Source organism: Halichoerus grypus, chromosome 1, assembly GCF_964656455.1.
Source record: "Halichoerus grypus chromosome 1, mHalGry1.hap1.1, whole genome shotgun sequence".
In the NCBI taxonomy this organism is placed as follows: Eukaryota; Metazoa; Chordata; class Mammalia; order Carnivora; family Phocidae; genus Halichoerus; species Halichoerus grypus.
The window spans coordinates 209,780,133-209,852,221 of NC_135712.1; the positions used below are offsets into that span (position 1 = coordinate 209,780,133).

The 72,089-nt window shown below is 41.8% G+C and overlaps 3 protein-coding genes and 1 pseudogene across 3 annotated transcripts in view; 2 read left to right on the forward strand and 2 right to left on the reverse strand.

Annotated features, from left to right (window-relative positions):
* The first annotated feature begins 1,374 nt into the window (after window positions 1-1,374).
* Window positions 1,375-2,585, forward strand: LOC118553315 (olfactory receptor 7D4-like). The gene is given in 3 exon segments (XM_078055969.1): window positions 1,375-1,429; window positions 1,645-2,056; window positions 2,058-2,585. Coding segments are annotated over 3 exon segments (942 nt in total). The 3' UTR covers window positions 2,533-2,585.
* An 11,944-nt stretch (window positions 2,586-14,529) lies between these two features.
* Window positions 14,530-31,880, reverse strand: LOC118553319 (uncharacterized). The gene is made up of 7 exons (XM_036120297.2): window positions 31,698-31,880; window positions 21,684-21,794; window positions 20,864-21,003; window positions 20,273-20,399; window positions 19,507-19,602; window positions 18,151-18,233; window positions 14,530-17,650 (listed from the first exon to the last, which is right to left on the reverse strand). The coding sequence occupies exons 2-7, from the start codon at window positions 21,712-21,714 to the stop codon at window positions 16,331-16,333; spliced, it is 1,797 nt and encodes a 598-aa protein (XP_035976190.1). The 5' UTR covers window positions 21,715-21,794; window positions 31,698-31,880; the 3' UTR covers window positions 14,530-16,330.
* Window positions 31,881-38,794: 6,914 nt separating this feature from the next.
* On the reverse strand, window positions 38,795-39,747 carry LOC118553250 (olfactory receptor 7G3-like; annotated as a pseudogene).
* A 27,574-nt stretch (window positions 39,748-67,321) lies between these two features.
* Window positions 67,322-72,089, forward strand: part of ZNF317 (zinc finger protein 317) — a 5,494-nt gene continuing 726 nt past the window's right edge. Inside the window, exons 1-4 of the mRNA XM_078059497.1 lie at window positions 67,322-67,445; window positions 68,304-68,392; window positions 68,863-69,940; window positions 70,112-70,255. Coding sequence (XP_077915623.1) covers window positions 67,322-67,445; window positions 68,304-68,392; window positions 68,863-69,940; window positions 70,112-70,255 — 1,435 coding nt within the window. The remainder of the gene's footprint in view (window positions 67,446-68,303; window positions 68,393-68,862; window positions 69,941-70,111; window positions 70,256-72,089) is intronic.

Sequence of the window (72,089 nt, forward strand, 5' to 3'; positions counted from 1 at the left end):
TTTCTTAAATGTATATAAAATTGAAGACAACTGTCTCTGAGTTTAGAAACTCCCTCCTGTCACAGAGACCTAATATTCAAATGTAAACTAAGACTTCTTTTTTTTTTTTAACAGGGTGAAATAAAAGGTAGGGCTCTCATTCCCTTTATGAGAGTTGAAAAGCCTTTATGATAAATGGTGTCTCTTCCTGGTTAAAGGATTTTATGATAGGGAATTGTCTCTACTATACCCTGAAAATTTCTTCTGTCACTCTCTCAACCAAAATATATAGAGAGCACCAGGTACTGTATTTAAAGTGCTTGGGATATGAAATGAAAATGAAATAGAAAAGGCATAGTTGTCCTAACCTAAAGAAATGGAAGGAACTACAATACGAACTTGTAGGATATAATTAGAATGTATGGTTCGGGTTGGGGGGAGGGTGTCTGATTTAGTCTTTGGAATTGAAGCATATTATGGTACCTTGATCATTATGATGGTGAGAGAGGGACAAATTGGGACAGCAATGTAGGAGTTACTATAATAATGAAAGAATTATCTATAAAATCTTCGCACAGCATCCTTCTCTGACTCAAACTTCAGACAGAGAATGTGCTGTTCCTAGATACTGATAAGATACCAGACAGACACTGGTAAGTGTCATGAGAACAAAAAATATCACTAAATTCTTCAAGTCCCAATGATCTCCCTCTTCTGTTTCCCTGGACTTGAAGAGACCACAGACACAAAGCAGAATGGAGATGCTCATGAGGCTAGTGGTCCTCTTATAGGAATTACACAGCAGAGCTGGAACAACCATGAGTTGGGGATGATGCAGAGGAGACCCCTGCATGGTGTGGGACATTCATTATATTTTTTATTTTATTTTTTAAAGATTTTATTTATTTATTTGAGAGAGAGAGAGAGAACGAGCAGGGAAAGTGGCAGGCAGACGGAGAAGCAGGCTCCCCACTGAGCAGGGAGCCTGATGCAGGGCGTGATCCCAGGACCCTGAGATCATGACCTGAGCTGAAGGCAGATGCTTAACCGACTGAGCCACCCAGGAGCCTCTTTATTTTTTTTCAGATTTTATTTTTAAGCAATCTCCACACCCAATGTGGGGCTCAAACTCATAACCCCAAGATCAAGAGACCCATGTTCTGCTGACTAAGCCTACTGGGTGCCCTGGGACATTCATTTTAAAGAGGTGATCCTGGTAGTAGTGATACAAACAGGAAGGGGAGGGTGTTACCGAAGACAGTTTGGTCAACTAAAGAAATCACGACTCTTAGGTAAGACATAAGACCTCATGGGTTTGAAATGTATGGCACGCTCTTGTTTTGTCATTGTTTTAACATTATTCTTGCCTCTTTCCAGGCAATTTCCATAAGTCATATGGAAACAGGGAACCAAACAGTGGTTTTAAAATTCATCCTTCTGGGGCGCCTGGGTGGCTCAGTCGTTAAGCGTCTGCCTTCGGCTCAGGTCATGATCCCAGGGTCCTGGGATCGAGTCCCACATCGGGCTCCCTTCTCGGCAGGAAGCCTGCTTCTCCCTCTCCCACTCCCCCTGCTTGTGTTCCTGCTCTCGCTCTCTCTGTCTGTCAAATAAATAAATAAAATCTTTAAAAAAAAAAAAAAAAATTCATCCTTCTGGGACTTTCAGAAGATATGGACTCGCAGCCCCTCCTCTTTGGGCTGTTCCTGTCCATGTTCCTGGTCACTGTGCTTGGGAACCTGCTCATCATCCTGGCCATCAGCTCTGACTCTCACCTCCACACCCCCATGTACTTCTTCCTCTCCAACCTGTCCCTCCCTGACATAGGTTTCACTTCTATCACTGTCCTCAAGATGCTAGTGAACATCCAGACACGGAGCAACACCATCACGTATGAAGGCTGCATTACCCAGATGTATTTTTTCATGATTTTTGCTGGACTAGATAATTTGTTCCTGACGGTGATGGCCTATGATCGGTTTGTGACCATCTGTCACCCCTTGCACTACACGGTCATTATGAACCTTCACCTTCACCTTTGCGGTCTCCTGCTTCTGCTTTCTTGGTTAATCTGCCTGACATTCTTTGTTGCAAAGCTTGATGTTTTTGAGGGTGTCCTTCTGCAAAGAGACAGAAATCCCCCACTTCTTCTGTGAACTTACTCAGATCCTCAAGCTTGCCTGCTCTGACACCCTTGCCAATGACATCCTGCTGTATATTGTAACTGGCCTGCTGGGTGTTATTCCCCTGACTGGGATCCTTTTTTCTTATTCTAGAATTATCTCCTGCATAATGGGCATTTCCTCTGTTGCAGGGAAGTATAAAGCCTTTTCCACCTGTGGGTCTCACCTCTTGGTTGTCTCCTTGTTCTATGGTGTAGGCCTTGGGGTCTACCTCACTTCTGGAACAACTCATCCCTTCAGAAAGGGCTCAATAGGCTCAGTGATGTACACAGTGGTCACCCCCATGCTGAACCCCTTCATCTACAGTCTGAGGAACAGGGACATGAAAAGGGCTCTGAGGAGACTTTTCAGGAGAGGAGCTTACTCTCAGTGAGATAACCAAAGCTAAGGACAGACAACAGAGATCCAAGATGCTGATAACTGGTGTTCCTGAATATGTAATCTGAAGACAGAATATAAATAATATTCATGATTTACTAGAAGAAAAACATCCCTGAACCAAAGACAGACTTGAGGCAGTACACCAAAAGTCTTATCGTCCATCCAAGAAAAAGAATGGTCAACCAATAACTAAACTTCTCATGAAAACACACTATTTCAAGGACACAGACTCCTGTAAGCATCAAGGGAGGAGAAAGCAAATCGAGGAGTGCATTGGGGAAAAGGGGGACAGGAGTGACAAGTGTTTCACGTTACTGACTCAACTTTACCCTTCTCAGTTATGTTCTAGCTTCTAGCACTATGAATGCTGGACCATGGGTTTCCCTGGTCTCAGTGTGGAAACCATTACCTATCTGGATGGGGTCATACTGACCTCCCTCACCCCATAAAATTTTACTTACTAAATCTTGCTTTGGTGGTGGCCATTGACCTATACTTAGGATGTTAATAAGAAGCTTCCTTAGGAAACTCATTGTAGTGTCTATTTTAAGTGAAAGAAAATCCTGGCCTTCGTTGATCCATATAAGAAGCAATCTAGGGCGCCTGGGTGGCTCAGATGGTTAAGCGTCTGCCTTCAGCTCAGGTCATGATCCCAGGGTCCTGGGATCGAGTCCCGCATCGGGCTCTCTGCTCCCTGGGAGCCTGCTTCTCCCTCTGCCTCTCTCTCTCTCTCTGTCTCTCATGAATAAATAAATAAACTCTTTAAAAAAAAAAAAAAAAAAAAAAGAAGCAATCTACTTGCTATCTTCCTTGCCTGGCACACACTTTGCCAAATCTTCACGTGCCTGGCTCCTTCTCAAAACCAGGCTTCAAATCAAAACCGTCAGCTCTTCAGGGGCCTACCCTGACCAACAACCCCCTACCAGTCCAGATTTTATAGCACTTGCCATATTTTGAGGGACAGCAGAGCACAGTGACTAAGAGGGTTCTGGGTGCAAATCTGCCATTATTCACAATGGTGCGATCTTATACAAGTTACTTCTCTGTGCCTCTTTGCCCTTATCTGTAATAATGATGACAATACATTTCTTGAAGAGTTCTGGTGGGGATCAAATATTATGCATAAGAGCACTCAGAACAGTGTCTGGCATAAGCATTCAGTACGTGTAGCCATCATGATCCATGAGGGCCACCAAGGTCTATGTTGGCCACTAAAAGGTGCAGAGATTGTGAACAGTCGCCATCCCTTTAACCTTATTAACTACAATAGCTTGCACTGCCAAGGAGCGAGGGGGACGATACAGGGGAGGGATCCATTACCAGCAGGACAGATTTGGAAAAACTGACTAGAGAGGATTGAACAGGCTATGGGTTTAGATGGAGCTGGGTCCATCTCCAGAGCTGACTCAGGGCACCAAGCAAGCCACATAGGAGAGGGGTTCTGTTCAAAGCTGAGCCCTCTGAACAGCCCCAGGAGCACCACCACTGGAGGTCAGATCTGCACAGACCAGGAGAGAACTTTCCTGAACCTAGAGATTAAGCATTAGAACAGGAAGTGGCCCCAGACAGACTCCCTATAATAAGGAACTGAGAGGGCAAAGCATCCTTTATACTGGTTGAGCTAGACTGGGTAGAATGGGTAGATCTCTTGAACTGAGAGCAAAAAATGTCTAAGGCCGATTTGAGGACTGTTGAACCCTCTTGGTGATCACTAGATTTGGACTCAGGCAGATTCCAATGTTTGAATCCTAACTTTACCATTTACTAGGATATTTACTCTCTGCCTCTAAGCAACCTCAAATTCTTCATTTGTAAATAACTGTTGGGGTGATTATAGAAAACTAGTGTTAATTGTCTTTATATAGAGATTCTCACAAAATAGTGGGCACCATATTTATAAACACAGCATTTATTTATTTGTGTCCCCATCTTGTGCCAACAAGTTAGATCTATCGGCAGGATCCTGCCCCCTGGAAAGCTATGCCCAGCTGCATTCTTCCCAGCAGGTGTCTGAGGGTGTAATACAAACTGACTGCCTCTCAAACAAATCACTTTATTCAGTGCAGTAAGGTCTTAGCTTCCAACCTTTCCATGAAACTCCTTCCCTGCAGAATTAGATGAAGCCAAGAGGACAGGACCATCCTAATGAGCCTGGAACAGTATCTGATTGCCTTCTGTCTCCCACTTAGTGCTTATTATAGAAATTATTACTCTACCACAGGGTTTTTCAATCTGGGTACTGTTGACATTTGGGTCCAGTTTATTCTTTGTGGTGGAGGCTGTCCTATGTGTTGTAGGATGTTTAGCAGCTTCTGTGGCCTCTATACACTAGATGCTAGTGGCATCCTCCCCAACCCTAGTCATAAAGATAAAAAATGTCTCCAGACATTGCTAAATGTCCCCTAGGGGCAAAATCACTCCTGGATGAGAACCACCTGGTCTGTCATGACACAAAGGAGCCAAAGAAAGGAAAAATGCGGGAAATATGAAGTGAGGGGGGGAAGACCCTAGTTTTCCTAAGGCCCAGGATAAAATGGACCCAAGATACTGGCCTCTAGTCAAGACTGTTTGCATGCAGGAGGCTATAGGTCAGGAATGGAAGCACCAGTGCACATTTGTTGAGTAAACAGATGAACACTTTCAGCAATCTCAAAACCCCAGGGGAAAAGAACCTTGTCTGTTCTTATTATCTGCTTTAACTCCAATGCCAAGTGTGTGGAACATCTCAGTAAATACTTGTTTAAATTGACTGTTTGGTGCTCACAGTATGCCAGGCCATTAGTCCAGCACCTACATGTGTTAACTCAGTTCATCTTTACAACCACCTTAAGGAAGCAGATGCTATTATCTCCACTTGTAAAAAGGGGAATAGCAGCAGAGACTGCGAATTCACAGAAATCACTGTGACTGTATTATCTGAAAATGTCTTCTGCTGATCTCTGAGGTGAGACATTCCTATGAATTCCATCTCCAAGTGGATTCCTTTGGGGGAAACACATATCTCTCCACCTGCTGTCCTCCCTTCTTGGAGGAGCTCTATCCTCCTTAGGTCTGAGGCAGGACGGATGTCCCGACAGCCAATAAGGTGCACTTTCTCCCACCAGCTGAAGGGCTAAGAGGTTCTTTTGTACAAAGTTGGCTGAGTCTCTATGGCCTTGTCTCAGGGATGTGGACCACCCCCCCTTGTCCCATCTAGTGGCCAAACCCAACTCCATCAAGGACTATTGCCTAAACTTATCATAAATCCCATTGCAAACGACTGGAGACACACCCAGGAAAAGAAAACATAGGATCAAAGGCCACTGTCATCCAACTGATTCATACTTCTCTACTAAAAAGGGACTTCTACCAACCAACCAGATAGGACGCCATCCATAGACAACACCTATCATTTCCAGTGCCCAGAAAAGAGATATAAAGGCTCTAATGTCTCTAAAAACACAAATGAATGGTGGGCCTCCGGTAGAACCTGGCTGGAAAGTGCTGCTTTCACCTGCCTCCATCAGGACTTCAAGGTACAGAAACATGGAGCCAGTGATCAGAGCTTGCAGGGTTTACTCTGCACCAGAAGTTCACAGGAGACAAGGGAATTAGCCAGATTTATGGTTTTTGAGGCCCTTCAGATAGGAGCTGCTTATTGCCAGGGTCTTGGCAGCTGTACAAAGAATTTCAATCTCATAAAAGACTGTGCTTTGGTCTCCTGAGCTGATCAGCTTCTCACTGGTAAGCCGAATTTTCTCCCATTCCAGAACACTTTGTTTCCGTGCCTTTACACCACATGCTGTTTCCACATGTGACTCGAAGGCACTCCGAACAAGTGCCTGCTCAGATCCCTGCATCTTCCACCAGAGGGCATGAGAACCTCCACCTTGAGTTCTGTACACAAGGCCAAAACTTATCAAATTGTTCAAGCATGTGCAGTTCATTATATGTCAGTTATCTCTCTATAAAGCTGTTCTCTCATTTGGACTTTTTAAAAATTTTATTTAAGAGAGTGAGAGAAAGAGAGAGAACGAGCAGGGGGTAGGGGTAGAGGGAGAGGCAGATCCCCCAGCTGAGCAGGGAGCCTGCCTTGGGACTCGATCCCAGAACCTGAGCTGAAGGCAGATGCTTAACCGACGAAGCCATCCAGGCGTCCTCTCATTTGGACTCTTGCAATTAAAACACTGGCTCTGTGGAGACTCCAGAAATGGCCACCATTTCTTCCCTTTCCTGTACCCACACCCCTTCTAGGTGACTGATTCCCCCTCCCCCTCCGCTCTGGGCCCAGCCATGTGATTGCCCTGGTCAATGGGGTGCAAAGATGACACGAACAGGGACTTGACCAAAACTTGCACGGGGAGCTCTTGATCTTCTGGAATGTTCTGGCAGGGCAGCACAGGCCTTGTCTGGATTGTAGGAGGAGGACGTCTTGAGTGAAGGTGCTGACAAGCCAAACTGGAAGCCCATGGCAGACACGAGGGAGCCTCGCCAGGCACAGCCCAAACTGTCAACCAACAATAAACCATATGGTGCTGGTTTTAAACCAGTTTTGGGTAGTTCATTATGCAGCAAATATAAATACATTCTACTGAAGGGCCCAGGTTACCTTTCTAAACTGCAAATCTCATCAAACATCCGTGGATTTCCATCAACTTCCAATTAATGTTTGAGACTGATAAATAAAATGTTGATGCATACGTTGTGTATTATATAATCCATCCCACGTTACCCCTCCGGCTTTATCTACCATTTCAAAGAGAATTCTGTTACCTGTCAGAGAATGTGGTTTTTGTCTGTGCCTTTGCACCTGGGATTGGCATGTTTATTCAATTCTGATCACGAACATTATACATAAGCCATCTACACTTAGCTTGCATCACCTCTCTGTGGCTTTCGTTGTCAACATACCCTCCTTGGGACTTCCTGAATGGACTAACAGCCCACACGAGCGATCTGTTTGCATCTCTCTCCTCCTAGACCTCTATTTCCTTGAAGACAGTACCTTGTCTTGTCTCCCTTCCCAAAGTCGAATTCAGTGTGAGGCACTTCACTGATATTCGTTGGCTCCTTGGAGGGTAACCTGAGTGGATTGGAGTTACCCAAACATTAGAGGATAGGGCTAGTTCCTATTGGAAAAACCCAAAGCACAGAAAGCTAGAGTGAGACATGGAGACTGGGTAAGAGTAATTAGAGGGCCCCTCCAGAGAGATCTTGTACAAGACGATGTTTGTCCTGACAATGGCAAGGAAGTGCAATGAGATGCAAGAGTTCCAGGCCACTTAGGTGTCGCTGGGAATTGAGTTTCCTTCTACTCTTGTAATTGATGTGATGGAGGGACTGCACAGAGAGCATAGCTGAGCTGGATTCCCAAGGCTCCTAATTAAAGACACAGCCCCATTTTCATCAATGCAGAGAAAGTGCTCTCCTCTCCCTGGGGCCTGGCCTCTAGGTTATACATTTTTTCTTCCCCCAGACCTAGGCAAATGCCAGTCAATGACTGCTCTTCTCTAATGAGCCTGGGAAAACTTTCACCGAGGCCTGTGGGACGTTGAGCGCCTCTGCTCACAGACGTGCAAGTGCCAGCACTGCTCATACACTCATCTGCATGGAAGCACTGCAAGTGGAACGGGAGGGTGCAGGGACTTCAGGAAGGCAAACGGAGGACGCAAGCCCAGGACCGCGCGCCCCTCTGCGTCATGCACTGTCAGCCAAACGGATCCGCAGTGTAAGCACCTGACACAAGGGTCTGTTCCCAGCAGGTGAGCACTCTCCTCCCCTGCGTCTCCTGTAGGCCAATGACAACCTGGTGTGTGGAAGACAGCAGGTTAATCTGTGTAAAGTATTCAAACCTGCCCTCTTCTTGGATAAGGTAGAGAAACTCTTTAAAAAAATTACGTCAAAACAATTATCAAAGGCCCAAGGCTGGAACTTATTTTTAGGAAGCATATCTATTTATTTTATTCTCAAGGAGTAATTGGTAGGCTTTAAAAAAAAAAAAATCAGCTTTTATCCTGAATTCAGAAAAGTAGCAATAGGCTAAAAACAAACATAAAGGAACTCTTGTTGCTTAAAACTGAAGAATGAGAAGGATCTTCTTGGCTCCTGTATGAAGGAGACTCCAGTTAAAAGAGTTGCTAGTCTTAGCCCAGATTTAAGGAATCTCTAGAAGAACCCAAAGGAAACAGGGACACCAGAGGAAACTCTGGCCTTTCACACAATAGCTACAGCACCCCGTAAACACAGACTAACCTCTAGCCAGAAAAACTAAAACACACTGAGGGCCTATTACTGCTGATCCTTTTACCTAACACATCATGTCAAACTTCCAAAAAAAAAAAAAAAAAATTGCAAGGCTCGTTAAAAGGCAAGTAAGAACAGTCTAACACGAGATAAGCAAGCATTGGAACCAGACTCAGTTACGGCAGAGATTTTGGAATGCTCAGACCAGGAATCTAAAATAACTACGGTTAATATGCTACATGTTCTAATGGAAAAAGCAAACCTGCAAGAACAAATGAGTAATGTAAGCTGAGAAATGAAAACTCTAAGAATCAAAAGGAAATGCCAGAAATCAAAAACACTGCAACAGAAATGAAGATTGTCCTTGATGGGTGTGGCAGACTGGACCTGGCTGAGAAAAGAACTTGAAGATGCTTCAACAGAAACTTCTAAAACAGAAATGCAAAGAAAGAAAGAGAGAGAGAGAAAGGAGAATGAAAAAGACAAACAAAATATCCAAGAACCATGGGACAATTTACAAAAAGTGTAACATATGTGTTATGGGAATACCAAGGGAGGGGGGAGAATAAGAGAAAACAACAGAATATTTTAAGTAATAACAGATGAGAATTTTCCAAAATTAGACACCAACCACAGATCCAGAAAACTGAGAGATCATCAAGCAGGATTAATTCCCCCCCCCACAAAAAAACACCTCCATCTAGGCCTATTATACCCAAACTGCAGAAACTCAACATACAATAAACCTAGAATTTACAAACAAAAATGAAAACAAAACAAAAACAAAAACCTCTTGTACCGGAATTTAAAAACCTCTATTAACTCCTGAATGAAAGGGGAAATACAAACTGAAATTACAGAATTTCAAAGAAATAGTGACGATCGAAACTACATATTAGAATCCATGAAATGCACTTTAAAGCAGTAATCAGAGGAAAATTCAACATAGGAAGCACTTGTCAATAAAATGAAAGATTAAGAATAAATTAACTGCTGGTTAAGAAAAAAAGTGGAAAAAGAAAAATAAACCAAAACAAAGCATAAAGAAGGAGTGGAGATAAAAGCAGAAATTAATAAGGAAAACAGAAAAATAATAGATCTAATTAGTCAAAATTCCATTTTTAAAAAAAACAAGCAGACAAACCTGTAGCTCACTTGATCCAGGAAAAGAGAAAGCAAATATATAAAAAGTTAAGAGGTGATAACCACTGAATCAGAAAACATTTAAAATCGTAAGACTACTTTGCTGATCTCCATGCTAAATGAAATAGACAATTTCCTAGGAAAATACAGATTACCAACACCGATTCAAGTTAGAAGGCTCAAGAAAGACCAATTTCTATGGAAGAAATAAAATCCCTAAAGAAATATACCACTAAAAAGCAGCTGACTCCGATGGTTTCACAGGGAATTCGACCAAATCTTCCAAAACCACACAGTCCTAATGCCATATAAATTATCCCCGAGCACTGCTAAGGAAAACTTCCCAATACCTTTTTTTTTTTTTTTTTTAAGATTTATTTATTTATCTGAGAGAGAGAGAGTACATGAGAGGGGGGAGGGTTAGAGGGAGAAGCAGGCTCCCCGCTGAGCAGGGAGCCTGATGCGGGACTCGAACCCAGGACCCTGGGATCATGACCTGAGCCGAAGGCAGTCGCCTAACCAACTGAGCCACCCAGGCGCCCCTTCTCAGTATCTTTTATGAAGCAAGCATAATACTAATACCGTTATAACCAGACAGACAGTAGAAACTACAGACCAATTATCATACATGAATACCAATGAGAAGTTCTAAACAAAATACTAGCAAAAAGGATCCAGCACCACATTGAGAAAATAATACATCATGAACAAGTGAAATTCACTCCAGGAATGCAAGATTTGTTGAATATTGAGATATTTATTAATATCATATACTTTATTAATAAATCAGAAGAATCATGATCCTCTTCATAGATGTTCAAAAAAAATGACAAAATTCAACACCCACTCATGACAGAACATTCAAGAATATAGGATATTTTCTCAATATGATAAAATAAATATAATACCTTAGTTCTAAAAGACATTATCTTAATTAGTGGGAGAACAACAGGGGCACCTCCTCTAGAACAAAGCAAGGATGCCCACTATCTCTGCTACTATTTGTCATTGTACTAGAGGTTATTTGCCAATGCAATTAGACAAGCAAAAACAATTAGAGGTGCAAGAACTGGTAAACAAGTAGAGATATCTCAATTTGCAGGTGATATGGCAGTATACCTGGAAAACCCAGAAAACCAGTAATACAGCTAACTCAAAAAATTATTCAGTGAAGTAGCCAAGTTACAAAATTAGTAGCTTTCATGTACAAAAACTGTGAACTGGAAACATAAAGGTAGAGAAAAGCTTATTTATAATAAATGACTAAATACTTAGAGAAAACTTAACAAGAATGTATAAAACTTGTATATGGAAAACTTTTACACATTCCAAGGACTAAAATAGACCCGAACAAATGGAAAGACATTCTCTGTTCTTGGATAAGATGACTTTACATTATAGAATAGTTCTCAAGTTAACTTATAAATTCAAGGGAATGACAGTAAAAATACCAACAAGCTAATTTTATGGAGTTGGACAAGCTAAAAGGAAAGTGCGTATAAAAAACAAACAGGGCACCTGGCTGGCTCAGTCAGTACAGCATGTGACTCTTGATCTTGGGGTTGTAAATTTGAGCCCCACGTTGGGTATAGAGGTTACTTAAAAAAAAAAATCTTAAAAAAAAAAAAAGAAAAACCAAGCAAAAATACCTAGGAAGACACTGAAAAAGAATAACCATGAGAAGGAACTAGACATTCCAGACATTAAAGCTTATTATAAAGCTTCTTATAATTTAAATACTGTGGTATGGTACATGAACAAATCAGTAGAAAAGTTCAGAATTAGACCAAATACATATGGAATTCAGTATATGACAAAGGTGACCTCTCAAATTCCTAGGGCCAAGATGTGCTTTTTGTATAAATAATGCTGGGTCAACATGGAAAAAATAAAGTAAGATTAATAGCTCACACAATACATACAAAAATCAGTTTCACATGGACTGTAGATCTAAATATAGATCTACAGGTACACACTAAAACCAAAAACCAAAACCAAAACCAAAACCAGCTTGTAGAAGAAATCATAGAATGTCTTGCCTTCTGGGTGGCAAATATTTCTGGGGCGCCTGGGTGACTCAGTCGTTAAGCGTCTGCCTTCGGCTCAGGTCATGATCCCAGGGTCCTCTGCTCAGCAGGAAGCCTGCCTTTCCCTCTCCCACTCCCCCTGCTTGTGTTCCCTCTCTCACTGTCTCTCTCCCTGTCAAATAAATAAATAAATAAATCTTAAAAAAAAAAATAGTGGGTGGCAAATATTCCTTACACAGGAACAGAAGAATGCTGTCCATAAAATTAAAATTAGGAACTCATTTCAGTAATAATGCTGGGTCAATATGGAAAAAATAAAACCGCTCACACAATACATACAAAAATCAATTTCACATGGACTGTAGATCTAAATATAGATCTACAGGTATATACTAAAACCAAAATCCAAAACCAAAACCAACTTGTAGAAGAAATCATAGAATGTCTTCTTGCCTTCTGGGTGGCAAGTATTTCTTACACAGGAACAGAAGAGTGCTGTCCATAAAATTAAAATTAGGAACTAATTTCAACCAAAAACACCATTTAAAACACTGGAGACAAGCCACAGAGTGGGAGAAAACATGCAAAACATCCATCCAGAGGGCTCATAATGGAATATGTAAATCACAGTGAGAAAAAGGCAGGCAACTTTAGTATCTTATCCAACTCTATAAAATAGCTTGTTGGGAAACAAATTTGCACAAACACTTTGGAAATTTGGCATCATCTACAAAATGAACATATGCACCCCGTATGACCCAGCAATTTCAGTCCAGGGTATACACCCAAGAAAAATACATGCACTTGTGCACTATCAGAAATGTTAAAAGTTATGTCCATAGCAGCATTATTCACAATAGCCCCCAAATGAAAAGTGAAATGTCAAGTGACACAAACTACTTAAATAATTGTGGAATATTCAGACAGAACACACACAAAAATGTACTAGCTAGAGATACTCTAAATAATAAGGATCAATTTCACAGAAATAATGTGTAAAGTCAGACAGACACAAAAGAACACATACTATGTGGTTCTGTATAGAGTTCAAAGACAAAAAAACCAAAAAACCAAAAACCCAAGCCATGTGGTCAGTCAGAATTCTGGTTACCCGTGCAGAGTAGGGCAGGATTTGTCGTGGGCATGAGGCAAAGAAGGGATGTCAGCTATGCTGGTAGGATTTCTTCTTGCTTGCTGATTACATGGGTTTGTTCAAAGAATTAAGCTGTACATGTGTGAATTAAGCAGGTCTGTGTTTCAGTCAAACCTGTTTTAAATGGTAACACACACAATCACTGCAGAAATTATTTTGGCATCAATACTGTTAAGCTGAACGTGCACAGACCTTACACCTGGAGTAACTCACGGACACTCTAGAAAGTATGCAGACCATCTCTTTAAGTAGCAGTGTTTGTAACTGGGGAAAACGGAAACAACTAACTCGAAGTCACGTCTGGCGATATGAAAGGTACACTGCAGGGAACAAATGACCGCTGTCTGGAAGTGAGAATTACAGCTACATTCATCCATGTGCTTCTCAAACCTCCCCAATCTGGCCCCCAGTGTATCTAACTGTAATTCTGCAACGACTTCCTAACAGGCTTGTTTGTACATTGTCCTTCCTTGGCCGGTCAACCTGGAAGCCAGTGATTCAAACAGAAATCGGACAGTTGCCACCCCTCTGTTCAAAACCCTCCACCGACTTCCTACCACATGGAGGATAAAAGGCAAAGTCCTTCCAGTAAACCCACAAGATCGGGATCCTGACCCAGCTCTAGCCTCATCTTCTGTGACTCCCAAGCTTGCTCCACTCCGGCCACACTGGCCCCTTGGCTACTGCATGGCGGTCCCAAGCAGTTTTCTTTTTCACGGCCTCTGAACTGCCAAGGGTGCTCTTCCCCAGAATACAATATGGCGCACTCAGAGTTCATGGACATTTCTGCTCAAATGCTCCCTTAAAGGCAGGCTTTCCCAGCCCACCCAACAGGTCTGCTGAATCCCTGCATACCCTCTCACCAGCACCATGCTTAATTTTTCCTCCACTGTGTGCACCACCATTTGATATACAACATATTTATTTACTCATTTGTTTCTCAGGTGCCTTACCCTAAGCAGAATGTAAGCACCGTGAGGGCAAAAATCCCAATTCACTGCTACAGATGTAGGGCATAGACAGAACGGGACCCGACATAAGAGAAGTGGGACTAAAATACAAGCACTACTACTGGCTTGTGGGTTGACCTCAGACAAGCAACCTAAACTTGCTTGCCTTTGATTCTCCATATGCAAAAGGGAGACAGTGATGGTACTTGCTTCTTAGGGCTTTTGTAAAAACTGATACACTTACTTCAAGTCAAGAAAATAAATACTTATGTCAAAGACTTGAAATACAATTTTAAAACATGGCTTAAAGATGTAAAAAAACCCACACCCAATGGTTAAAAGTATAAGCAGATTATATCCACACACAAGGCAGTTATAAAACCTTACTAATGAACGAGTGTATGTATTACAGACGGCAACCACTTGGGAGTAGCAGAACCCTCCCCCAACCAAAAAATTATTAAACTGATCAACAATGAAATATCCAAAGCCACTTACGCCAATAATGTTTTATTTTTTTCCTCCTGTAATAGGAAGTCTGGAAATAACAAATCCATGGCTAGTGTAGACAAAGAAGCTACTGGGGAGGCCAGGATCATTGCGACTTTTCTGCAGGATCCTCTTTAGCCTGTGGCTTGCATCCTCATGGTCACGTGATGGATCTTTTAACACTGGGTACTTGATCTCCTTGCACGGTGAGAAGCAGAGCGAACAGCAAAAACAAAACATATAGAAGAATCCAGGTAAGAATAATCCCTTTTCTAGCTCTTTCTCATCTGTTTATCGGTCAACGACCAGGCTGAGACAAGGACTGTATTGGCTGCAGAAAACTGGTGAGAGACTTTTAAAAATAGCATACGTTAGTAATTGGACAGAAGCTGGATTTTCCTGACATGAAAGAGGAGACACTGGGAGAGCAATGAGACGTGTATGTCACTCTTGGCTGGACAGGAGACCGAGAACATTCCAGAGGATCCATCTAAATGGAAGACACTGTGCGCTGAGCCAATGCATTTGAATTAGACACTCGTAACAAACAGGTATTAAATATACCCACGTTACATGGTATTTAACACAATTCTAAACAGTCCACTGGTCAAGTAAGTTATCCAGAAGGAAATTAACACGTATCAGGAATGAAATTATAATAAAAATACTATATACAAACCTTGTGTGATGAAGCCTAAGCGTTAAAGGAGCAAAATCTTAAAAACAGAGACTACGAATTAACGAGTTAGGGTCTGTTTTCATGATTAAAGACTGATAAATTTCCTATCCACTAGAAAATTCCATCAGGATATGAATTCTCATAAGCACAAGTGAGGGGGCTGTGGCTAAAATCATCTCAATGTGGGGACTGTCTGCAGTGTGGGTTCTCACGTTTCCTGAAAGAATTACACTGATTATAGTTTTGAAGTTTTAAATAGAAAACTCTCCTAGCATGAGTAACATTTCACAAAAACTGAGGGGCTGTCCCAGGCTAAGTTTCTCAACCTCAGCAATACCGACATTTTGGGCCACATAATTCTTTGCTGCGGGGGCTCCTGTGCGTCGTCATGTGCCAGAAGCATCTCCCCCCACCCCTGAGCTTTAACAACTTAAAATGTCTCCGGACAAGCAAAATCACCCCCAGTTAGGAACTGCTGCTGTAGACCAAGGGTTGGCCAAGTTTTTCTGTAAAGGACCAGAAAGTAAGGATTTTAGGCTTTGTGAGTTGCATGTGGTGTCTGTCACACATTTTTCTTCTTTAAAAACGGAACAACTATTCTTAGCTTGCAAGCCATACAAAAATAGACAGTTGGCCAATTTGCTGACCTCTGTTACAGACCTTCCCACATTCCTACTTTACAGAATTTATCTCTTTAGTATGATTTCTTTCATGAAGAATACAGGGTGAGACCAGTAAAGGTTTGCCCAAAGAGTGAATTTACAGAGATTCTCCCTAGTGTGCTTACTCGTATGCCCAGAAGGTGCCGGGTGGTGCTAAAGTCATTTTGATATTAAATACCAAGCTACGGTTTCTCTCCCTAGATTTCTCATTTTCTTTAAAGAGCCGAATATACACTGATGGCTTCTGCACACCACAGGTACATTTTTGCCCCCAGCATGAGTCCTCACAAAAACCCATAGTGATGAGAAGAAACAGGTCTTCCCCAGCCAGGACACAAACTGGATTTCTCCTGTTACAGGTACTCTTTTGTGCCCAGGTGAGTTCATCAAAGTGCTCCTGCCTTCCTTACACCAACGAGGCTGCCTCCCAGTCTGAGCTCGCGTGCTTCCCCTAAAGAAGACCCATCACTGGAGCCTCTTCCACACGGATGACACGAAGAGCTTCTCTCCCCGGTGAGTTTTCACGTGACTCCGAAGGGATGAATGGTCACTGAAGGCTTTCCCACAGGCCAGGCATTCGTAGGGCTTCTCCCCAGTGTGTATCCTCCTGTGCACATTAAGGTTGGAGCCGATGCTGAAGGCTTTCCCGCAATGATCGCACTCGTACGGCTTCTCTCCTGTGTGACTTCTCATGTGTGTCTTGAGGGTCGACTGGTTTCTGAAGGCTTTCCCACACTGCCTACATTCAACACGTTTCTTTACCAGATGAATGCTCATGTGCCTCCTCCGGGATAAATAGTCCCCAAACACTTTCCCACAGGCAGCACATTCATAGCGTCTCTCTTGAGTGTGGATTTTCCTGTGTGTGGTCAGGTTTGAGCTCGCACTGAAGGCTTTCCCACACAGATCACACCCATAGGGTTTCTCTCCAGTGTGAGAATTCATGTGTGTCTTAAGGATGGATTGGTTCCGGAACGCTTTCCCACACTGTCTACATTCAATGGGTTTCTTTACAATATGAATTCTCATGTGTTTTCTCCGTGACAAGAGATCACCAAAGGATTTCCCACATTCTTTACATTCGTATGTTTTCTCTACCATGTGGTTCTTCTTGTGCAAGTTGAAGTTCGACTTCCATCGGAAGGCTTTTCCACACTGCGTGCATTCATAGGGTTTCTCTCCGGTGTGATTGCGGACATGCTCTTTGAGATGCGAGGGATGCTGGAATGCCTTCCCACAGTCGTGGCATGCGTAGGGTCTCTCTCCAGTGTGTGTTCGTTTGTGTGCAATGAGGTGGCAGCTCCTGCCATACGCCTTCCCACACTCGTCACACTTGTAAGGTCTCTCCCCAGTGTGAACTCTCATGTGTATCTTCAGCGAGGAGAGGGTTCGGAAGGCGTTTCCACACTGACTGCAGTCAAAGGGCTTCTCTGTGAGGTGCGTTCTCGCGTGACTCCTGAGGGCAGAGGGATCGTTGAAGGCTTTCCCGCAGGCACTGCATTCGTAGGGCTTCTCCCCTGTGTGTATTCTCCTGTGCCGCGTAAGGGACGCGCTTGTGGTGAAGGCTTTTTGGCACTGGTGACATTCATGCATTTTCCTCCCATTGTAAACGCTCACATGTTGGGCGAGATGTGACCTGTTCTTGAAAGCTGCCCCGCAGTCCCGGCGGTGATAGGGCCTCTTGCCAGCGTGCCTTCCCATCTGCTGAGTAAGATGAGTGCTCATGCTGAAGACTTCAAACAGGTGAGTGTACTCGGTGGATTTCTCTCCGAGACGTGTTCTTTCCTGTTAAGAGAGGAGTGCTGACTAAGGCATTTCCCACAACTCACCACATCCCTACAGATCATCTACAGTCATCCCACACGAATTATTGGAAGTAGAAGCACATCACTGTGACGAATGACGTCATGATTTGCAGCGCCAAAGCCCTGCTCCTGCCCCATCTGGCCTCCAACAAATAGAAAGGTGGGCACCACCCCCTAAGGTTCCATGGCTGTAACTTTCACAAAGCTTTCTGCATATATATTTTGTTAACTGTTTAAATCTGAACTGAGCCCCAACACTCACTAGCTGAGGCGCAGTTACAGCAAGATCTGGTTGCCACAACTCTAAGTCAAGAAATTTGAGGCTCGGTTTAGGGTTTTCCCCCAAAGCTGTGATATTCAGTGTCTGAAACAGCTGCCTCTCAGGGAAGGCCACTCGCTTGGTTCTTGAGCTGCTTTCCTGAGGCTGCCCCTGTCCTCTCCCAGCACGGGAGACCTGGGATTGTCCCAAGGAACTCTTACCACTGTCACACCGCTGGATGTTTCCCTCCCAAATATGCCTTCCATGAGAATGGACCATTTGCTTTTAGACGGAGTCTCCCAATCTGAAACAAATTGGTAAAATATTAACCCGGGGAGAGAAATATTAGCTAGAGAAAGAAGATGGTGAGATGGTAGTGACAAAGATGGGGGGGGGGAAGAGGAGGGAATTTCTTTGCAATACTAACCCTAAAGAAGGAAAGGTGATGTTAAAGGGGAGAAACACACATGTGAGTAAAAATGTCTGTGAACTGTGGCTGTGTGAGGCATCTGGCACTGACTGGGGAGACATTTAACTTGATTCACTAAGGAATAAATTCTTCAAAGACTGACACTGATAACAACAGAAAGAGTATGCCCAGGAATGCTGAGTGGAATGAAAGGATGGGACAGAGCTCATGTGGACATGTCGGATTTAATGACGTCAAGCAATTCTGCTTCTGGGTATTTACTCAAAGGAAACAAAAACACTACCTTGAAAAGATAGCCACACCCCCACATTCACAGCGGCATTATTTACAATAGCCAAGGCAATGGAAGCAACCTAAGCGTCCCTTGAGAGATGAACAGATAGAGAAAATGTGGTATATATACACAATGGAGTATTATTCAGCCATAAAAAAGGGACTCTTCCCATTTTCGACAAGGATAGAGGGCATAATGCTAAGTGAGATAAGACAAAGGAAAACATACCATATCTCACTGAAGTGTGGAATCTAAAAACAAAACCAAAACACCCCCCCTCCCAAAGAAACAGAACAACTGAGCTCATGGATACAGAGAACAGATTGGTGGTGGTTGTCAGAGGTGGTGGGTGGACAAATGGGTGTGAAGAAGGTCAAAAGGTACATGAGAGGTGCAAACTCCCAGTTACGAAATAAGTCAGTCCTGGGGATTTAACACACACATGGTGACTACAGTTAATGACACTAGAATGCACTGAAAGCTGCTGAGACAGTAAATCTTAAAAGTTCTCATCACAAGGAAAAAATATATATGTAACCGTGTGGTAATGGATGTGATTTTAATCAGACTTACTGTGGTGATCACTTCGCAATATATACAAATACTAAATCATCATGTTGTACACCTGAAACTAACAGTGTCATGTCCGTTATATCTCAACAAAAAGTAAGTAGATAGACAAAAGCAACAAAAGAAGAAATAACACACATACGCACGCACACGGGAGAGGACAGTGGGACCAAAGGACCTGTGAGAGAACGGAGAAGGATCATTCTCAAATTTCCCTGGGTGACATTTCCTAATGGATCTCCCTCCATCCCATCACTCAGTACAGCAGGGACCCAGAAGTACCTGCGTCTGCCTGGTGCTTACCGGGAGATGTGGCTCGGTGAAGTGTCCTCTCCTCTGTCCTCAGCTCCTCTTCTTGCTCCAAGTGGGAGATGAGGCTGGGTTTGCCCACCTGATACCCTACTCACGGGGAAAGACACATGTTGAGGGAGGATCGTGCAGAGGACAACCCCTTCTGTTAGGCTGGGGTCAATGTTTTGGTCTTCAGTGTTCTGAAGATGGACAAGTCTGACTTAGGAGCAGCAAAATGATGGTGCCAAATTTCTAAGGAACACAGCGAAAGACTTTCATAAAACACAAAACCACAAAGACCCACACGCTTCGCCCTTCAAAGGAATGAGGATTTCTTAACTCAGAAACCTATGCCCAGGCGCCTGAGTGGCTCAGTTGTTAAGTGTCTGCCTTCGGCTCAGGTCATGATCCCAGGGTCCTGGGATCGAGCCCCACATCAGGCTCCTGGCTCAGCAAGGAGCCTGCTTCTCCCTCTGCCTCTGCCTCTCTCCCTGCTCATGCCTTCTCTCTCTCTCTCTCTCTGTATCTCTGTGTCTCAAATGAATAAATAAAATCTTTAAAAAAAAAAAAGAAACCTATGCCCAAACTCAGACACACGTGACAATGTCCAAGGTCAAGGCAATGAACAGGTCTCAACAACCACTAGGAGACACTGTGAGTGGGGCACCAGTTCGGCTTGGTCACAATTATGTTCCAAATCCCCGCAGTCCCTGGGTCACAGCAAGTACTCAAAACAAAAACATCTGATACTCAAACAGAAAAATGATTCCAGCCTTACCCACTGAGGCGAGGTTGCTGTAGTTCTCCAACATCACATCTTTGTACAGTTTTCTCTGAGAAGAATCCAGCAAGGGCCACTCCTTCTCAGTGAAGTCCACAGCAACATCCTGGAAAGTCACTGACTCCTGAATCACCACACACATTTGGGGTCAGTAAGAAACCAGCCTATCTGTGTTCACAGAAAGATGGCTGAGGCTGAAGCCTGGGCACGAGACTCCAAACACAGGATTTTCAGATGGGGTTCTGGGGTCTCAAATGTGTTCCAGAAGCCAGTCCTCAAGGCTCTTCACTATGAGGTGATCCCATCTCTTCAAATTCAAACTCTTGCTAACACAGGACCAAAGCTCTCTAGCTTTGAGCTGAGCATTCTGAGCTCTGTTATGAGAGAAGCACCTGCTACACGAGTTCATTTCCCCTAACCAGGTCCCCGGTACCAGGAGAGCCTTACAACAGTCTCTGGCTTTTTCTCCTGTGCCCTGATCAGGCATTGATCAGCCTAGGGAGGGCGCTCAAAGAACTCTAACAAGTGGTGCTGGGGGCATTCTAGGGAAGTGCCTCCCCCACCCCCAGGGGACCAGAGATCTCATACCTGAGAACCAACACCTGCCAGCATAGGGGGTTCCAGGCCACTGCAAGCAAACAGGTCCACATCCTGAGAACAGGAACGGTCTTTTGAAGAAGGAGAAACTTCTGACTCCTGGATATAGGCAGGGTCCTGGGTGGACACAGCTGGAGAAGAGCAGATCCATGAGGATTAGAGCCTGCCCGACACTCAGAGATCAGGAAAATGCCCCACACCCACTCTAAGTGTGCAGTGCCTATCCCCGTCTCTCTTTCACACACGCAATGTCTTGTAACGAGCCAGAGCAGCCCTGCTCCGCTCATGGACGGAAAAAGGACGGTGGGCTTTCATACCCAAAGTGATATGTGTTCTCAATCAATGAGTGAAGAAATTAAAGCTCTAAGAGGCAGACCTGTTACTCTGCTCAGGTTTATCACAATAATAAATGGATAAAAAAAAATAATAGGGGCACCTGGCTGACTCAGTTGGTGGAGCCTGCGACTCTTGATCTCGGGATTGTGAGTTTGAACCCCACGCTGGGTAAGAGATTACTTAAAAAGGAAACCTTTAATAATGATAATAATAATAAAAACTAACAGAGGGTTTCCCATTACAGTCCTTCCTTATACACCAACCACACACAATCCCTACTTCACCCAAACTCACAAAGACCCCAAATCAGACAGTCACTGGGAGGGTACCAAGACTTTGCTCCCACCTCCTTCCAGTTCCTCCATCCTCTCTGGCAGCTCTCCCTCTGGCCATGCACACCTTTGACCTCTGTGACGCCCAGGGGCCACTTAAGCTGGACTTCTGAGGGCATCCATTCATCACCCCAAGAACTTACCACATGTGGGAGACAGACCAAGAGCTGCCATCCCGTGAGAATGAAGTCGATTTGCCTGAACAACAGGGCACGGGTGGCAGGAAGCTGTCACAGGACTCTTGGAGCAGGGATCTGTAGTAAATGAGAAAAGGACTACTAGGAGCAGTCCTGCCTCTCGGGCTCACAGAATTCTGACTTCTGCTTTCCTGCATCTCCTCTCTGGAGCAGCAAGTTCTACCTGGGGCCCTGTCACGGGCCTTTCTCTTCCCAGAATATCCTCCAGGCAATGTGGGGAAGGTCCCTGATGCGCCTCAAGTAAGATTCAGATCCATTCTCCAGGTAATCTGTCCCCAAGCACAACTTGTCTGACTCCCTTACTCGATAAACACTTGGGCTCCAGACTTCTCTTCTTCCTTCCAACTTTAAGGCTCACCATGACTTAGGATGGTTCTAGTAGCCACGAGGATGGTCCACTTAGAACCACGTGTTCTAATCTCCAGTGCCTTTTGGCCACACACTCCACACCAACACATACACCTTGGCCACGGTCCAGGCCTTGTCATCACTGGAATCAGCTTCACCTTGCAGATAATGATTCAGAAATCTTGCTCTCTACAAAATCTCCTCTATTAACACTTCAAACTCTCTCACTTGAGAGAGGATTCCAGGCCACCCATGTTGTTACCATCTTGCTCCCTAACAGCAAATTCATTTTTTCACCACCCCATGTACCCAGCTAGAAGTCATTATGGATCTAAAACATCGACTACTCTCTGCCCATTTTAACACCTACTGATCAAAAGACCGGCCTTGGATGACTCCAACCATTTACCTCCTCTCTGAAGGTACCTGGCAAGACCACTCTGCACACAATCCCTAACCTTCAGTTGCGAAAGGAGCACCTACATTCGAGAAAAGCATACTATGAAACCTGACCTTCCAATCTCTCCAAAACCATGTACAAATCTTGCCAGTTTTTCCTGAATCAAAAACTGTTTTATCATTACTCTTACTTTCACCAAATAATCTTGTTTTCATTTCACAGTAATCTCAACTAAAAAAACATACTTCAGCAAAAGAACTGGAAAATGAAACTTAAAAAAAAAGCCATTTATGATAGCCTAAGACATATAAAATATCTAGGAATCAGTTAGAAGCTGTGTAAGACCTTGACAACAAAAAATGTGAAACACTGCTGAAAAAAAATTAAAGACCTAAATAACTAGGCAGCAATATCACTTTCAGAGACTACAAGAATCATTGTTATTACGGTAGCATTCATTCTCCCTGAGTTCACCTGCCAATACAATGCAATCCCTATCAAAATCCCAGCAGGCTTTTTCTCTAGAAGTTTCAAGCCAAATCTAAAATGTACACCAGGGGTGCCTGGATGGATAAGTTGGTTAAGCATCCAACTCTTGATTTCAACTCAGGTTTTGATCTCAGGGTCGTGAGTTCAAGCACCGCATCGAGAAAAAAAAAAATTAAAAAAAAAAAAGTACAACAAAATGCAAAAGATCTAGAGGAGCCGGAACAATGTTAAGAAAGAAAAACAAATTCAGAGGATTCATACTACTAAGCTCACCACAGTAATGAAGAGTTACTGTCTACGGCCATACCACCCTGAACGCACCCGATCTCGTCTGATCTCGGAAGCTAAGCAGGGTCGGGCCTAGTTAGTACTTGGATGGGAGTAATGAAGAGTTACTGGAATAAGTAACAAATAGGTCAATAGAATAGAACAGAGTTAGAAACAAACCTACATGTGCACAAATTATTTTCAGTAAGAGAAGAAAGAGATTCAGTAGGGAAAGCAGTCTTCTTAATAAATGGTACTGAAAGAACTCAATGGGTAAAAAGGAACTGCATTTTCTATTATCACTGCATAAACAAAAATTTTAATTAAAAACTTTTGAAATCAATCAGAAAACAAAAAATAAAACCCACAGAAAATATTTTAACCATCTCGACTTACACAACAGTATTTTAGACTAGATACAAGTAGAATATTTTTAAAAAAATCAATAAATCGACTTTCCCAAAATTAAACACCTTTAGTCAAATAACATCATTAAGAAAATGAATAGTCTAGCATAAAACACATAGATCAATGCAACAAAAATGAGACCAGAAGTAAAGTCACACATACATAGTCAATTACTTTATGACAAAAAATCTAATAACATACAATGAGGAAAGGACAGTCACTTCAATAAATAAGGTTGGCACAAGTACATGGCCACATGCAAAAGAAGGAATCTGGATCACTATCTTACACCACACACAAAAATTAACTCAAAATGGATTAAAAGCATGAATGAATATAAGACCTGAAACCACAAAACTCCTAAAAGGAAACCTAAGCAGTAAGCTTCTTGACATTGGTCTTAACAATTATTTTTTGACTTGGAAACAAAAGCAAAAATAAGTGGGACTACACCCAAACTAAAAAGTTTCTGTACAGTAAAGGAAACCATCAACAAAATGAAAAGGCAACCTACCTAACAGAAAAAAATATTTGCGAATCATATCTGATAAGGAGTTAATGTCTGAATATATAAAAGACTCATACAACTCAACAGCAAAAAACCAATCCAATAAAAAAATGAGCAGAGGATCTGAAGAGACATTTTCCCAAAAAAGAAATACAGATGGCTAACAGACACCCGAGAAGATGCTCAACATCACTAAACATTAGGGAAATGAAAGTCAAACCACAATGAGATAACACCTCACACCTGTTAGAGTGACTATTATCAAAAAAGACAAGAAAATGGCGTGCCCGGCTGGCTTAGTCAATAGAGCACCCAACTCTTGATCTTGGGGTTGTGAGTTTAAGCCCCACACTGAGTGTAGAGATTACTCAAAAAAGAAATTAAAAATTTTTTTAAATTAAAAAAAAAAAAAAAGGAAGACAAGAGGGGCGCCTGGGTGGCTCAGTAGGCTAAGTGTCTATTGATTTTGGCTCACATCCTGATCTCAGGATCGTGAGATCGAGCCTGCTTGGGATTCTCTTTTCTTCTCCCTCTGCCCCTCCCCCCACTAGAGCTCTCTCTCTCTCTCTCTCTCTCTCTCTCTCCCCCTCCCTCTCTCTCTAAAATAAATAAGATCTTAAAAAAGAAGACAAGATATAACAAGTGTTAGCGAGGATGTGGAAGAAAGGGAACCTCATGCACTGTTGGTGGGAATGTAAATTGGCACAGCCACTACAGAAAATAGAACAGAGGTTCCTCAAAAAATTAAAATAGAACTACCGTATGATCCAGCAATTCCACTTCTGGGTATTTACCTGCATGAAACATTAATTTGAAAATACATCTGCACCCCTATGTTCACTGCAGCATTATTTACAATAGCCAAGATATGGAAACAACCGAAGTGTCCACCGATGGATGAACAGGCAAAGAAAATGTGGTGTGCATGCACATGCACCTGAATATTGCTCAGTCACTAAAAAAATGAAATCTAGTCATTGGCCACATGGATACACTTTGAGGGCATTGTGCAAAGTGAAATAAGCAGTCTTATAATAAGTGGACAGAAAGAGATATATGTTTTCACTTCTATGTGGAATCTATAAGAAAAACCAGAAAACAAGGTTGTGGGTAAGAGAACACATTGGTGATTGCCTGAGGCAGGGGGTGGGTTAAATGGGTGAAGGGGATTAAAAGGTACAAATTTCCAGTTATAAAATGAGTAAGTCATGGGGATATAATGTACAGCATGGTGACTACAGTTAAAAATATTGTCGTGCATATTTAAAAGTAGGTAGGGCAGGGTACAACAGGAATAATATAGTCCAATTGTACGGTGATAAATGGTAGCTACACTTGTGGTGAGCACAGCATGAAGTTTTTACACCCGAAACTACTGTAACATTGTGTGTTAACTATATTTCAATTTAAGAAAACTGAGGGGAAATCCACTAGGAGAGTGGATCTTGAAAGTTCTCATCACAACATAAAAAAATTTGTAACTATGTATGGTGATGATATTAACTATACACTTACTGTAGTGATCACTTTGCAATACATACAAATATTGAATCATTACACTATACACCTGAAACTAATTGATATAGCATAGTGCTGTATCAATTATACTTCAATTAAAAAAAAAAAATGAATAGGCAAGCCACAGATTGAGAAAAAATATTTGGAGTACATATACTTAACAAAGAGTTCATATTCAAAGTACATAAAGAACTCCTACCAAAAAAACCCCAAAACAACTCAACAAAAAAGGCTAAAGACACTTCACAAAATATAATGAATAACCAATATAATAAGTTCGTCAAAAGGTACTCAACATCATTAGTCATCAGATGAATGCAAAACAAAACTGAAGATACTGGATTTCAACCCAGTAGAGTGGCCAAAATAAAAGACTACCAACGTCAAATGTTGGCAAGGATGGACAGCTGGGGTGGAAACAGTTCAACTGCCGTGGACAACAGTGTGCCAGTTTCTTCAAAGTACACTTACCATTTAACTCAGCCATTCCACCTATCGATATTTACCCAAGAGAAATTTTTAAAAACATGTTACAAAGACTCATACAAAAATGTTCATAACAATCTGATTCCATAATAACCCCAAACTGTAAACAATCTAAATATCCATCAACCACAGAATGGATAAGCAAATTGTGGTGTGTACAATGGAATACTATGGAAGAATAAAAACTGAGACACACAACATGGTTGAATGTCTACAATGTTGATCAACAGAAACCAGACACAAAAAATGTTCTGATTCCAGTTATATGACATCTACAAAATAGCAAACTTATTTAGGTTGTTAGCAAAACTTGTTTATTTCAGTCAATAGAAGTAAAAAAGTGGCTGTCTCAGTGGAAGAGTAGGAGATGAAGAGACTGAGAAGAGGAACTTTCTAGAGCAACTGAAATATTCTTCATATTTTTATTTTATTTTTTTTAGTTAGAGGTTACACAATGTACACAACTGTCAAAAAATTCATCAAACTGGATCTAAGATCTGTAAATTGTCTTCAATATAAATTATACTTTACCTTAAAAAGTTAAAAGGAGTATTTCTAATTTTTTGGTCTCTAGTTCTACCAAAATTCCTCCCAAAACTGATCTCTGATATTCTCCCCCACTCCTATTACAAACAAGGATGGAGATGTCTGCCCTCCCTTCTAATCCAACCTCTTCAGGGTAAATAAATACATAAATAAATTCAAAAAGTAAGGAGAAAGGGGTGCCTGGGTGGCTCAGTTGGTTAAGCATCTGACTCTAGATTTCAGCTCAGGTCATGATCTCAGGGTCCTGGGGTCAAGTGGAGCCCTGTGTCAGGCTCCGCACTCAGCATGGAGTCTGCTTGTCCTTCTCCCTCCCACTGCTTGCATGCCCTCTCTAAAATAACTAACTAACTAACTAAAATCTTAAAAAAAAAAAAAAAAATGTACGGAAAAGGGTGCCTGGGTGGCTCAGCTGGTTAAGTGTCTCTCTTTGGCCGGGTCATGATCCCAGGGTTCTGGGATCAAGCCCCGCACCAGGCTCCCTGCTGCTCCCCCTGCTTGTGCTCACTCTCTTTCAAATAAATAAATAAAATCTTTTTTTTTTTTTTTAAAGCTGGTTTAAATGTTAGTACCGGACAGAAAGGATTAAGGTAGAAAGGTTCATAGAGAAAACTGAGGTATTCCAGAATGAATTCAAGAAAAAGCTGTATGTATGTTTTCACATCCTCAAACACATGAAAAAAATAAAAAAGGACAGAACTCTGAGGAGAATGGACAAAGCCACCACCAGAGCTCTCACTAATACAGTGCAAGCAGACAAGTCAATCACTACATGCAGACTGAACAAGATGAAATCACATCCCCTGGCTACTATAAAATCCAACCACAGAGGCACACTGTATCTCAGAAAATGGCATCTCTCTCTGAAAACAGCGCCAGGAAATTACCAAACAATGCCCAAAAGATAACCAGAAAAATGTCACAGGAATGGATAGTAAAGAAAAAAAAAATTCCTAAATAATTCACATGTCAAAGAAGTCATAATATTCAATATTTAGAACTGAAATATAACAAGATACCGCATTCTTTTTTTTTTTTTTTTAAAGATTTTATTTATTTATTTGACAGAGAGAGACACAGCGAGAGAGGGAACACAAGCAGGGGGAGTGGGAGAGGGAGAAGCAGGCCCCCTGCCGAGCAGGGAGCCCGATGCGGGGCTCGATCCCAGGACCCTGGGATCATGACCTGAGCCGAAGGCAGACGCTTAACGACTGAGCCACCCAGGCACCCCCAAGATACCGCATTCTTTGGAATGTCACAGGTGCCCAATGTTGGAAACTGGAAAGAGACATCCCAAAAAAGTAAAAGGAGGAAAACTATAAAGAACAGAGTTATAAAACAGAAGAAGACATTCATATTGTGAAGTGGCTCAATCAAGCCAAAAGTTCTCTAAGAAAAACAAAACTGACAAAATTTTGGCAGGATTTATTTTATTTTTTAAAAAAAGGAAAATATAAGAATGAAAAACCGGATTACAATACAGATGTGACAGACATTAGCAATATAATAAGAACTTTATTAACAACTTTGACTACACAATTTAAACCTTAGAAGGAATGAATTAAGTTCCTAAAGAAATTTTACTCACCATAATGAAATAAAGAACTTAGATGCCCAATTGATGTGGGAAACAAAGGCAGAAGAAAAATTATTAAATTTCCTTACTATTTACAGCCCCTTGACAAGTCCTTGAAATAGGCAGCTGCCTTGATGTTAATACTTTGCTTAGGGCAAAAGGCAATCTCAGGCCCGACCCCCAGGATCCTGTTAAGTCTACTTCAACATATAAAAATTCCTTTGGAAATTTCCTTTATCTCCTTTATCCCCCAAGATACATGTTGGCAATCATCCTCCAAGCATATGACCCACCAATACACATCTGAAGGGTCTCATGACTGAGGGTTTACTAAACAATAATAAATGACCTTTTCCTAACAATAGGTAGACACCTCAGGATCCTGGAAACCTTGTTTCCAAAATACCTGGGAGGCTTACGCTATCCAGCCTGAAAGTATATCATGGTCCACTCCTCACGACCCCAGTGCAGCTCTTTCTGTCCAGGGGTCCTGTCCCCGTGCTTTAATAAAACCACCTCTTTGCACCAAAGACGTCTCAAGAATTCTTTCTTGGCCACTGGCTTCGAACCCTAACACCTTTCTTACATCACTGTGACCCTTAAAGGAACTGAAACAACAGCTCGAAAAATTTCCACAAAGAAAACTCCAGACTTAAATGGTTCTTCTGGCACAGCTCCCTTTTAAGGAAAAAGTGATTCTATTCTTAGGCAAAATATTCCAGAGTTTAGAAAACAGAGAGAACATTCCCACCCCATTTTATGAGGCTGGCATAAATTTGAAACAGAAAAAGATGATTGCAAGCCAATTTTACTCAAACACAGATCCAAATAACCAACGCACTAGCAGACAGAAGCCAAAAATGACACAGTAGTGCCTATCCTTTTCTAGTTATTTACCAAAGCAAATGTAGTGAATCATTAGAAAATCAACTGGTTTAGTTTGCAACAATTATCAGATAAACAAGAAAAGCATATTATTCGCTCATTCATTCAATGCACAACGTAGAGCACCTACAACAAGCCAGCCATTGTTTACAGAGCTTGAGATACACAAAATAAACATATCAAAGTAGATGCTGAAAGGAAAAAAAAAAATCAGTCGTTAAAAACCTGAATTGTTCAAAAGGAAAAACTCTTAAACTAGGAAAAGAAGGGAGCTTCCTTTACTATCTTAAAAAAAGAGCCTCCAGCAAACATAAGGTCAATTCCCCTCCAGGTCAGGGGGAAAAAAAAAAAAAAAAAAGGACTGCCTAAGTTTGCTATCCAAACTCCATTCAATGCTACCAGGAGTCCCCAGCCTGTCCAGTGAAGTAAGTAAATAAAACACGAACGATGCAAATGGAAAATAAAAAATTTCCCTATTTATTCTATACAGATGATAACACGGTCTTTGAAAAACATTCAAAACACTACACAAAAACTAACCCAAATTCAACACACCAAGCCGTTGGGGAAAAAAAATTCCTAAGCGCTAAAAAAAAGTTCCTAGGAGGGGCGCCTGGGTGGCTCAGTTGGTTAAGCGACTGCCTTCGGCTCAGGTCATGATCCTGGAGTCCCGGGATCGAGTCCCGCATCGGGCTCCCTGCTCGGCAGGGAGTCTGCTTCTCCCTCTGACCCTCCTCCCTCTCATGCTGTCTGTCTCTCATTGTCTCTCTCGCAAATAAATAAAATCTTAAAAAAAAAAAAAAAATTAAAAAAAAAAATTAAAAAAAAAAAAAGTTCCTAGGAATAAATCTAACAACAACAAAACTCTCAAAACTCTCTCTCTCTCTCTCTCACACACACACACACACACACACACACACACACCCCTAGGGGCACCAAGGTGGCTCAGTCGGTTAAGCGTCCGCCTTTGGCTCAGGTCATGATCCTGAGGTCCTGGGCTCAAGTCATCTTCGGGGCCCCCTGCTCAGCCCCGAGTTGTCTTCTCCCTCTGCCCCTCCCCCACTTGTGGGCACGCTCTCTCTCAAATAAATAAAGTCTTAAAAAAACGAAACAACACCCTAAATCCTTTAAAACTTTACTCAAAGGCATTACAGAATATGTAAGTACATAGACATAATATTATTTATAAGATACAATGGAATTATGCCAATATTACCCAAGTTCATATACAGATTCAACGCAACTTCAAAATAAAACTCCAGTAGGTGGAACTTTGTAAACTGACTCTAAAATTTAAGCCATGAAGTGCCTGAAAAAGAATGGCTAAGTGTATGTACTTCAACTACAAGATATTTAGAAATCTCTAAATATCAAAGTGTACTTGCATTAATGGAAAAAAGGATGTCTCTGAAAGTACTTAAGAGTGTGAGTCCATTCACAAATAATTACCCAAACTAGGATATGCATTTTTGGAAAAACATATAAGCAGTAAAGTCCATAAAGGAAATCATGGGGAAAGAGGAGGATGCAGGAAAGACCACATAGGTTCTAGCGATTTCGTAGTATCTTTCTGGGCCTGGTTTGTAGATTCGCTTTATTGCCGTCCTTTTAAGAGTGTGTGTTTCCATACTTTCTTTGCAAAGAGAATGCGTGTGTGTTTTCGTATCTTTTTTGGCATATGTTTTATATTCCAATTAAAAAATACTTGAAAATTAAAGGATAAACAGCCAAGCACAGTAAGATGGTAAAAACCGCAAAATTTTAGTAATCACAATAAATATTTTTTTTTAAATTTTTTTTTTTAAGATTTTATTTATTTGCGAGAGAGACAATGAGAGACAGAGAGCATGAGAGGGAGGAGGGTCAGAGGGAGAAGCAGACTCCCCGCTGAGCAGGGAGCCTGATGTGGGACTCGATCCCGGGACTCCAGGATCATGACCTGAGCCGAAGGCAGTCGCTTAACCAACTGAGCCACCCAGGCGCCCAGTAATCACAATAAATATTAATGGACTAACTCTCAAGTTAAATTAACAGAATGTTGAAGTGAGCTTTTTTTAAAAGTGAACTTTCAAATCTAGTTATAGGCTGTTTACATGAGTCAACTAAACTAACAGGTAAGTGTACCGAAAACTTTAAATATAAAATTTCACATTCAATACAAATGTTAATAGAAAGCCAGTGTGCCTCCATTAATGTTGGAGAAAATGGACCGCAGAGCAAAGGTGTTATCCTCGCGGTCTCCCATTCCTGACCCACATGTCCTGAATTCACCTCGGCCGGGCTTTCCCCTCCCCACCCCAAGAGTCCTTTTTTTAAAACCAGATCACCCTTGCCTCCCCCTTGTCCTACACAGTGGTCCTAAATTTCACTCCTCGCGTACCAGCGTTTCATATAGCCGATCACACTCCTCGCCTGGCTGCCTGGCTTCCCGGCCCCAGGTCCCTGTCCCCATTTACTCCTCCCTGCCTGTGGGCCTTTCGTGTCCTCGGGAAGACCGAGGGTAAAGGGTTAAGTGAGGAAAGCAGGGCTTACAAGGCTGAGGGTAGAATCGGGTGGAATGGAGGTCACGGAAGCTGCCGCTGCAGGGACACCAAATTCATACAGCAGGTCCGGTCTGCTGCGGGGAAGCGGAGGGTCCCCAACACTCCAGAGGAAGCCGCACCCCTCCCCTGCCCATGTGTATAGCCGCAATCGCCTCCCGGGAGCAATGGCTTCCGCTTCACTTCCGCCTTCTAAATCTCGCGGGACTTCATAGGCGGCCTCTAACTCGGAAGCATGGGACGGAAAGGATTCTGGGAAATGTAGTTCTCGAGTTTAGACGGACATGGCGGTGGCTCCCAGGTGGAGTCTGGCGAGCCACATTTCCCGACTTCCAGTTGTTCCAGTGTCGCAGGACTCAGTTCTCAGGTTTCTTTTCGTCTTCTCGTCGTTCTCTCTGTGGTAGCTGCGAATCTCACCGTTTTAAGTATTGTTTATGCACTCAAGGCTCAAATTTCCATCCACAGCCCCACAGGTCTACCCTGGATTCCAGGTGGTATGAGACTTGCTCTCTCCACTTGGCTGTTTTATAGACACTTTAAAATGCCACAAATCGAACAACTGACTTCACCCTCTCAACCCCATCTTTCCACTTGTCCACTGTAAAGCTTGACGACACGCTCAACCCTTTGGTTTGTCGCATCTATCCACCAGGGAATATTCAGTTCTACCTTGACCGTCAACCCAGAGTCTGATCACTTTGCCAAAAAAAATGTTTTCCTTGCTCCTGAGTCAAGAGAGGTTGTGGCGGGGCTTGGAAAAATCCGGGTCAGCGTTTTGTGGTCCTCTTTCACAATACCTCAGCCAGGTTAGGAGGCCCAGCTTCCAAGTGAAGGCGTTTATCTGGGCAAGGTGAGCACAGGAGGAATGCAAGAGCCATCCACTCCTCCTTCCTAGCACGAGTTCTAATTCCAACTCCACCGAGACAGGCAACTTCAATATGTTGCTTATAGCCTGTCCCTTTTGTATAAATGAGCTGCCTCCTCAGTTCTTGTGAGACTCAAACGGGAAAAGTAAGTAATTCTGATTACTCTTTACAGGGACAAGAAGGGACAGAACAAGCCCACTGCAGAGAGGTGAGCAAAAATGGAAAGACCTAGGGCAGTGGGTGCTTGGGGTCAAGATTGGGGAAACTCCAGAGAGGGGAAAGGGTCACATCTTAAAGATCTGGAGCCAGTACAGAGGAGGAAAAGAGGGAAAAGATTGAGTTAGGACTCAGGCAGGACCTGGGGGGCATAAAAACAGAAATTGAGTATTTAAAATTAGTAAACAATGCTGTGTCAGGATCAGAGTTTGTGTAATCAATGCTGAATCCCAGTAAACTCACAAGGTTTAATTGGTGGAATGAATGAAAGGGAAAAATATCACTCAGTTAACTCTTCAAAATTAAGAGTAGGAAAATTCTGCAATACTCCTCAGTGGGAAGCTGTTAAGGAGAATAGTACTCTGAAGGTTGGAAAAACTTCATGCACATTGTATTTCTATATAAAGATATGCTTATTGTAGAGAGATAAAATATTATGTTAACCTTAAAAATGAAACTGCCAGTTATTTTGCCAGCAAAATAAATAAATAAAAAGATTTATGTGGGAATAGCAGAGAATTGCAACCCAGGACAAGCAAGCTAAGGAGTCCACAGAACAAAGGAGACGAATGCTCTTTGATAAAAGAAAGCAGAAGTTGAGAAGGCTGTCATAAACAAAAAGTCCGTTGGAATAAACTGGTAGATTGAAGTATAGTGGCTTTTCATTGGCTGAATGGTGACAGTCTCTCATTGGCTGGGCTGTTGCCAAGAGAGGCAAAAACATTTCATCCTCTTGCTGGGGTAGTAAAGTGGTATCAACTTGCAAGGTGCCTGTCTTCCAGTTTGGTCTGCAATTGGCAACCAGTGGTAGTGATGAGAGCAACCAACCCCCCCCCCCCCCACTCCCTGGTTCCTCACCTTCCAGACTCCATTCTGATGAGATTTCCTTTTATTAGTCTTCACAATTGATGAGTTTATACTGGTAAGCATCCCCCTATTTCTGTAAATGGCTTTTAGTCAGTCATTCACACTGCCTAGAGAAGCTGGAAAGAGATAAAGTGGACTTTTATATATTTATTTTTAAAATTGTTTGTTGAAATATAACAAACATGCAGAGAGTCTGTGAATAAATTTTAAAAGTGAACGCATCTATGCACAAATCATCAAAATGTCCACAAAGGGTACATGCCCATGCAATCGCTACTCAGTTTTTTTGTTTTTTATTTTGTTTTTATTTATTTTTTACTTTTTAATTTTTTTGCTACCCAGGTTTTTTAAAAAGAAAATTACCAGGAACCCGGAAGCCTCTTTCATGGTTCTCCTGGTCACTACAACCCCTCATCCTCCAAGAAAAACCTTGTTATGAATTATTTTAACATCTGGCAGGGTTCAGAATACAGCTGCCCTAAAATATGGCACCTTAGCATATTGAATATGTTAAGTTGAAGGAATTTGAGAAATGGCAGGTTCAGGAAGGACTCTTACCTTCCCCTGAAGCAGGCCGTAAGATGCTCATGTGATAGATGTCCTTTCTATACCCAAAGGAAAGAAGCATCCTTATCTCTGAAGGTGGAGGGACACAGAGAGGAATCCAAATGAAAGGAATTGCTAAATTTCCCTCAGTTTACTACACTTAAACTCATATCCCATTGTCCTATCACATTTTCCCACTACTTTCTACTCTTCATCAAACCTAGCATAAAAATATCTAGGTTAACAACTTTGTGTTTTCGTTTCCTTATAAAGGGTCCGGTGCCAAGTAAAACTTAAATACATTTGCATGTTTTCTCTTGTTAATCTGCCTTTTGTTACAGAACCCCAACCAAGAACCTAGAAGGGTAGAAGGGAAGATTTTTTCACCCTCTCCTACACATCATAGGAGAATTTTCCTGGTTTTTGAACTTTGCGTAAATAGCATTCAACCCCTCCTTTGGGACTGATGCAAGAGAAAAACCTGAACGATGCAAGAGAACAGCGCCACCTAATGTATGATGGCAATGACTGCAGTGGGGCAAGGGACCATCTTTTCAGTAAAGCTGTATCCATTCTCATACTACACATAAAAATCAAAATCATTCTAGAACGAATGCAGAAATAAATGTGAGAGGTAAAACAAAAAATATAGAGAAAAATGTGACTTCATATCTTGGAATAGGCAGATATTTCTTAAATAGGAGGCAAAGGAAAGAAAGATTTGATAAACTGGAATGCATTAAAATTAAGAACGGCTCAAAAAAAAAAAATTAAAAACTGCTCATCAAAAGACATGATTGGGTGAACATAAAAAAGAATCATTGGGGTGCCTGGGTGGCTCAGTCGGTTTAGTGTCTGACTCTGGATCTTAGCTCAGGTCTTGATCTCAGGGTTGTGAGTTCAAGCCCCACATTGGGCTCCACATGGAACCTACTTAAAAAAAAAAAAGACATCATTGATAGTGAAAAAGCAACCCATGAAGTGGAAGAAAAACATAGATCTACAAAATAATTGGTATGTAGACTATGTAAAGAACTTTTACAAATTGACAAGAAAAAGTCAACTCAATTTAAAAATAGGCAAAAAAAAAATCTGGACACATCACAAAACAGGATATCCGAATGGCCAATAAATGTAGGAAAAGATTCTTGACTTTGTTAGGGAAGTGCTAAGTAGGTTGCCGCAATGAGATACCACCACTCCCTCAACAGAATGGGTATAAGAAGACTGAAAATACTAAGCGTTAGTGAGGATATGGAAGAAGTAGAACTCACGTTGCTGATGGGAGGGCAATTTGGTCTAGTCATATTGGAAAACTAGTGGAATCTACTACAGCTGTACAAATGCATATCCTATAACCTAGAAATTCCACTTCTCAACAAAAGACAGGTGCAAAAATATTCACAGCAGCATTGTTATTAGTGGCCAAAATTTGGAAACTATACAAGTGCCCATTAACAGAAGAATGAATAAATTGTAACATATTCACACACCACTAATGAACAGAGTGTCACTATATGTAACATTCTGGATGACTATCACAAACATAATGAGTTGGGTAAAAAAGCCAGACATAAATGAGGACATAGTGTATTTCCCTGATACACAAAGTACAAAACAAGCAATGTGTACTGTTAGATATCAGACAGTGATTACCCAGGGACCCAGGGGGCTGGGAGACCTTGACTGCTAGGGAAACAGAGGGCTTCCTGGATGCTGATAGAGTTCTAGTTCTTGATCTGGATGGATGCTGATAACGTGGGTGTGACCAGTTTGTGAAAACTCATCCAGTTATATGTATACTATAGTTCACTAAAAAATTTTAACTAACTCCACTCCCAGCCCCTAAGCTCCACAATTTCCTCATCTCAGAAAATGGCAACTCTTTTTTTTAAAAAAAGATTTTATTTATTTATTTGACAGAGAGAGAGACAGCGAGAGAGGGAACACAAGCAAGGGGAGTGGGAGAGGGAGAAGCAGGCTTCCCACTGAGCAGGGAGCCCGATGCGGGGGCTTGATCCCAGGACCCTGGGACCATGACCTGAGCCGAAGGCAGACGCTTAACAACTGAGCCATCCAGGCGCCCGAAAATGGCAACTCTTAACAAACAATTCAAGTCAAAAAACTTTTGAGTCCTTCTTGACTCCTTTCTTTCTCTCACACCCCAAACCTCAGCAAATATCGATGGTCTACTTAAAAAATATATCCAGAATCAGCCCAGTTCTCACCATCTACACTACTATCTTTTTGGTTCAAGCCTCCTTCAACTCTACCAGATTGTAATATCTCCTGTCTGGTCTGCCTGTGGATAAGAAGCCCTTATCCATACTGAACCCAACCATCAGAGCAATCCTTTGAAAGCTTAAATTGGATGATATCAGTCCTCTGCTCAAATCTCTCCCATGGGGTGCCTGGGTGGCTCGGTTGAGTGTCTACCTTCAGCTCAGGTCATGACCTTGGGGTCCTGGGATCGAGCCCCATGTTGGGTTCCTCGCTCAGTGGAGAGTCTGCTTCTTCCTCTCCCTCTCCTTTGGGTTTTCTGGCAGCAAAGGTGAAGTTGAATATTGTCATTCTCCTGTTTGAACCATGGACGTAAATAACTGGTTTTCTCTCAGATGCCTTACCTGTCTTCAATTAATTTTTTCTTTTTTTTTTTGAGCAGGGGTTCTCAGTGAAGAATGATCGGATGTCATAGCTGAGTTTGGGTGGGGTGCTACTGGCATCTAGTGGTGGAAGTGAGGATGCAGCTAAACACCCCCCAATGTTCAGGCCACTCCCATATCACTGCCCGTCTCTCCTTGGAGAACCAGGGCTTTACATGCTGGGCAACCGTGTCAGAAAACCTATACTTCTTCTGAGATGCAGAAAACAAACAGGATCTGAGGACTTTGAAGTGCATCTTGATTTTCCTTGGAGTTACTGATCATTATCTATGTGTTTGTTAACTTGCATTTGAAACACAGCAGCTCAAACTTGTAGGATTTTTTTTTTTTAATTTTATTTATTTATTTGACAGAGAGAGAGACACAGCGAGAGAGGGAACATAAGCAGGGGGAGTGGGGGAGGGAGAAGCAGGCTTCCGGAGGAGCAGGGAGCCCGATGTGGGGCTGGATCCCAGGACGCTGGGATCATGACCTGAGCCGAAGGCAGATGCTTAATGACTGAGCCACCCAGGCGCCCCAAACTTGTAGGATTTTTATATGGAGGTTGTCGAATTTCAGTTATAAAAATTCAGAAACAAGGGCCTGAGAACTAGAAAAGGGCAGGAAGCGAACTTTTTCTATAATGGGCCATATAGTAAATATTTTAGGCTTTGTGGGTCTAAAGAAAATCTCACTTCCCCCTGTGCATCTCTCCTTTAACCTCACACAACATTTAAAACTATTTCTGATACCTCTGGCCTCCAAATGTGCTTCTGTGTGTTCCCTCACACTAAATGATTCTCACATTTTCTGGCTACCAGCTGGGTGTCCTGCAATTCAACTTAGTTCTGATACTATCTACCTGGATATAGTGTCAGATCCCACAGGTTAAGGGTTCAGTCCCACAAGACTGCCCCTGTCCCACTTCAGAAACCAATTGCAAGTCCAGATTGTCTCCTATGCTTCTGACTGACTGGCTATAAATCAGAGGGGTTCCCTTGGCCCTCTCCTCAGCTTCAATGAATTTTCTAGAGCAGCTCACAGAATTCAGGAAAACAGGTTACTTACTAGATTACTGCCCCCCCCCCCTTTTTAAACAAAGGATAAGAATGAACAGCTAGTTGAAGAGGTATGTAGGGCCAGGTCCAGAAGGGTCCTGAGCACAGGAGCTGCTGTCCCTGGGGAGTCTGGGCTGCTCCACCCTCCTGGAACATGGATGTGTTCTTGTTCACCAACCCCGAAGCTCTCTGAACCCTGTCTTTTTAGTTTTTTTTTAATGGAGGTTTCATTACATAGGTTGGATTGATTGAATCATTGGTCATTGGTGATTGGTTCAACCTCCAACACCTGGAGGATGGGGGGTTGGGGCAGGGCTAAAAGTTCCCATTTTCTAATCACTGCTTGGTCTCTCTGGCAACTAGCCCTGAAGCTATCTAGGAGTCCCTGAGCTAAGAGTTGTCTCATTAGCATACCAAGGTATGGTAGGATACTCTTATCACTCAGGAGATTCCAAGGAGTTCTGTGCCAGGAGCTGGGGACAAAGACCAAATATTTTTCCACAGAGACAAAAGCCAGCCTTCCATCTACAAAAATATTCTCCCCATGCCACTCTCAGAGAGCACACAGAACACACCCCAGAAAGTAAGTTCTGCTTAAAAACACTGCTCCCTCCATAGAGCCTGCTTAGTACAGAAATTTAGCTTCAAACCTAAGATAGCATTGATTTAATAATCAAGTGTAATATTACTCTGCCCATTTTATAGATGTTGAAGTGAACTCAGAGTTAAGTTAGTTAATGAATGACAGGTACTAAAACACAGGACAGTAGGACTTAATACAAAAGCTATTTGACTTGAAAGCCATGATTAACCACTTTCTTAGACTTGAATTAGGGAGGAGTCAGGATTTCTAGCATACCCAGTATTTCATTCCCTTTCAGTCATTGCAGAAGCCTATACCCAAGGCAGACGACAGAATCCTGAAAAGGAAGATGTTCCAGAGATGAGTTTCCTCAAGGCTCACTTCATGTCCCTGTTCCTCAGGCTGTAGATGAAGGGGTTCATCATGGGAGTGACCACCGTGTACATCACTGAGGCTACTGCTCTCCTCCTGGAGGAAAGGGAAGCTGAAGAACTAAGGTAGACTCCAACATAAGTCCCATAGAATAAGAAAACAACGGACAGGTGAGACCCACAGGTGGAAAAGGCTTTGAACTTTCCACCAGTTGATGGGATTCTCAGGATGGAGGAGACAATTCGAATGTAAGAGAAAATTCTCCTTGAGAGTGGACCAACCCCCAGCAGGCTGGTCACTAAATACACCAGAATGTTATTGATAAGAGTATCAGAACAGGCAAGTTTGAGGATCTGAGCAAGCTCACAGAAGAAGTGGGAGATTTTCAAGTCTGTGCAGAAGGACGGTTGCAACCCCATCAGACTGGAACAGGGCGTTCTAATGAGCAAGGAGAGAAGAAGCAGCAGGCCACAGAGGCGGGGGTTCATGATGACCACGTAATACAGAGGATGGCAGATGGCCACATAGTGGTCATAAGCCATCACCCTTAGCAGGAAATTGTCCATACATAGAAAAACCATGAAAAAATATACCTGAGCAAGGCAGCCCGCATAGGTGATGGCTTTGCTCTCTGTCTGGATGTTCACCAGCATCTTGGGGACTATAGTGGCGCTGAAACAGATGTCTACAGGGACAGGTTGGAGAGGAAGAAGTACATGGGGGTGTGGAGGTGGGAGTCAGACCCGACTGCCAGGATGATGAGCAGGTTCCCCAGCATGGTGACCAGGTACATGGTCAGGAACAGCCCAAAGAGAAGAGGCAGCCATTCTGGATCCTCCGAGAGACCCAGGAGGGTGAATTCTGATACTGCTGTCTGGTTTTCGGATTCCATGTTGTTGATGTGTCTGCTGAGTTAGAGACATGAGTTAGTTACAGTGAAACAGACACACAGACATCCCTTGTTGGAAAGAAGTCTTTTATCTATTGCTTTAAAATCTTGTAATATTTACACAATTCTTCCCATCAGATTCCTTTACTCCAAGTAAATTTTGAGTGACTTCTATGTATCACCCATTTTTCTAATGCTAAAATTAAGAATGAAAAAAGTGCTGTATTTATTTATTTATTTATTTATTTATTTATTTATTTATAGGAACTATCATGCCTACATGCCATTTAAAATCTAGGGTTAAATTCTAGTAGTTTCTTCAAACTATTAAACTTTGTTAGATGACTTTACTTTCTCAGAAAATTTTAATTGTGTAATTAACTCTGTACTGGGTCTGCTCATAATTGCAAATCTCAGGTAATCCTGGAAATTATAATCTGACATTCTCTACTGCCTCCGTGTGAGAAATAACACTATTAACCCATTTCTTGAAATATTCTGTATCTTACAATTACATCAAATCATTCTATTAGGACCTGTGTTTCAAAGGAATTGCTTTTGCTGGACTTGTGATTTGTCATTTGTCATCAGCCTACAGTGAATGAGAGACATTCTAAGAAAAGGTTGAATGAGTCTCTCTCTTGTGTCTGTTGAAGAAATGTCACATCCAGAGGGAAAATTCTTGTCTGTTCCTTAAAACAAGAACAGCTAATGCTTTTTATGAACAACTGGTTATTTTCTCTAATAATCACATTTCTTTCTTTTCCCTTTTCTCCCTCTGTCTCTTCCTTCCTTCCTCTCTCTCTTCCTCTCTCTTTTTCTTTCTCTTTCTTTCTTTCTTTCTTTTTTTTTTTAAAGATTTTATTTATTTATTTGAGAGAGAGAATGAGACAGAGAGAGAGAACATGAGAGGGGGGAGGATCAGAGGGAGAAGCAGACTCCCTGCTGAGCAGGGAGTCCGATGCTGGACTCGATCCCGGGACTCCAGGATCATGACCTGAGCCCAAGGCAGTCGCTTAACCAACTGAGCCACCCAGGCGCCCCTCTTTCTTTCTTTCTTTCTTTCTCTCTTTCTTTCTTTCTTTCTTTCTTCTTTTCTTTCTTCTTTCTTTCTTTCTTTTTCTTTCTTTCTTCTTTCTTTTTTTTTTTTTTTTTTTTTTTTTTTTTTTAAGATTTTATTTTTATTAATTTGACAGAGAAAGAGACAGCGAGAGAGGGAACACAAGCAAGGGGAGTGGGAGAGGGAGAAGCAGGCTTCCCACTGAGCAGGGAGTCCGATGCGGGGCTCGATCCCAGGACCCTGGGATCATGACCTGAGCCGAAGGCAGACGCTTAACAGACTGAGCCACCCAGGTGCCCCTCCTTCTCTTTCTTTCTTTCTCTCTTTCTCTCTTCCTTCCTTCCTTCCTTCCTTTCTTCCTTCCTTCCTTCCTTTTTCTTTCTTCCTTCCTTTCTTTCTTTCTTTCTTTCTTTCTTTCTTTCTTTCTTTCTTTCTTTCTTTCTTTCTTTCTTCTTTTTCTGCTAGTAAGCTTAGAGCCAGATATATGGGCCATGTCTAGAAACTGAGAAAGTGATTTTATAGCATATTTCTTTTTTTAAAAAAGATTTTATTTTATTTTATTATTTTTTTTTAAAGAATTTATTTATTTATTTGAGAGAGAGAATGAGATAGAGAGAGCATGAGAGTGGGGAGGGTCAGAGGGAGAAGCAGATTCCCTGATGAGCAGGGAGCCCGATGTGGGACTCGATCCCGGGACTCCAGGATCATGACCTGAGCCAAAGGCAGTCACTTAACCAACTGAGCCACCCAGGCGCCCCAAAAAAGATTTTATTTTTAAGTGATCTCTACTCCCAATGTGGGGTTCAAACCCACAAACCCAAGAGCAAAGGTTGCATGCTCCACCAGGTGCCCATATAGCATTATTTTTTTGACCAATTTTTTCTTAATAGCCACCCTCTAGGATATGTCCAAATAGCAATGGTTTTGTAATTATCCCCCACCTTCCAAGTACTCTTTAGTGCATTGATTTTGTGCATCTTTACAGAGCAGTCTTCCCACGGGTGCCAGCAAAGGTCCAGTACATCCTTGTAGGATACTTCAATGGCATTCTACCCATGAAACTACCAAGTCCTCAGTGGCATTCAAGTCCCTTCATTATCTGGCCCCTGTAATAATTACATATGAGATGATGTACTCTCAGCAATTGCCACCTCATAAAAGTGACACTCCACATCATGGTTGAGTCAAGAAATCTTGAAAAGTGAAAAATTCTAGGAGCTGGTATGCAAATACATTATTGATAAAAATGTATCATTTCCTGCTTTAACCAAAACCAAACTATCTTAGGAAGGATACATATTCATAGCAGAAGTGGAGGGAGGATGGAATACATGGAGTCTTGAGAGAACAAAGCAGGTAAGTGAGCATTTTTTTCCCTCGGCGCTCATACTGGCCTAAGTGGGGGAGAGAACTGTTGAACCAGCCAATGCTGACATCCTGACCACATGATAGAATCGCAACCCACAGGATGGTTTATAAAGCAAGGGTGGGAGGACATTAGTTTACTCATGAAAGAGAGAAGTCGAGCACAGTTCAAAGGACATTTATGTCCTTCAAATGAGTAAGATGCTATATGCATTAAACAAGAAAAGGTCTCAGTGCTAGGGACATAGTGAATACTCTAGACATATTGGCTATAATTATTGCTGTTGTTACTATTCTGATTTATAAGCCAAAGGCCAAGGAGCAATGTAGTAGTCTTTATGGAAGAGAAAATGTTGAGCTTGTTTTAGGATATTCCCTTTCCCCTCGATTTCCTGACACACAGATTGTTACCTTTCTCAATAGTCACTATTGCAGAAACATGAATGGAGGTTATACATTTGGAAAATTTTAAAATTCACAAAAGAGAAAGAATCTTTATAATTCTTCTGTGTTAAAATGTTGAAGGGTTTCATAAAAAATATTAAAAATAGAATTGCCATATGATTCAGCAATTCCTCATCTGAGTATATCCTCAAAAGAATTGAAATGAGGGTCTCAAAGATATATTTGTTCACCCATGTTCATAGGAGCATTATTCACAATAGCCAAAATATGGGAGCAATCCAAGTGTCCACTGACAAGTGAATGGATAAACAAAATGTGGTGTATCTATACAATGGAATATTAAATACTATTCGGGGTTGGAAAGGGATGACATTCTGATACCTGCTACAACATGGATGAACCTTGAGGACATTATGTTAAGTGAAATAAGCCAGTCTCAAAAAGATAAATACTATATGATTCCACCTCTATGAGGTCCCCAGAGGAGTCACATTTATAGAGACAGAAAGTGGAATTATGGGTGATGGGGCTGGGAGAAGGGGATGGAGAGTTAGTGTTTAAGGGGGACAGAGTTTCAGTTTTGCAAGTTAAAAGAACTTCTGGAAATGGATGATGGGGACGGCTGTACAACAATGTGGATGTACTTAATACTACTGAATTGGACACTGAAAAATGGTTAAAATGGTACCTTTTATGTCATGTATATTATTACTATGATTAAATAATTAATTAAATTACTATGATTAAAAATAAATTAATAAAAAATGTTGAAGAAAGTTTTTCTGATTTGCTTTATTATGCTCCTGTCCTTCATGGTGCTTTGAGAAATCAATTGCCCCTCATTTCTCACACTTCATGGATATTCTTGGGGAACACAACCCCGGCAGATGGATGAAATAGGCAAAGGGGAGGAGTGCATGGGTGGTGCAGTCAGTTAAGCATCCAACTCTTGGTTTTGGCTCAGGTTATGATCTCAGGGTCATGGATTGAGCCCGAGTCAGGCTCTGCACTCAGCAGGGAGTCGGCTTGAGATTCTCTCTCTCCCCCTCCCTCTGCGCCTCCCCACACTCGCATGCACTCTCTCTAAATAAATAAATATTAAAAAAAAAAGAAATAGGCAAAGGGGATTACAAAGTATGAACTTCCATTTATAAAAGAAGTCACAAGGATGAGAAGTACAGCATAGGGATTATAGTCAATAATATTGTAATAGCTTTGCATGGTGAAAGATGGTGACTGTACTTACCATGGTGAGCATTTTTTAATGTATATAATTGTCAAATCACTATGTCATACACCTGAAACCAATGTAATATTGTAGGTTGACTATACTTCAATTAAAAAAAAACCCACACAGATCTCTGTTTCCTACCCAAGAATTTCCAGTTGACTAGGTCTGGGGTGGGGTCTTAGTATTTGCATTTCTAACAAATTCCCAGGTAATGCTGATACAGCTGGGTGGAGTGGGGGCCCACACTTGGAAAACTGTAGCTGTAGAAGTTTCTAAAGCATGGTATAGAATGAGCCCATCTGTTGGATTCAATCCAATCAAAGCCAATGAAGAAAATCCATGAACACGCTTGAGCTTTTTTTTTTTTAAGATTTTATTTATTTATTTGTCAGAGACACAGAAAGAAAGGACAAGCAGGGGGAACAGCAGGCAGAGGGAGAAGCAGGTTCCCCGCTGAGCAAGGAGCCCGACGCGGGACTCAATCCTAGGACCCTGGGATCATGACCTGAGCCAAAAACAGATGCTTAACCGACTGAGCCACCCAGACGCCCAGAGCTTTTGTTTCTTTTTTTCTTTTTTATTTTTTATTTATTTGAGAGAGAGAGAGAGAGCACATGAGAGGGGGGAGGGTCAGAGGGAGAAGCAGACTTCCCGCTGAGCAGGGAGCCCGATGTGGAACTTGATCCTGGGACTCCAGGCAGTCGCTTAACCAACTGAGCCACCCAGGTGCCCCAGAGCTTTTGTTTCTTATGTGGGTAATAGAAATGAGAATATAGTATCTACATTCCAGGAATGCGCATGAGAAAGAAAAAGCAAAGCACACGGCAGAATGCCTATTCATTTGCTCATATTATTTATCTTACTATCACTGGAACTTGAGAAGATCCTGACATGATTCCTCACTTTGAGTGGCATGTATTGGAGAGTGTAGGGGAAAAGGACAGGAAGATAAAGGAGGAGGAGGAGGAGAGAGAGAACAGCTATGGGGCGACACCCATGAGTTGTGAGGGAAGAAGACCATTTTGAAAATTCTACTAGGAGCCTTGATTACATTAAGGGGCAAGTCGACTGGGGAGACTGGTCTCCTTCCCTTGAATTTCAGAGCTTCCCTCAAAGGATTAGATTTAAAACTAGCAAGGTGAGGATAGAGCAGAGAGGTCCCCTCCTGTTCTACCTGGGAAATAAAGTGATACATCAGAGCAGCCCAGAATCCCTAGAGAAGTTTAGAAAGTACTGATTCATTTGAGTAGGGAATCAGTCCTTGCAAACTTAGGTGAGAAAAAGGTGTCAGCAAAGTCAGGAGCAATTGTGAATCTAGGGCCAGGGGACTTGGAAATATGCCAAGTAGTTAATGAAAAATCGGGAGTGCCTTTAGACAGCTATTCTCAATCTGACCGTGCATTAGACTCACCTGAAGGGTTTCTTAAAAACTGGTTTGCTGGGTGCCACCCCAGAGTTTCAGCATGTCTAGGTGAGGACTGAGAAAGTGTATTTCAAAGAACACCCCAGGGCATGATACTTCAGGCGAAACCAGCTGCATCACTTTCAGGTCCTGGGGCAAAATGAAAGCATGGGACCCCCAGTTCAAAAATTTCAAGACCGTGACAGCAAAGCATTAAACCAAGAGTGGGGTTCTCTGCGACTGTCCATGTTGTACACATATGAACCCAGCCCAGACTGCTGGTCTGGGGACATTCTGAGAACCACTGTTTAGACTTCCTACTTAATTAACCTAGGACTACCCCTACATGGGAATAATAATAATAATAATAATAATAATAGTAAATTACCCCTTTTCTCCAGAACTTACAAGGGATTTCTGTATCTCCAGGATGGTCCCACAGAAGGCCACAGGTGTTGAGTTTCTCCCCAGGATGTGGATGTTGAAGACAAATTGGTCTTTGCGAATTTCAAGGAGATGGTCTTGTGTGGAGTTTCTGGACAAGACACATTCTCTAAGAAGTGACACAGTGCCTTTCTTCCTGGTCTGGTAGGTGTGAGATTGTGTTGATAGGGGACAGGCAGTCTATTTACATTTTTTCTGTCCCTAGAGGCCTCATTTCCAAAGCTCCTCATTAGCCAAATTGTTCTCTCTCTCTCTCTTAAAGATTTTATTTGAGAGAGAGAGAGAGAGAGCACGTGTGCACAAATCGGGGGAGGGGCAGAGGGAGAGGGAGAAGCAGACTCCCCGCTGAGCTGGAAGCCTGGCGAGGGGCTCAATCCCAGGACCCTGGGATCATGACCTGAGCCGAAGGCAGACGCTTAACGACTGAGCCACCCAGGCGCCCCTCCAGGGGGCCGTTTGCCAAACCCCAGTCATTCCTGATTGTCTTCATGGTTGTTGCCAATACTCTCATTGACTTGAAAGCAACTCTTAATTGGCAAAGTTTGACTCACCACAATCCTAAGCAATTTTTTTTTTCTAAGCAAATGTTTTTGTGTGTGTGTGTTGGCAATATATTTTCTTATATGTACTAAAATATGTAGTATTTAAAATGCTCTCTGCATTCTATTTTGGAAACACTAATGATTGCATCTCTACAGCTTCCGGAGTTTTGCCTTAGCAGCATCTGCTCAAGTAGGTCTGCTCTGACTCTGGTCCTGGGCAAGGGTTCTGGATTTGGGGCTCTCCTGCACCATGGCCAGTCATTGATGGCACTCATCTACAACCGTATCGAGATGCAGGATTCTGGCCATTGTTCAAATAAAGCCCTCTTCGTGCTGTAAGCTACAACTCCAAGAGAACAAGGACTTTTCAGTTTTTGCTCACCATGACCCAAATAAGAGCTGATTAAGTATCACTGGTATGAGCCAAGAAATTGTCTCAACCTGTGAGGTAGGTGCCATTATTATACCCATAATAGAAATGAAGAGACCAGGGACTAGGGGCAATGGTTTGCTCGGAAGTTGGTAAAAAGTTCTGATTTGTGGTACTGGCAGGTTTCTGTAGTGTAAATTCTCCCACCATGATTTCACTCCACTAATGGGCAGTCATTGAAGGCAGAGTTGGAAGGAGACTGAGTGGTCAGCTGGGCAGAGGGGACTTGGCTCCCCACGGAGAGCGAGTCTCTCTTCTGCCAACTCTCCGACCTTGTTCATGCCTGGAAACCTCGGTACTGGCATTTCTCTTTGGAAATGTCTTCTCCCAGGTATTCCAATAGTTGGCGCCTGTAATTCATGTTGGTAAATTTCTTTTTAAAGGGCACTTCAAAATTAGTAAGGGAAAACTTTCTTAAGGGGGACTCTTGCAACAGGAAGATCTGCAAAGTGTATGGCAGAACAGGGGAGGGGTGGGTGAATAAAGCTTTAATATGCAGAGGCTGGTAGCTGGGGGAGGGAAAGAGGGATGTGTCTTGAAACTCAACAGCCTGCACTGAATATTGCACTAACAGGAAAGATGAGGCAGGAATGTTCACGTGTTGCAGGCATGTAGGGGAGGGGTGGGAATCTGGACCTGATGTGGCGCAAACAAGTTATAGTGGGGGAAGGTCACATAAAATTTAGGGCCCAGCTGTCTCAGTCAATTTAGCCTAAATTATGTCAAGCACAAAATTTGATCAGTCTTGTCAAGGTCTCAGCTGGAAGGTCCTCAAAGGGTGCCTGTGTTGCATCAAGTGTCCCTTATTAAAAAACACCAAAAACCCACAGCTGCTAATTAGGGAAAAAAAGAGATCCTGTCTTCACCCACACCAATCACTCACTATCCCTTTACCATTTACTTCTTTTCTAGCATTTGTCATCTGTGCAACCTTTCTCACTTACTTGATTTTTCTGTATAATTGTGTGTTGTTTCTTCTACATTCCTGATATTTAGAATCGTGCATGGTACATAATAGGCACCAATAAATATTTATTCAGTGAATGAATGAATGAATGAATGAATGAATTATAAAATACCCTGCAAATAGATGCTGCAATTTAGACTTTAATAGGCAGTGAATCACCCTATTGAGATTTCTGAGTCCTTTTTCTTTCTGGATATTAGGAAATACCAAGTAAGTGGAATTAAGGTCATCAGGGCGTATTTTGGGTTATCAATAATCTGATACAAAGTGCACTATGTAAGTCTAATTGAGGAGACCAGGGTGTGTCTTTTAATCCTTTTGTCCTTTCAATCGCATTACTAGATAAAAGTCAGTGACCTTGTGTTTTTCTCCAGACCAAAAGCATGCTGTAGCTCAGAAATATGTGAATATCCTCCCGGCTCAAACTCTTACCTTGCTGACCTACGGATTTCTCTGTGTCTTGGTGAGTAATTATGGCAGGGGTTCCCCTCTACCCTTCACTTTGTAAGAGAATTTTTAATTTACAGAATGTTTGCTCTTTTTAAGATTTTACTTATTTACTTGAGAGAGAGAGAAAAAGCATGAGTGGGGGGAGGGGCAGAGAGAGAGAGAGAAGCAGGCTCCCCACTGAGCAGGGAGCCCTGTGTGGGACTCCCGGGATCATGACCTGAGCTGAAGGCAGATGCTTAACCGACTGAGCCACCCAGGTGCCCCACAAAGATTTTTTTCAGAGAGAGAGAGAGAGAGAGAGAAAGGAGGGGCAGAGGGAGAGGGAGAGAGAGAAGCTGAAGCAGAGTTAGAACTGAGCACAGAGCCAGATGTGGGGCTCGATCTCAGGACCCTGAGACCATGACATGAGCTGAAATCAAGAGTTGGATGCTCAACCGGTTGAGCCACCCAGGTGCCCCATCTTCCTCCTTTAAAAACAGCCCCCACCCACTGCCTCATTGCAGACAGTCTCTCCTCTGCTGCCCTCCTGCTGCTGCCTTGCAGTGTATTCAATAAGCTTCTATCTCCTTTGTTCTGCGTCTGGTGAATCCTTTCACCATCCATGCCATCGGCTTCTGCCCGATCATCCCCCATATTTGCGGGGCCCCCATCTGATCAAGACACCCCATTTAGGCACCACACTAGGGTCCAGCTAGGCAATTAGCTGGGCTGTGGTGGGGCCAGGCATGGGGAGAGCATTTTAGCAGGATGGCCCTGCCCATTGCAGAACCCCGGGGCAGCGAAGAGCTCAGAGTGTTCTGGGAACTGAGCAAGAGAGGACAGGGCTGAAAACAAAGCAAGAGAGGAGGAAGGTGAGCTGGATGATAAGATTGTGAACCTAGATAAGGATTTGATTCTAAGGCTGGTGGGAAGCCATTGTGAGTTGGGGTGGCCCACAGATGGATTGGTGTTTGGCTTAGAAGAGCTAGCTGCATAGTGAGGATGGAGGGCAGGAAGGACAAGCTTGAGAGAATGGAGACAAGATTAAGGATTAGTAGTAGGGTTTAGGAATGGATGATGGCACTCTAGACTCTTGGTTTCATTTTTTTTTTTTTAAAGATTTTATTTATTTATTTGAGAGAGAGAGAATGAGAGAGACAGCACATGAGAGGGGGGAGGGTCAGAGGGAGAAGCAGACTCCCTGCCGAGCAGGGAGCCCGATGTGGGACTCGATCCAGGGACTCCAGGATCATGACCTGAGCCGAAGGCAGTCGCTTAACCGACTGAGCCACCCAGGCGCCCTTGGTTTCATTTTTTTAAAAGGATTTTATTTATTTATTTGTGGGGGAGAGAAAGAGTGCGTGAGCACAAGCAGGGGGAGCGGCAGAGGGAGAGGGAGAAGCAGGCTCAATGCAGGACTCATCCCAGGACCCTGAGATCATGACCTGAGCTGAAGGCAGACGCTTAACCTGAGCCACCCAGGCGCCCCCAGACTCTTGGTTTCAAAGTGGAATGAGCGAGGATGTCGGGGACAGATGGAAGGTGGAATGGATTCTTTGGAGACTCATTTCTTTACCTGGAATTCTGGGCACTTGATGCGGCTAGAGATGTTCCAGTGACACGGTACAGTGTTACTAAGAAAAGGCCACTCTTGTACTTTTGAACATTATAGTCTAGGGGAAGAGAAAGAATGTAAGTAAGCAAAGAATGAAATACATAATTACAAATTGTGAAGAAGGCTACATAGGAAGAATAACGGCTCTTAGGCAGTAAAAGGAGACTAGGTTTATATTGGATGTGGGGCTCACGGTAAAGGGGATTCCAAGAAAATGACATCAAAGAGACCAAAAAATAACAGGAAGAATTATCCATGTGAGGCAGGGGATGGGGGCAGAGTTCAGTAGTTGGGGAGATTTTTCTCTGGAGAAAGCATCATTAAATGATAGGATTTGGGTGTTGAGAGAGAGAGAGAGAAATGGTTTGGATTAGTATGAATTTCAACCAATTTCTGCTATGTGGTAGGGTGGAGGATCCCATCAGGGAATAGTTTTAGATTTCAAGTGATTGTGGCTGCCGTCTGGGGGTGGGGAAGAGAGTGTGCCTATATTTTAAATTTTCTTTTTTTTAAAGGTTTTATTTATTTATTTGAGAGAGAGAGAATGAGAGAGAGCACATGAGAGGGGGGAGGGTCAGAGGGAGAAGCAGACTCCCTGCCGAGCAGGGAGCCCGATGCGGGACTCGATCCAGGGACTCCAGGATCATGACCTGAGCCGAAGGCAGTCGCTTAACCAACTGAGCCACCCAGGCGCCCTATATTTTAAATTTTCAATTGCTGTTGTGGCCTGAGGGAGAGGAATCAAGGATTCTGTTAGGTTTTGATTCCAGCCCCTAGGAGGCCAGAAACCCTTGTCAAATGGTTAATCTTGTTTCAATTAATTATAGCTGTGGGGTAGGACGAAGGGTGGGATACCAATAATCCTTTCTGCCTATTTTGAATAGCCAGGGAGCTCCTATGCCTTATGTTTGAAGTAAAACAGTTTTTTTGGAAGAGATAAGTTCAGTTTTTAAGTTTCATTAGAGGAATCTATGAAAATTTTAGATGACAGTAGTTGAAAAGCAGCAGGATATGGTGTTTTTTAAAGATTTATTTATTTGTCGGAGGGAGAGAGAGAGCACGAGCAGGGTGCAGAGGGAGAAGCAGGCTCTCCTCACTGAGCAGGGAGCCCGATGCGGGGCTCGATCCCATGACCCTGAGATCATGACCTGAGCCGAAGGCAGACACTTAACCGACTGAGCCACTTAGGCGCCCCAGGATATGGGTCTTAAGCATAAATTTGAGATCCTAACTGGAGCTTGGGTGTTACCAGCATAGAGATGAAAATTAAGTTCAAGGGAATGTATAGATAGAGAAGGCACAGAATGAGGCAGGAAATATGGGCCAAGACTGATCCTGGAGGATAGTGAGCAATGGGAGAGAGCTTGCCAAGGTGAAAGAGTAGCCAGAGCAGTAAGATGTCACAAAAGCCCAGGGAAGAGAATAACTTAAGAGAGTAGCGCTAGAATTTCTCTGAGGGACCAACTCAGTCAAAGACAGAAGTGCATTTACTGGATTAACTCTCGTTAATTCTCTCAAATCCTTGGCAATCTTGGCACGGTGAAGGGGGGGTGGTGGGCTGGAAGCCTGGTTGGAGTATATTAAGGGAGGTGAGGAAATAGGGACAGTGTGAGGGTAGACTTCTCTCTTGAGAAGTTTGGTGGTGAAGAAGAGTGAGCAGTAACCAGAGGGATAAGTGGGACATGAGGCATAAATTTGTTCCAATATGAGAGAGATTTATTATGTTTATGTTATGTTTAAATATTAAAGGTATGAGTACAGTGAAGTAGAAGCTGGTGGTGTTCCCCCAAAACTGGGTTCACCTTGTGGTAGGTGTTGAGTTAATGGACACAATTAAGCCAAAGAAGAGGAAAAGGAAGGGTTTTACTTACAACAAATAAAGGAGAACTCGGGGGGATATTTCCCAAAGTGGCGTTGTCTCCAACAACAAAACTGGGGAACTTTTAAGCTAAGGGTGCATACACATACATGAAGGGGCTTGTGCAGTGGGGAATTCAGCCTGGAATTGGGAAAAGTCATTTTAAGGTGACAGAGTCCAGGTCTTAGTTGATGGAAGTCACCAGGCTGGTAAGGGCAACATCTATCAGTTCTCAGGCTTGTCTGGTTTGTCTGGTGTTTGAGTGATCAAACTGGATTTAAATCCAGCAAAGATAACTCAAGAATGTGCTTTGGGCAAGCAGTCCTGGTCAGGCGCAGATCACAAGGTGACTAAAATGGGGCCTAAAATGACTTTTTTTTTTTATGTCAAGAAAGCTATGTCTCACTTTTTCTGGGGACCCCTAACTCTTTGTGCTTATAGTCGTGATGGAAAAAAAGAACCAAGGAATAATAATAGAGAGTATATGCCTTCCAAGAGAAGATATGAAGGGATTAGACCAGTGGTTCTTAATTTTGCCCCCTAGGGGGTACTTGGCAAGACCTGGGGACAGTTTTAATTTTGCAGCTGGTGAGGATACTACTGACATCTACTGGGTAGAGTCCAGAGATGCTGCAAAGCATGTGGGTGCCCCCATAATAACAAAGACGTATCCAGTCCCAAATGTCAGTAGTGCCAAGGCTGGGAAACCTTGCCATAGCAAAGTGAGAGATCCTGGCTTTAGATAAGAAGGAAGAGGCGCACCTGGCTGGCTCAGTGGGAAGAGCATGTGACTCTTGATCTCAGGGTTGAGTTAGAGCCCCCCCATTGGTTGTAGAGATTACTTAAAGATAAAATCTTAAAAAAAGAAAGGGAAGACACTTCCTTGTTGGCAAAGTGAAAGAAGAAAGAAACTGATGGTGTCGTACTACATTGAAACTAGTGGCAAGGAGAGGAAAAATCCTTCTCAAAAGAGTTTTTTTTTTTTTTGAAAAAATCCTAATCATTGTTACTGTTCCTTTGTGAAGTAAGGTGTAAGATCATTTGTTGTTGAAGAGGGAAAGTTGAGACCATGTGAGAGTCAAAGTCCTGGAGAAATTGTGAAAAGAGCTTTGGATAACTAAGGGATTAAGTTGCTTGTGGGGCTTTTCCTTTAGCGTTGAAGGCCTGTTTAGAGCAAATGGCCTCAAATTTTTAGTGCTTCCCATATAACTGGTTAGGTAGGAATCACCCAGGTGGGATGGACAGATGGCTGAAAATATCCAGAGCAGGTGTTATAATAGGCCAGGGAGAGAGGAATTTGAGGTTTTGGAAAATACATTATGGAAATAGTGGGCCATGGCATTTTATATGTAGTGCCAAGGAAATAGGGATTATAAATAGCAAAATAATGGGAGGATGGACAGCTTGGATGCCTCTTTGAGGGAAGAGAGCAGGTGCAGTACAGATTAAAAAGTGAATAGAGTAGGAGTATAGCTACTGTGTTCAGAGCGGGGTGGTCCGACTTTTGTCTTGGAGAGGGCAAGAGTCTAGGGTGAGAAGTTCAAGGTATGTGACTGAGATGTGAAAGTCATGGATGTTTGCTAGCTTACACCCTAGAACATAGAATCAGCTTGAATCAAGGCAGAGAGTCAGTGGGAGTCAGGTGCCGATGACTTAATGAGTTAGGTCTATGCCTTGGTGCCATTGCAGATGAGAAACCAGGGAAATGCAGTGGAGATGGGAGTTTTGATAAGTGATGGGCAAAGTGGTTTGATAATATGGTAGATTTGCATTAGGGATGAAGAAGATCAAGAACACCTATCAGATTGCTTTGAGGTTGTCCATGGCAAGAAAACCAAAGACCCAGGATCAAAGACTGCTTGAATCTGAAAGGAACACATGCTAGATGGGCTATGATGGAATTGTCCTCAGTGCAAAGGAGACACAGAAAGCTTACAAATTCTCTTGTTAATGTTTCTTCAATTCAGAGCACTGCCTGCAGTGGACCAGAGAAGCAGGAAGAGGAGCATCGAGAAGCAAGAAGAGGAGCATCCTGGGTATATTTACTCACAGTCTTGCAAAATGGCAGCCACACATCTGTCTGCTATATTTGGTAAGTTCCTAGGGTAGATGCACTTCATTAGAATTAAGTGGCCTTTCTCCCTTAGAGTGGGCACCGAAGAAGAAAGCCGAGTAGCCATGGAGGAGGACTGGGAAGGAGAGGCTAACATGAGAGGAGATCGTGTGGAACTCTACAAAACCCTTGGAGCCCCAGAATTTGCTCCTGTATGAGTCAGTGGTCTTTGGGATTTTGGAGGAAAGGCATTTGTGCATGGTGGGGAGAGAGGGAAGAATATTTAGGGGTGGCACTTCATTATTCCATCCATTTGTTTTATAAAGTTGGGAAAGATCACAACTCTACCATTCTGAGTTTCAATTTCCCTGCCTAAGAAAATGGAGACTAAATCCATTCCTCATGGGTATCAAAGCACTATTTTCTGGCTCGGGGTGGGGGGGCAGGGCAGGTTGCTCTGGCTGATATGCTTTATGGGTGTGTGTATATGTATGGATGACTCAATTGATATTGGGCAATTTCTAGGCTTGTGGGTGTTATAATACTGGCTGTGCCTAGACTCTCATGTCACCTTGTCTTCTATCTCTGCTTGTTCTAGACCATGCTGGTATCCATGAGAGGAACACAAAGGTGGAAAACATCCACTCTGCATTACGGGTAATTTCTCCTAAAATACACTTCTGCCCTGGAGTGAATGTGTTTCCTGCCAACAGTGCACAGAGTGTTAACCTTAAAAATAAAACTTGTCAGTGATTTTACCAGCAGAAATGGGTTTATTCGGGAATAGCAGAGAATGGCAATTTGGGGCAAGCAAGCTACAGCCAAACTGCAGGCAAGTCTGGAGAACAAAGGAGAGGAACCTCTTTTATAGAGGAAAGGAGGGAGTTGGAAGGCTGTTAACAAAATGTCGATTGAATAAATTGGGAATTCAGTGTATTGTGGCTTTCCATCGGCTGCGTTGTGGCAGTGTCTCATTCCCTGGGCTGTTGCCTAAGGAGGAGAAAACCTTTCTTCCTCCTGCTGGGGTAGTAAGTAGTAGCTAGTAAAGTAAGGACTTGGCTTTGATTTGAATTTCCCTGATGGCTAATGATGATGAACATTTTTTCACGTGTCTGTTAGCCGTTTGTATGTCTTCTTCAGAGAAGTGTCTGTTCATATCTTCTGCCCATTTTTTGACTTGATTATTTGTTTTTTGGGTGTTGAGTTTGAGAAGTTCTTTATAGATCTTGGATACCAGCCCTTTATCTGTAGTGTCATTTGCAAATATCTTCTCCCGTTCCATGGGTTGCCTCTTCGTTTTGTTGACCATTTCCTTTGCTGTGCAGAAGCTTTTTATCTTGATGAAGTCCCAAAAGTTCATTTTATCTTTTGTTTCCCTTGCCTTTGGAGATGTGTCTTGAGATACCACCTTACACCAGTCAGAATGGCAAAAATGGACAGGGCAAGAAACAATAGATGTTGGAGAGGTTGTGGAGAAAGGGGAACCCTCTTACACTGTTGGTGGGAATGCAAGTTGGTACAGCCACTTTGGAAAACAGTGTGGAGGTGCCTCAAAAAATTAAAAATGGAGCTACCCTATGACCCAGCAATTGCACTCTGGGTATTTACCCCAAAGACACAGATGAAGTGAAAAGAAGGGCCACATGCACCCCAATGTTCATAGCAGCAATGTCTGCAATAGCCAAACTGTGGAAGGAGCCGAGATGCCCTTCAACAAATGAATGGATAAAGAAGATGTGGTCCATATATACAATGGAATATTACTCAGTCATCAGAAAGGATGAATACCCAACTTTTACATCAACATGGATGGGACTGGAGGAGATTATGCTAAGTGAAATAATTCAAGCAGAGAAAGTCAATATCATATGGTTTCACTTATTTGTGGAACATAAGGAATAGCATGGAGGGCATTAGGAGAAGGAAGGGAAAAATGAAGGGAGGGAAATCGGAGGGAGAGATGAACCATAAGAGACTATGGACTCTGAGAAACAAACAAGGTTTTAGAGGGGAGGGGGGTGGGGGGATGGGTTAGCCCGGTAATGGGTATTAAGGAGGGCACGTATTGCATGGAGCACTGGGTGTTACACGAAAATGATGGATCATGGATCACTACATCAAAAACTAATGATGTATCGTGTGGTGACTAACATAATGTAATGAAATAAAAAAATAAAATAAAAGTTAGACCTTTGAAAAAAAATAAAAAAATAAAGTAAGGACTTGGCAAGGTCTGTCTCTTCCTGTTGGGTCTGCAAGGACCACTGGTGGTAGGGGGCAAGAGCTCCCCCCTGTTGGCCTACTGGCTCCATTTCAGTGAGGTTTACCTTTATTAAATTCTTACAGGAGCCTTACAACCCATTTTTTATCTTTAGACCTGATGGCGGTTCAGGGATTTCCAACAAAATCACTCCACTATTCTACTACCTACAAATTTTTTCAGGCATCTTTTCTGCTTAGTGATGTTAGGGAAAGTAAAAGGTTATAAAATATATGGTCATTCTGTGTGTGGGGGGAATGTATTTATTTAGCAAGTATTTTTTTTTTTAAAGATTTTATTTATTTATTTGACAGAGAGAGACACAGCGAGAGAGGGAACACAAGCAGGGGGAGTGGGAGAGGGAGAAGCAGGCTTCCCGCGGAGCAGGGAGCCCGATGCGGGGCTCGATCCCAGGACCCTGGGATCATGACCTGAGCCGAAGGCAGACGCTTAACGACTGAGCCACCCAGGCGCCCCAGCAAGCATTTTTCTTGAAATGTGTTCAGGTCTGTGTTGGATCCTGGAGTTAGAAAGAGTAAGACTGTAAAAACTCCAGGCTAGAAGTGGAGAGATACATCTCATCGTGTGTTAGAGATGCTTTAAATTCTGGAGACTGAATGAGATCCTTTAGGAGTGAGAGGGAAGAGGACTGAAGGATCTTGAAATTACTATGAAAGAAGTCTTTCATCCCCAGTGAAGTCACCATGACTCTCTTCCCACGAATGTTGGTGGGGTTGGTTGCTGATTGAGACAAATGTGTTGATATTTTAGAACTCAATAACCTTTGAGGATGTGGCCATGGACTTCACCCAGGAGGAATGGGCGTTATTGAATTCACGTCAGAGAAAACTGTACAGAGATGTGATGCTGGAGAACTATAGAAACTTGGCATCTCTGGGTAAGGCTGACAATCCCTTCATTTATTTACTGAGTTTGAGCATGGATTTCTGTAGCAAATAAGCCCCAATTACCTTGTGGTTAATATGAATATTCCTGTTAGTTTCTTGTAGGTTTTGTAGATTTTTACTTTTAAGAAAAATAGCTTGTATTAAGATAAAATACACCTACCATAGTTTAGCCATTTAGAGAATACAAAGCAATATGTTGTGTATGTCTTTTTCTTTTTTTTAATTCCAGAACATTCTCATTGCCCTGCCTACAGGGCATTTCATTCCTCCTTGGTTCCTAGACCCTGGCAACAACTGATACACTTTCTATTTCTGTAGACTTGCCTGTTCTGAATATTCATATGAATGGAATCATACCACATGTGGTCTATTGTGACTGGTTTCTTTCACATAGCATAATGTCTTCTAGGTTTATTCATGTTGTAGCATTTATCAGTACTTAATTCTTACTTATTGCTGGATAATATTCTGTTGTGTAGACATACAATTTTGGTTATCCATTCATTAGCTGATGGACATTTGTACTTTTGGCATTTGCTACTACGAATAGTGCTGCTCCAAGCATTCATACAATACAAGTTTTTGTGTGGACATAAGTTTTCATTTATCTTGGGTATATGCCTTGGAGTGGAATTGCTGGGCCATTTAGTAACTCTGTGCTTAACATTTTGAGGAACTGCCAAATAGTTTTCCAAATTGACTGTATTATTTTACATTCTCTCCAGCAATGATAAATGTTCCAACATCTCCGCATTCTTGCCAACACTTAATACTGCCTGTCTTTTTGTTTATAGCTATCCTAATGTTTGTAAAATGGTATCTCATTGTGGTTTTGATTTGCATTTCCTTAATGACTAATGATGTTGAGCAACATTTCATGTACTTATTGGGCATTTGTATGTCTTCTTTGGAGAAATGTCCATTTTAATCCTTTGCCCATTTGGGGCACCTGGCTGGCTCAGTCAGTTAAGGGTCCAACTTTTGATTCTGACTCAGGGCTCGATCTCAAGGGGGCTCTGTGCTCAGCGGGGAGTCTGCTTGAGATTCTCTCCCTCTTCCTCTGCCCCTCCCCCCACTCATGCATGCTCTTTCTCTCTTTAAAATAAATCTTTATTTTTTAAAAGATTTCATTTATTGGGGCGCCTGGGTGGCTCAGTTGGTTAAGCGACTGCCTTCGGCTCAGGTCATGATCCTGGAGTCCCGGGATCGAGTCCCACATCGGGCTCCCTGCTCGGCGGGGGGTCTGCTTCTCCCTCTGACCCTCGTCCCTCTCGTGCTCTCTGTCTCTCATTCTCTCTCTCAAATAAATAAATAAAATCTTAAAAAAAAAAAAAAAAAAAAAAAAGATTTCATTTATTTATTTGACAGAGACAGAGACAGCTGGAGAGGGAACACAAGCAGTGGGGAGTGGGAGAGGGAGAGAGAAGCAGGCTCCCTGCTGAGGCTCGACATGGGGCTCAATCCTAGGACCCTGGGATCATGACCTGAGCCGAAGGCAGACACTTAACCAACTGAGCCATCCAGGCACCCCTAAAATAAATAAATCTTTAGAAATATTCTTTGCTCATTTAAGAATTGGATTGCCATTTTTTGTCTATTGAGTTGCGAATGTTCTTTATATATTCAGGATACAGATCCCTTATCAGATACGTGATTTGCAAATACTTTCTTACATTCTGTGTGTTGCCTTTTCACTTACTTGGTGGTATCATTTGTGGCATAAAAGTTTAATTTTAATAATCCAACTTTTCAGTTTTCTGGACTCTCAATTCTATTCCAGTGGTTTATATTTCTATCCTTACACCAGTACCATGGTAGCTGTTGATTAGTGTTGTAGCTTTGTAGTAAGATTTGAATTGGTAAGTGTGAATTTTCCAACTTTGTTTCTGTTTTTCAAGATTGTTTTGACTGTTCTGGATCCCTTGCATTTTCATATGAATTTTAGACTAAGTTTGTCAATTTCTGCAAAGAATGAATTTGTAGATCAATCTGGGGAGTGTTGCCAACTTAGCAATATTAATTATTCCAATCTATGAACATGGGATGGCCTTTCATTCGTAGAGGTCTTTATATTTGTTAATGTATTTTTAATTAATTAAAATTTTAAACTGAAGTGTAATTAACATACAGTGTTATATTAGTCTCAGGTGTACAATAGAATGATTTAACAGTTTTATACATTACTTAGTGCTCATCAAGATAAGTGTATGCTTAATCTCTTTCACCTTTTTCAGGAGGTTTGTTCTCTATAGTTTGTTCTCTATAGTTAAGAATTTGTTTTTTGGTTTGTCTCTTCTTTTTCTTTGTTGGTTTGTTTTGTTTCTTAAATTCCACATATGGGTGAAATCATACGGTCTTTTTCTCCGACTGACTTACTTAATGTTATACTCTATAGGTCTATCCATGTTGTTGCAAGTGGTAAGATTTCATTCTTTTTTATGGCTGAATAATATTCCATTGTATATATGTACCACATCTTATTTATACATCATCTGTTGATGGACACTTGGTAAAACTATTGTAAATAAGGCTGCAATAAACAGGGGTGGAGATATCTTTTTGAATTAGTGTTATCATTTTCTTTGGGTAAATACTCAGTAGTGGAATTACTGGATCATATGGTAATCCTAATTTAAATTTTTGAGGAACCTCCATATTGTTTTCCACAATGGCTGCACCAGTTTATGTTCATGTGTCTGTTGGCCATCTGGATGTCTTTGGAAAAATGTCTATTCATGTCCTCTGTCCAATTTTTAATTAGAATATCTGTTTTTTTGGTGTTGTATAAGTTTCATATATTTTGAATATTAACCCCTTATTGGATGCATTATTTGCAAATACCTTCTCCCATTTAGTAGGTTGTCTTCTGTTGATTGTTTCCTTTACTGTGCGAAAGCTTTTTTTTGTTGTTGTAGTACCGATAGTTTAACGTTGTTTTTGTTTCCCTTGCCAGAGGACTTGTATTTAGAAAACTGTTTCTACAGCTAATGTCGAAGAAATTACTGCCTATGTTTTCTTCTAGGAATTTAATGGTTTCATGTTTCACATTTAGGTCTTTAATCCATTTGAGTTTATTTTTGTGTATGGTGTAAGAAAGTGGTCCAGTTTCATCCTTTTGCATGTTGCTGTACCGTTTTGCCAACACCATTTGACAACACCCTGGGATCATGACCTGAGACAAAGGCAGATGCTTAACCAACTGAGCCACTCAGGAGCCCCTTGTAGAAAGAATTTGGAAATTTTCCTTTCTCCTTTTTTTGGGGAATAGAGATGAGTAGGTATTAACGCTTCTTTAAATGGTAGAGTTCACCTGTGAAGCCATCTGGTCCTAGACTTTTGTTTGTTGGGAGTTTGTGTTTTGTTTTGTTTTGTTTCGTCTTACTGATTCAATCTCATTGTTAGTAATTGTCTGTTCAAAACTTCTATTTCTTCCTGATTCAGTTTTGGGAGGTTATATGTTTCTAGGAATTTATCAATTTCTTCTAGGTTGTCCAATTTGTGGGCACATAACTTTTTATAATATTCTCTTATAATCCTTTGTATTTCTGTGGTGTTGGTTGCTATTTCTCTTCCTTCATTTATGATTTTGAGTCCTCCCTCTTTTGATGAGTGTGGCTAAAGGTATATTGATTTTGTTGATCTTATCAAAGAACCAATTCCTGGTTTCACTGATCTGTTCTATCATTTTTTAGTCTCAATTTCATTTATTTTCTAATCTTCATTATTTCCTTCCTTATACTGGATTTGGGCTTTGTTCTTTTTTAGCTCCTTTAGGTGGAAGGTTAGGTTGTTTATTGGAGACTTTTCATGCTTCTTGAGGTACACCTGTATTGCTATAATCTTCCTTTTAGAAAAGTTTCTGCTGCATGCCAAAGATTTTGGACAATTGTGATTTCATTTTCATTTGTCTCCATGTATTTTTAAACTTCTTTGAATTCCTGGTTGACCCATTCTTTGTTTATTAGCATGTTATTTAACCTCCATGTATTTGTATTATTTCCAGATTTTTTTCTTGTGGTTTATTTCTAGTTCTATACCATTGAGGTTGAAAAAGGATGCATGATATGATTTCAGTCTTTTTGTATTTGTTGAGACTTGTGACCTTGTGACCTAACATGATAATCTTCTGTAGAATGTTTCGTGTGCACTGAAAAGAATGTTGTCTTCTGCTGTTTTGGGATGGAATGTTTTGAATATCTGTTAGGTGCATCTGGTCCAGCATGTCATTCAAATCCATGGTTTCCTTGTTGATTTTTTAAAAAAGATTTTATTTATTTTTGTGTGTGAGAGAGAGAGCGAGCAAGCACGAGCAGGGGGGAGGGTCAGAGGGAGAAACAGACTCCCTGCTGAGCAGGGAGCCCACGGTGGACTTAATCCCAGAACACTGGGATCATGACCTGAGCCAAAAGTAGACGCTTAAACCGACTGAGCCACCCAGGCACCCTCCTTGTTGATTTTCTGTCTGGATGATCTATCCATTGACATAAGTGGGTATTAAAATCCCCTGCTATTATTGTATTACTATTGATTTCCTCTTTTTTTTTTTTATAGTTTTATGTATTTGGGTGCTCCCAAGTTGGATGCATAAATATTTACAATTGTTATGTCTTCTTGTTGGGTTGTTCCCTTTATGATGATACAGTGTCCTTGTCTCTTGTTACAATCTTTGTTTTAAAGTCTGTTTTGTTCCATATAAGTATTGTTACTTCAACTTTCTTTTCACTTCCATTTACACTGTAAATGTTTTCCCATCCCTTTACTTTCAATCTGCATGTCTTTAAGTCTGAAACGATTGTCTTGTAGACAGCATATAGATGGGTCCTGTTTTTTTTTAATCCATTCAGTCACTCTGTCTTTTGGAGTGTTTAATCTATTTACATTGATAGTTATTATTCATAGGTGGGTACTTACTGCCATTTTGTTACTTGTTTTATGGTTGCTTTTGTAGTTCATCTCTGTTCCTTTCTTCTCTTGCTCTCTTCCCTTGTGATTTTGTGGCTTTCTTTAGTGATATGCTTGAATCCCTTTCTCTTTATTTTTAGGGTATCTATTACAGGTTTTTGACTTGTGATTACCACTCAGGCTTATATATAATGTCCTATGCATATAACAAGTCTATATTAGGTTGGTCTCTTAAGTTTGAACCCATTCTAAAAGTACTGAATTTTTACCTTCCCCCTCATTTTATGTATATTTTGTCACACTTTACATCCTTTCATTTTGTGAATCCCTTGACTGATTTTTTAAAAGATTTTATTTATTGGGGGGTGGGAGGATGGGTTAGCCTGGTGATGGGTATTAAAGAGGGCACGTATTGCATGGAGCACTGGGTGTTACACACAAATAATGAATCATGGAACACTACATCAAAAACTAATGATGTAATGTATGGTGATTAACATAACAATAAAAAATAAAAAAAAAGATTTTATTTATTTATTTGAGAGAGGGAAAGAGAGAGCATGACCAGGGGGAGGGGAGGGGCAGAGGGAGAGGGAGAAGCAGACTCCTTGCTGGGCAGGAAGCCTGATGTGGGGCTTGATCCCAGGACCCTGAGATTATGACCTGAGCTGAAGGCAGGTGCTTAACTGACTTGAGCCACCCAGGCATCCCTCTTGACTGATTTTTATAGATGTAATTAATTCTACTGCTTTTGTGCTTTAACCTACATGCTAGTTTTATAGTGATTAATCTGCTACCTTTTTTAAATTTATTTTATTTTTATTTTATTTTTTTTAAAGATTTTATTTATTCATTTGACAGAGAGAGAGAGAGAGAGAGACAGCGAGAGAGGGAACACAAGCAGGGGGAGTGGGAGAGGGAGAAGCAGGCCTCCCGCTGAGCAGGGAGCCCGATGTGGGGCTCGATCCCAGGACCCTGGGATCATGACCTGAGCCGAAGGCAGACGCTTAACGACTGAGCCACCCAGGCGCCCAATCTGCTACCTTTTTAAAGAAGATTTTATTTATTTATTTGACAGAGAGAGAGACAGTGAGAGAGGGAACACAAGCAGGGGGAGAGGGAGAGGGAGAAGCAGGCTCCCCGCAGAGCAGGGAGCCCAATGCGGGGCTTGATCCCAGGACCCTAGGATCATGACCTGAGCCAAAGGCAGACGCTTAACGACTGAGCCACCCAGGCGCCCCTAATCTGCTACTTTTATTATGTTTGAATGTACCTGTGAAATTTTTTCCTTTTATAGTTTTATTACTTCTGATTATGGCCTTTCCTTTCCACTCAAAGGATTCCTGTTACCATTTCTTGTAAGGCTGGTTTATTGGAGATAAATTCCTTTAACTTTTCTTTATCTGGGAAACTCTTTATATTGTATTCTAAATGACAGTCTTGCTGGGTAGAGTATTCTTGGTTGCAGGTGTTTGTCCTTCCAGCACTTGGAATATATCATACCACTCCCTTCTGGCATGCAAAGTTTCTGCTGAAAAATCAGCTCATAGCCTTATAGGGTTGCCCTTGTATGTAACTGTTTTCTTTAATCTTGCTGCTTTTAAAATTCTCTATCACTACCTTTTGCCAGTTTAATAACTTTGTGTCTTGGTGTGGACCTTCTTAGGCTGATTTTGTTGGGGGTGACTTCTGGATCTGGATGTTTGTTTCCTTCCCCAGATTAGGGAAGTTTTCATTTATTATTTCTTCAAATAAATTTTCTGCCCCCTTTTCTCCCTTCTCATCCATATAATGCAAGTATTACTATGCTTGATGGTGTCATTAAATTCCCTCAACGTATTTTTAAAGATTTTATTTGCTTATTTGACTGAGAGAGAGAGACACAGTGAGAGAGGGAACACAAGCAGGGGGAATGGGAGAGGGAGAAGCAGACTCCCCACTGAGCAGGGAGCCCAATGCGGGGCTTCATCCCAGGACCCTGGGATCATGACCTGAGCCAAAGGCAGACGCTTAACTGACTGAGCCACCCAGGCGCCCCTATTCTTAATTTTTTAAAAATTTTATTTATTTGACAGACTGAGAGACAGCAAGAGAGGGAAAACAAGCAGGGGGAGTGGGAGTGGGAGAAGCAGGCTTCCCACAGAGCGGGGAGCCCGATGCAGGGCTCACATAGTGCTAACAATCATATTAATAACCAAATAAACTCCAGGACTTTGCTTAGGTGACCCTTTTAATGGTGAACTCCAGGTCACGACACATTTACTGTCAGTTCAACTACACCAAGGTTTGTGGAGACAATGGCTTCTGTGCCCAAGCAGATTGCAAATCAATTTCGAATGGAACCTGGCATCACCCTGAAGGAATTCTAACTTCACACTGTTGGGGTAGTATACCAAGATGGCTTCAGGGTAGAATAACTTTACACAGCACATTTAAAAAAAGACACATTTATTCAGCATCATGATCAGACTATTACATTTAGCAATCAACAGCATGGGTGCAAAAAAAAAAAAAAAATCTACATTAAAACCCTTTGTTGGAATGCTTTACACCTTCCACAGAACAGAAACTAAAATAACCTGTTACACAATTAGTCACAAACACGGTCCTCAAGTTTTTTGCCCATGCACGAGTATTGTCTAAAACATGTCTTCTTTGTAGCAGCTAGGCCCTGCCACCACTGTGCTTGGCTGAGTTCACAAATCTGTTGTAACCTGTAGCTTCCCTGTCACTTCTCTGGCTCTCCTCTCCTGCTAAGCTTTGTTTCCTGGCAGTAATTAAAACCTTCTGCCACTGCCGTAGGTACTGCTGCTGCTGGAACCACCATAGCCACCTTGGTTTCGTGGTTTGCCAAAGTATTGGCCTCTACCACCATAGGGGCCTGAGCTTCTGCCTCCAAAATTTCCTCCTTTCTTTTTTTTTTTTTTTTTTAAGATTTTATTTATTTATTTGACAGAGAGAAACACAGCAAGAGCAGGAACACAAGCAGGGGCAGAGGGAGATGGAGAAGCAGGCTTCCCGCTGAGCAGGGAACCCGATGTGGGGCTCGATCCCAGGACCCTGGGATCATGACCTGAGCCGAAGGCAGATGCTTAACGACTGAGCCACCCAGGCACCCCTCCAAAATTTCCTCCTTTCATGGGTCCAAAATTTGAGGATTGATTGTTGTAATTGCCCAAATCATTATAGCTTCTGCCACCTCCAAAGTTGCTTCCATCATTACCAAATCCGTTATAGCCATCCCCACTGCCACCATATCCACCACCACCTCGACTGCCACCAAAGCCACCTCCACCACTGAAGTTTCCTCCACGACCAAAGTTGTCATTCCCACCAAAACCACCTCCACAACCACCACCAAGTTTCCAGAACCACTTCGACCTCTTTGGCTGGATGAAGCACTAGCCATCTCTTGCTTAGAGAGGGCTTTCCTTACTTCACAGTTGTGGCCGTTCACAGTATGGTATTTTTGAATGACGATCTTGTCTACAGAGTCATGGTCATCAAATGTTACAAAAGCAAAACCTCTCTTTTTGCCACTGCCTCGGTCAGTCATGATCCCGATCACTTCAATTTTCCCATACTGTTCAAAATAATCTCTTAGATGATGTTCTTCAGTGTCTTCTTTAATGCAAAAATCTTTTTCACAGTTAAGTGGGCACCAGGTCTTTGAGAATCTTCTCTCGAGACAGCCCTCTTTGGTTCCACAACTCTTCCATCCACCTTGTGTGGCCTTGCGTTCATGGCTGCATCCACCTCCTCCACAGTGGCATACGTGACAAACCCAAAGCCTCTGGAGCGCTTGGTGTTTGGATCTCTCATTACCACACAGTCCGTAAGCGTTCCCCATTGCTCAAAATGGCTCCTCATCAGTTGTTTCAAAGCTCAGACCAATGATGAAGAGCTTCCGCAGCTGTTCAGGCTCTTTGGGAGACTCTGACTTAGACATGACGGCGGTGGGAGAGGAGACTTTAACGATGCTTACTCGGCGGCATCCACAGGCAGAAATAGTCTTAATTTTTTAAAAGACTTATTTTTAAGTAATCTCTACACCCAGTGTGGGGCTCAAACTCATAACCCCGAGATTAAGAGTCACTTGCTACACCAACTGAGCCAACCAGGTGACCCTGTATTGGGTTCCACACTGAGCATAGAGCCTACTTAAAAAAAAAATTAAAAAATTAAAAGTGCTTATTTTAATTTTTAAGCCTGGTTTCCTGGTCATTGTAGCTTAGCAGTCCAATGCTTAGTAGCACTTTCTTAAATGCCTTGCCTATGTCTCTTCATCTCTTGCTAAGTAGATCTATGTAAGATGTCATGCCTTTAAGCTTCAGGCAACTTATAAGACTAAGTTATTTTTCATTTCCTGCTTGGACAGGGTCTAAAAGTCAACCAAATCTAGGTGACTTCGGACTTATCCTCTTTCCTGAGCATGTGCATAGCCTTGCTCATGCATGGAATTCTGGATCCCCAGGAACTGATTGGAGCTTTTCAAAGTCTCCAAGGTTATGCCCTGGGGATAAGAGCTTTTTTTTCTGCTAAGCTGAGCTCTGAGTAAAATCTAATAGCCCAACACCCTGAGGATATAGATTTTCTAGGGAGCTGCAAGCTTAGATTAATAATATCTGTATCTATAATCATATATATATATTCATGATAGATTATACACACACACATACAACACACACACACATAATGGATTTTAAGGTAAGAGTACAAAGGACTCACTGATATGGTTTCGGATTCTACATTGCAACTAACCTAAAGAAACCTCCACTTGTTAAGTTTTGGTGCCTTATCAAAGAATATCCACACTGATTTTTAAAGACTGTTAATATGTTCCTCTCCTTTTCAACTACTTATCTGTGTGAGTCTAGATTTTCTTCAAAACAACATAGAAAACGCACTGTATGCAGAAGTGGATATGAGAATCCAGTGATCTTCTTTTGAGCCATGCATTAATGAGGTGTACCGTGTAACAAAAATGATATCACTCTTCTCAGTAGCTTTTTTTTTTAAAGATTTTATTTATTTATTAGAGAGAGAGAGAGAGAGAAAGCACAAGCAGCGGGAGTGGCAGGCAGAGGGAGAAGCAGGCTCCTCGCTGAGCAAGGAGCCCGATGTGGGACTCGATCCCAGGACCCTAGGATCATGACCTGAGCCGAAGGCAGACGCTTAACTGACTGAGCCACCCAGGCATCCCTCTTCTCAGCAGCTTTTTAAAAATATAAGTATTTTAGAAAATATTGACTGTTCTGGGGCTGGTTCTTTTAACAATGTTCAGGTCTCTTTGTTGACTGCAAGGCTGCTGAATTTTGACTACTATGCCATAGAGCTAAGGAGAGAGGAAGAATAGAAATAATCTGAAGTTAAAATGTCAAAGACCCTTTTCCCTTACCAAGGTTCGGTGATTTTTCTTGGATAGACAACTTTCCATTTGTTCTGTGTCTTTGGTTAATTTCTAGAGTTCTGAATTGATTGATTCTATTTGTTTTGCCCATCATTTGTTGTTTAGTGGGGGAGATAAGTTAAACAGGGTCCTCATTCTATCCTTCTGAAAGCTGATCTCCCAAGTGCTTTACTTTTGCTTGGTCTGTTAGAAATTTGTCATAATCATTTTGCTACTCCTAAAGCCACACTTGCCTATCTTCAGAACCTCAAAGATAAAAGTTTCCACAGTTTGATGGTAGTTTTGTTATACACTACATGGTTCTCTCACATCCATTGTTCCCCATTGTAGAAAAGCAGCTCAGCAAACCCACTCTGATCACCCAGATGGAACAGGAAGATGAAATGAAAACAGAGACAGGAAATCAAGATACCTGTTCAGGTGAGCAACGGGCATATATGAATGTTTTGTACCACATCTGGTGGGGGTGAGAAAGAGGTACATTATGAAAAGTCAAACAGGGAACTTTAAAAAAAAAAAATACGCTTTAAATTTGAGTAGAAAGCAGAGACCATTTGGTATGAGCTTATTCATGTACTTTCAGAATTCCCTAATCTTTGACTTTTAACCTATCATTTCATACTTTTTTTTTTATGTTATGTTAGTCACCATACAGTATATCATTAGTTTTTGATGTAGTGTTCCATGATTCATTGTTTGCGTATAACACCCAGTGCTCCATGCAATATGTGCCCTCCTTAATACCCATCACTGGGCTAACCCATCCTCCCAGTCCCCTCCCCTCTAAAACCCTCAGTTTCCCGGAGTCCATAGTCTCTCATGGTTTGTCTCCCTCTCTGATTTCCCCCCCTTCATTTTTCCTTTCCTTCTCCTAATGTCCTTCATACTTTTCCTATGCTCTGAAAGAAAGACCTGTCTTATGCTTTAATATTTACATCTAGAATCACTGTCTAGTTATTCCCATTTTGTGTGTGTGTGTGTGTGTGTGTGTGTAGCTATAGCCTTTGCTTATTAACATAATTTTCATTCAGGATAGAACCTTCCTTAATAAGTGATATAAAACACTGAAGCATGTAAATATCATTCTTTTGATCAAGAATACTTTTTTCTCACACATTGTCTTCCTAAGTTTAGGGTCAATTTGAAGAGAAATCCACATGGACCTTAGTTTTGTCCTTACTCACCATTTCATGCTCGAGGTTGCTTCCTGTTTCTGTCAGATTGGGCTTGGGCTTTACCTCCTTGTCAGCATATTGACAAAAACTTACTTTCCCCCAGTTTGTTCAGATGGGATGGTTCTCCTTAAAACCAAACAATCACAACATAAGCAAGATATTTTGGAGAAAGAAGCACTCAGTGGCAAGAAGGTAAGAGTCACATGAGAATTTCTTGCTCTCTGTTAGAAGTCCAGATGTCCATGTAATACTAAGGGGGAAATTTGAGGCACTCATTTTACCAATAGAAAACAGGAAATTCTCTAAATATCATGAATTTGAAGGAAACTTACCCATTAGCTCCAAAAATGGTTGCTGAGAATCCCCAAAGTAAATATTTTCATAATGGAAGTTAGATATTAAATATTGAAAACATTCACTCCAAAGCATTTATGTGTTAAAACTCTAAAGAGACCCTGATGGGAGCAATGTGGTATAAGATTCATCTTATTCAAGCTAATAAACTCAGACAGGAACTGTATATTCACTAAGAAAATGTTAGGTAAGCTCTAATTCTAATAAAGTGCTTGTTTAAAGATGTCAGAATTTATGAGTATGGGGGGAAGATTCTCAATATAATGAATGTGATAAATCTTGTGATCATAACTTACTTTAACCAATAGGAGCAAACTCATGGAGGAAGATCCATTGAACAGAATAAAATTGCCTTGAGCATGAAATCTAGCATCACTCAGAATCAGAGAATTCATCCTGGTGAGAATCCCCATCAATGCCTTCATCTTGGGAAAGCCCTCAGAGATTGTTTACACCTTAACCCACATGAGAGCATTCTTTCGGGGGAAAAATCCAATGGCTGTAAAAATGATAAAAATACCTTCATCAGGAGTTCTTTCTTAGCTGTGCGTAAGAAGCAACATACAAGAGAGAAGTCCTATGAATGCACTGACTCTAGGAAAGTCTCAAGTTCAATCTTATATCTTAAGCATGAAAAAACTTGCATTAGAGAGAAATATTTTCAGTGTAGCCAGTGTGGTAAAGTATTACAGAACCACTCATCCATTGCATTGCACATGAGAACCCACAGTGGAGAAAAACCTTTTAAATGTAACCAATGTGGGAAAGCCTACAGTTCAAGCTCTTATCTTACACGGCACAAGAGAATTCACACTGGGGAGAAGCCCTATGAATGCCGTGACTGTGGAAAAACCTTCAGAGATAGTTCACTTCTTAGACAACATGAAGGAATTCATTCAAGGGACAAACCCTACAAATGTGATCAGTGCAGCAAAACCTTCAGTAGAAGCTCTAGGCTTACCATGCACAAGATAATACATACCAAAGAGAAGCCCTATGCCTGCAATGATTGTGGGAAAACCTTCAGTATTCTTTCATACCTTACAAGACATAAGAGGGTCCACACTGGTGAGAAGTCCGTTGAGTGTAGCCACTGTGGAAAAGTATTAAGTAGTCTGTCAGCCCTGAAGACACACCTGCGGATACATACTGGAGAGAAACCTTACAAGTGTGATCAATGTGGAAGGACTTTTAGAATGAGCTGTAATCTTAATGTGCACAAGAAAATGCATGCTGGAGAGAAACCGTGTACTTGCAATGACTGTGGGAAAGCCTTCAGGGATCACTCGTGCCTTAAAGAACACATGAGAATTCACACTGGAGAGAAACCCTTTGCATGTAACCAGTGTGGGAAAGCCTTCAGAGTGAAATCTTTCCTCACTTTGCATAAGAAAATTCACATGAAAATGAAACAATATGAGTGTAAGGAGTGTGGGAAAGCCTTCGGTGGTCTCTTATCTCATAGGAGACATATGAAAAAGCACACCAGGGAAAAGAAACCCTTCAAGTGTAATGAGTGTGAAAAGGCTTTTAGGAGGCATGTGTCCCTTACAATACACATAAGAACTCACACTGGAGAGAAACCCTATGAGTGTGATCAATGTGGGAAAACCTTCAGCGTGAGGTGTAATCTTACTGTGCACAAGAGAGTCCATACTGGTGAAAAGCCCTATCAATGCAGTGTCTGTGGACATGCTTTCAGTAAGCTCTCCTCCCTTCGGCGGCATCACGAGAGCACTCATGCTGAATAACTCCTAGTAAATGTCCATGTGCAATAGTTTTCAGTGAACTCTCAATCTTGAAGGCATACAAGCAAATGCTAACTGCAGAGGAGAACTGGATGTAAAGAATGGGAGAAAGTCTCTGAATAATAGATCTGTGGGAGAAATATAAGTTATGCAATGACTGTGATAAATCCTTTATTCATCCCCTAGATAGGTGACCATTTGACGCCGAAAGTAAAAACCTTTAGTGACTTCAAGACTTGTTACTTGAGAAAAATAAACACCTAATGTTTTAAGCCACCATGTTTATAGTGTGTGTGTGTGTGTGTGTGTGTGTGTGTGTGTGTGTGTGTTGGGAGGGAGGTTTTATTCACAAATGACTGTCACTAACCAATATAACCTATGTCAGATTTTTAGAAATTTATATATATAGTTAAAAAATTGAACTGCTACTGGGGTACCAGGGTGGAGGTTACCTATATTAGCTATTACACACACTGGTCAAGAAGTAGAACATTTTCAGCACTTAGAATCCTCCTTCAGTGCTTCCTTTTCACTCACAGTCACCCTGATTCTTGCCACCAGAACATGTGTACTGTATGGATCCAATGCATTTTTAAAAAGATTTTTTTAAGTAATCTCTGCACACAATATGGGGCTCGAACTCACAACCCCGAGATCAAGAGTCGCATGTTCCATTGACTGAGCTGACCAGGTGCCCCTAGAATCATGCATTTTTAACAGCTTTATTGAGATATAATTCACATGTCATAAAGTATAAAATTCAGTGGTTTTCAGTATGTTTACAGAGTTACATGCACTATTATACCTGATGTGTTGTTATTGTATCTGGATTCTGCTCAGTTCTATTTGTGAGATTCATCTATGTTCTTCCTTTAGCAGAGTTTTATTCTCATTGATATATAGCTTTCCATTTTATGAATATGCACAATTCATAAAACTGTTCTGGACATTTGGGTTGTTTATAATTGGAGTATTTTTTTTTAGGATTTTATTTATTTGAGAGAGAGGGCAAGAGAGAGCATACAAGCGGGGAGGGACAAAGGGAGAGGGAGAAGCGGACTCCCTGCTGAGCAGAGAGCCTGATGTGGGGCTCTATCCCAGGACCCTGAGATCATGACCCCAGCTGAATGTAGGTGCTTAACTGACTGAGCCACTCAGGAGCCCTATAGTCATAAGTAGTTCTGCCATGAACATTCTTGTACATGTTTTAGTTCACAGCTGTATGTATTTTTGTAGGGTCTATATTTTAGGAGTGCAGTCTGGGTCATAGGGAATACACATGGTCATGTTTATTCAACACTACCAAACGGTTTTACAAAGTAGTTGTTCCAATATGCATATGTGCTCTCTTGGTAATACTTTACACTGTCTTTTTCATTTTGGCAGTTTTGATGTGTATGTTGTAGGACCATATTTTGATTTTTAAATTTTTAAAAACTTTTCATTTTGAACCAGTTTTGCACTTAACTAGAAAAGTTTGTACAGAGTCCTGTATATCCCTGTTTCCCAAGGTTAATGCAATTTATCACCTGCTTCCTTCTGGTTAGTGCTTTTTTGGTGTGTGATCTCTAAGATTGCTAGTTTTGAAGTCGATTTTCCAGACAATCTCCAAAAGCCTGCCCAAGTAACTAGTAAATTGGTTTCTTTACATGCACTCTTTCCTATTATAGTACTTACCTCATTCATTAAGAGACTTTAGTTAAAGAAAAATTTCTTAAGAGTGACTTTGTGGAGATGCTCCCATGATACATGCTCTGCATCCCCAGTCTCTTCCCTATGGGGACTTA

Excerpts from the sequence above, each read along its gene's own strand:
- LOC118553319 (XM_036120297.2), bottom strand. The coding sequence starts at position 21,714 with ATGGCAGCTCTTGGTCTGTCTCCCACATGTG. Across the intron at positions 20,400-20,863 it reads TGGCAGGTGTTGGTTCTCAG|GAGTCAGTGACTTTCCAGGA; the intron begins GTATGAGATCTC and ends GTGGTGATTCAG. Across the intron at positions 19,603-20,272 it reads CAGCAACCTCGCCTCAGTGG|GGTATCAGGTGGGCAAACCC; the intron begins GTAAGGCTGGAA and ends CCCCGTGAGTAG.